This window comes from Musca domestica, unplaced genomic scaffold, assembly GCF_030504385.1.
Source record: "Musca domestica strain aabys unplaced genomic scaffold, Musca_domestica.polishedcontigs.V.1.1 16, whole genome shotgun sequence".
In the NCBI taxonomy this organism is placed as follows: Eukaryota; Metazoa; Arthropoda; class Insecta; order Diptera; family Muscidae; genus Musca; species Musca domestica.
The window spans coordinates 16371656-16443744 of NW_026712219.1; the positions used below are offsets into that span (position 1 = coordinate 16371656).

The window sequence follows — 72089 nt, forward strand, 5'->3', positions numbered from 1 at the left end:
CTTGGATTTTTTTTTTTTTTAAATCCACAACTAATCCATATAATCTTGTAACATACCATATGGCCATATGACCCTCCCTTATTGCTTGTACTTACCTTATACACTTTTGTTATGACTACATATTTGTCTGCAATAAATTTCGCTGATTCCTTCGTCAGCTCATGCTGAATATCCACGATGGCAATGTGACAGCCAAGTTTTGCCAAGGCAATGACTATATCACGACCTAGACCACGAGACGATCCAGTTACCTAGCCAAATGAATTTCTCATTATTTAAACCAATTCTCGTAAGAAGTTTTCTTACCAATGCCACATGGACCTTAACTTCCCTTTTTCGTCTTTCATATTCCGTAGTACATTATTTCCGAAGCTGCTGAAAAACGGCGTAGCCAACCAACAATTATGCCTTTGAATGCTTCAGCTACAAATTTTTGCTGGTTCATTGCAACAGATGGACTGAAGTTAGCAAGCTTATGTCACTGCAATTGCAAATATGAATAATTTCAGATAATTTAGCTCGTCTCGAATGAAAAATAAACAAATAAATCTTAAATATATGATATTCGCCTGAACAAGGCAAAACTCAGATCTCAGGTTATATCCTTATGTGGGATCGATATCAAATACTTTATCAATATTGGACATTTCGGCAATGCAGGATTGCTTCCTTTGGACACCTGACTCTCCAAATGATAGCAAGTTTGATTGGAAAATAAATCTGAATCCTAAGTCACTCTCTGATAAATTCTAAAATCCTGTCTACAACTCTTTGAAACATTGAGAATAGTGGTGGATATTTTAAAGGATTTTTTCCAAGAACCATTAGTCGTGGATTTTTTAAAGAATTTTTTTCAAAGACAAATTGTCGTGGATTTTTTCCAAGGATCAATAGTCGTGAATTTTTAACGATTTTTTCAGAGGACCAATAGTCTTGGATTTTTTAAAGAATTGTTTTTCTTGGATTTTTTAAAGGAGTTTATTTGAAGACAAATTGTCATGGATTTTTTAAATAATTTTTTTTCAAGGACCAATCGTCGCGATTTTTTATTTTTTTCCAAGACATATAGTCGTGGAATTTTTAAAGGATTTATGGGGCTTTACTAAAACTTAGGCCTATACAATCCATTTGTAATACCGAAAGTCCGGCAGAACTAAAACATATTTGAGTAAAATTTCAGTTGCGTTCGAAAGCTTGATTGATTTCCACAGAAGGACAGATGGGCGGACGGATATAGCTTAACAGAGGATATCATTTCGTATTGACGCTAGGTCTCTTTGGACCAAATCCGTTTCAGGACATTTGGTGTCGATCTAACTGTCGAAGGGAGTATCGGATTTGGTCCAATCTTGGTACATCGTAATAGTCAATTTTTTAAAGATTTTTTTTTCAGAGAACCAATAATCTTGGATTTTTTAAAGAATTGTTTTTCCAATACCAATAGTCATGGATTTTTTTTAAATTGTTTTTTCGTGAATTTTTTAAATGAGTTTATTTGAAGACAAATTGTCATAGATTTTTTAAAGAATTTTTTTAAGGACCAATCGTCTCAATTTTTTTAATTTTTTTCGAAGACATATAGTCGTGCAATTTTTAAAGGATTTTTTATATGGGGCTTTACTAAAACTTAGACCTGTACAATCAATTTTAGTTACCGAAAGTCCTGCAGAACTAAAACATATCTGAGTAAAATTTAAATTCCGTTCGAAAGCTTGATTGATTTCCACAGAAGGACAGATGGGCGGACGGATATCGCTAAACAGAGGATATCATTTGGTATAGACGCTAGGTCTCTTTGGACCAAATCCGTTTCAGGACATTTGGTGTCGATCTAACTGTCGAAGGGAGTATCGGATTTGGTCCAAACTTGGTATATCGTAATATTATGGTCAAATCTAGATCGATTTCGGAAATGGGCAATATCGGTTCATTTTTTTTGGTACCAAAAAAGTCAAAACCTTCAAAAAAATATTTTACTTCAAAGAAAGAGACAGGGTCATTCGATTTCGTGCAAACTTTGCAAATTCCAATATTTTTGTCATTGCTAGGTCAGGTGAGAAAATGAACAATATTGGCCCACTCCTTCTGGTACCTCCCCACAAAGGGTCAACATCTGCGATTGTTTTTAAATTTTGCACATCTCAATATTTGTACCAACATAAAATCTGGTGTGATGGTAGGATATTCGGTCTTTACCTTTTGGTACCCCCACAACGGGTCAAAAAAATTATTATATCGCTCTAAAATACGAAATAAACGTCAGATTTTCCACAAATTTCATATATCGCAATATTTCTATCAACACGGAGCCAGGTATGAAAATGAAATATGTCAGACTACTCCGTATGGTACCTCACCCACAACGTTGCCCATATTCGACAGAGATGTCACATCGCTTAATGACATACCGCGTTTGAAGCGTCCGTCCAAGCAGATTTTTACCATGAAACAATACACGCCACGCGAGCGCTCTGAAATAGTTGAAATTTACATTCAACAGAAGAAGTCAATTGTGAAAAAAAATGTGAGAAGTGCGCCTTCTAAGAACACCATTAAGCGTTTACACGGAAAATTTTCGACTGGTAAGGCTCTTTCTAATCTGAAGAGGCCATATAAAAGTCGACCAAGGCGATCGGCCGAGAATATCGCTGCCGTACGAGCCAGTTTGATTTGTATTTGTTCCCATACAAAATATCAATTGACGCAAAGAATGTTGCCTGCGGACAAGCCTCGTCGATTGGAATGGGCCCAAAGGGCCCAAATATGGGCAACCCTGTATTAAAATTTTGAATAAGTACATCTCTCATAAAATGCTTAATAAACATCAGATTATCATCAAATGTCATGTATACCAATATTTTTACTTTCGCAAGTTTTTAAAATGATAGATATCGGCCTTCCTCTTCTTGTACCTCTCCCTCAAAGGTTCACGGTTAGCAATACTTATATCTCTCTAAATTTTTTACATCAAATTTTTCACATCCACACATTATTATCAGTTTTAGATATTTTAATATTCAGACATAGTTCAGGTACGAAATGGACAACCCTTTTGGAACCTCCCCCATAAAGGATCGAAATATTTGAATAATCATAATACAAGTTAATATGTATGTATAAACAGAAATTGGGTGAGTGTATACGTCTGTAGTCAAAGCCGACTGATACTTTTTAACTTGTTTTCGAAGCCAAATGACCCAATTTTGGCAATTTTGCAAGCTCGAAATGAACTTCATCTAAAAAGAAAATTTCACTTGGCGAAATCGATATCTTCTGTAAATTGGTTGCAGGCCCACCTCCGATGAGAAAACGTGTTGGTTGCAACCATTTATGCTTTGTATGGCCTCATATTAAGGTCTTTATTCTAAATTAATTTCAATAATGTCTCCAAAATGTTCAATTGTTAAGAACGACGTTAAATTTTAAATTGCTGTTGACGACGCTTCACCCATACTCTCCGTCAGAGCAGCAATATCGCCGGGTATATGCACTATTTTTGATTTTTCACGTTTCCACTTTTTTACAATATTAAGAACATACGGAGCTGACAGTGCTTCTCTTCTTCTAAAGGTCGAGCGAAATTTTCGCAATCATTCTGCAACATTACCGTGATTTTGAAAGTAATGTCACAATATTTGCCAGCGTTGTTCATGCGTATACACAATCATACTCGTTCAGCTGAAGGATGAAACTAATTACCTTTCAGACAGATACGAGCAAAGTGTTAGCATTCACGAAATAACCACTATTTAAAAAAACACATTAGATTGCGGACTTTATTTAGTCAAGTATTAGGCGTTTAGTTTACAACTAAAGCGAAATCATAAATTATTACAGCAATTATAACAAATAGAACTCGGTCAATTGAACTGAGCAAAGTTTTGTTTTAATTTGAAAATAAATGAGATTTGAACTTTGCTTACTGAATTACATAGATAGGCGGACGGACGAGCGGACGGACATGTATAAATCGATTTAGAATGTGACTTCTGCATCTATTGGAAATTATTTTATGAGTTATCATTATTGTAATTATTTTTAAGGCCCTGGTGAACTTTGAAGGTTACAGATTACCTGTCGGGCCCCCTTATGGCAAAACTGACTCCACGTCTTCCTGCGTTGTTCGGCTTAGCTCTAATAGACATATTGCTCCATGGAGACACATATCAATCAACGCCTAGACAAGATACCTTCGGCTATACTATTTGTGGAAAGGGGTAAAAGTGTGAAGCAAAAACAAAAATAAAGTGTAAACCAGCAAAGAAAGTCTTAAAGTCGGGCGGGGCCGACTTAATGATACCCTACACCACTTTGCATATTTAGTGTAGCTTCACATAACAAATAAAAGTTTTTATGGGAAATTTGTGAGAATTAAATCATACCAACTACGATTATAGTTATAATTTAAAGTCCGAAGGCACAAATATATGAGAGGAATATCCTCCTCTGAATCGATTTCTACTAAATATGCGCCTTATGCGCCTTATATGTGCCTTTACAATTCGGGCTTGTATTACCAATTTGGTGCGCAATTAACTTCAAATCGGATAAAAATATATATGGGAGCTATATCCAAATTCTAACCGGTCTCGATAAAATTCGGCAATGTATTTCTGAGCTGTTTTTGATATATTTCCCAGAATATCGTTACTAAGGAGTGCATAATGCGACTGGGCAGGACAAATTCAACAAATCGAATGAACAATATATATGGGAGCTATAGCTATATTTGAATCGATTTCGATAAAATTTGACATACTTATTTTCAGGCCTAATCTAGTCATATGTGCAGAATTCCATTATATTTGGGCTAATATTACACGTTTGGTGCACAATAAAAAGCAAATCGGTCGAAGATATATATGGGAGCAGTATCTACATTTTGACCGATTATCTTCAATTTCAATAGGGTTTGTCCTTGGGCCAACAAAATTTTTTTGCAAAATTTCATCTGGATCGGACAATAAATGCGAACTGTTCTGCATAAATCGACTCAGAATGTGATTCTATGTAGACCGTCAAAAGGAACTATGGATCTATCTCGTTTCCTTTTGACTGTTACACAAATACACTATACTCTGGCCACCTTGCGGTGTGGGGTATAAAAAGCGAGGTACAGTTATATGGGGGTTATATGAAGACTTGGTCCTGCATAAGTAATTTTCTGTCATAGGCTATAGTATCGATTCCGAACTTCAAATACGAAATATGAAGCAATTCCGGTGAATAATGTAGCCAATATCATCAAAATGCCGAATACAGAATACAGACATATCCGCGCAAATATATGGAAAAATTTTAAAATATCGAATATCAGGAGGTACGGTCATATGAAGGATATAGTAAAGCGTAAAACCAATGTTCTGCTACAAGAGAGACAACCCGTTACAAATTTTTAATATCAAATTTGGAATAATTGCGTGGAAAAATGTGGCAAAAATAATTAAAATACCGAATATCGGAAAGAGGCAGAATGGGGGCTATATCCAAAAACGTGGACCGATATATCTTATTTTTAGTACCAACCATCCAAGATACAAGACGAACTATTGTGCCAAATTTTAAAACTCTATGTCAAATATTTTGTATTGTGATTACAATAAACAAACAGAGGGACAGACATACCTACAGACAGACGGACATCGTCGAATCAACATAGAATTTTATGCTTATCATGAAATATATTTTTTATATGTTCTACGACGAATATGTAGAGATATTACAAATGGAATGATAAATTCAATATACCTTCCTTTCCATGGTGGAGGGGTCTATGAGGAAAATTTAATTTAATATTCCCTCCTTTCCCAGTTGGGGGGTATAACAACTGTGACCCTTGATTTGTAGACTGAAATTGCTAATTTAAAATTAAATAAAAATAGTTTCATTATAGAAATTATTAATTATAATTTTATGACCGATGATCATTGATCTTAATTTCAAGCCTGTTTCCCTTGAAGAAAAATACGTATTTACATTAACTAAACATTCGCCGTGTAACTAAAGGGTGTCACAAATATAATGCAAATTTTAATTTTTTTATAAAACACAAAAACAAAAAGAATACAAAATTGTTAAACTCTATAATATCGTAAAGTGGATAGAATGAGGTTATGTATGGAACAAGATATCGCAAAGATGGTGCTGCGGCTTTGCTGGCACACATGTGATCTTTATAGACATTTTCAATGACCGTTTTGCATAAATGCTGCGGTATCTCATTAATGAAGTGTCCAATTTCAAATTTTAAGGCTTGAGTCGTCGTCGGCTTAAAAACCATAGACTTCACAAATTCCCAAAGAAAAAAAAAACTAACGGTGTTAAATCGTACGATCTGAGTGTCCAAATCTGGTCTCCAAAACGTGAAAAAACATGACCGGGAAATGCCGGATGTAGCAATAGAATTATTTCTCTGATTGTATGACTTGCATCGCTGACTTAATGAAACCACATGCCCTCCGTATTCAGTTCTTCGATTCTAGGCAAAAAAAAAAAAAAAAAAAGATTATCATTTCTCGTACCTATTTACGATTTCACTATTATGTTCTAGTTGGGACACCCTTTATAACATACGATAAATGGATACGGAATCGCTAGGCAAATTTGGTCACCTTGTAATAATAGATTAATAGATAGTTTTTACTTCAAGACTTCTATTTCTTAATTTCAAGTGATAAATTGAACGAATAATTTCAATACACACCGAAAATAGGTACCCTACATATGAAAGATTCATACAATTGAACAAAATTTTACTTTTCTCTCCAATAAATTTCTAACAAGTAACAAAGCAGCTAAGTTTAGCTGGGCCGAAGTTTTAATACCCTCCTCCATTTGGATGGAACTTTAATAATTTCAAAAATATTCGGGCGGGGCCGACTTTGTGATACTCTAAATCACTTTGCTAATTTAGTAGAGCTTCACATAACAATTAAAATTTTTTATGGGAGAATTCAATCATACACGCTATGATTATAATTATAATTTAAAGTTCGAAAGACTAAATATGCCGAAGCATTTGTATCTTTTAAATTCGGACTTGTATTGGCCATTTGGTGCACAATTAATTTGAAATCAGATAAAGATATATATGAAAACTATATCCAAATCGGAACCGATCTCGATAAAATTTAGCAAATACAGTTCTGATATATTTCCCTGTGGGTAACGTGGGTAACAAATACAACAAATCGGATGAACAGTATATATGGGAGCTATAGCTATATCTGAACCGATCTTCATCAAATTTGACATACTAGATTCTAGACTCAATTCGGCCGTAAGTGCCAAATTTCATCCCATTTTGGCAAACATTAGAGTTTTGGTGCACAATAAAAGGTAAATCAGACGAAGTTATATGTGGAAGCTATATCCAAATCGGAAACGATCTCGATAAAGTTTAGCAAAGGTATTTCTGAGTTGTATTTGATATATTTCCCCAAATATTGTGGTTACATGTTGCATATTACGGCTGCGGAGGACAAAAATAACAAATCGGATGAACAATATATATTGGAGCTGTAGCTATATCTGAACCGATTTCGATCAAATTTGGCATACTTATTTTCAGGCTTAATTTGGTTGTATGTGCAAAATTCCATACTATTCGGACTGATATTACACGTTTGGTGCACAATAAAAAGCAAATCGGACGAAGATATATATGGGAGCTATATCTAAATTTCGACCGATTATCTCCAATTTCAATAGGGTTCGTCCTTGAGCCAAATAAATGATTTGTGCACAATTTCATCTGGACCTATATAGATAATTCTTTTCCAAGGAATAAAGTACCCACAAGGAACTCCTTGTGTGGATTTTCAGACAATTCCGTTAAAAAATGTGGCTAAAATCATCAATATACCGAATATCGGATGTACCGTTATATGGGGGATATACGATATCGTGGACCTATATAGATAATTCTCTTTCAGGGGGTAAAGTACTCCGAAAGGACTCCTTGTGAGGAATTTCAGACAATTCCATTAAAAAATGTGGCTAAAATAAAAAATACCGAATACCGGGGGGTACCGTTATATGGGGCCTATACGATATCGTGGACTGATATAGCCCATCCTCGAACTTGACCTGCCTGCAGACAAAAGACAGATCTATGCCAAAATTCCTATCTTAATTCGTTTGGACTGTAGCGTGATTACAACAGACAGACGGACGGACGGACGATTTAGCAAATAGCAAATGGTACCAAATATAGTGCTTTTTAGTACTTTTCATACATTTTTAGTTCGAATTTAAAAAAAAAAAAACCGGTAAAGAAAGTCTTAAAGTCGGGCGGGGCCGACTTTATGATACCCTGCACCACTTTGCTAATTTAGTAGAGCTCCGCATAACAATTAAAAGTTTTTATGGGAGAATTTAATCATACACGCTATGATTATAATTATAATTTAAAGTTCAAAGGATCAATGACAAAGCATTTGTGTCTTTTAAATTCGTTTGGACTGTAGCGTGATTACAACAGACAGACGGACGGACGGACGTGGCTAAATCGTCTTAGAATTTTACGCTGATCAAGAATATATTTATATATATTTTGTTGGGTCTTAAATGATATTTTGGATGAGTTACAAACGGAATGACGAACTTAATATACTCTCCATACTATGTATGGTGAAGGGTATAAAAATATTGAAAACAAAATTATCGGAAAAAATTAGCACAAACCGCATTCAAATCAGTACAACCCACATTTTTTTCGAAATTCGAAAATTTTTCGAAATTTTGTTTTCGAAAATTTTTTTGAAAAAAATATTTTTTTCTTTATTACCGCGCAACTCTCCCTCTCTGAAATTTGAAAATAGCAATTCTTATTTTCAATATTCTACCTTTTGAAATTTACATAGAAAATTCAATCTCAGTCACTGCGACGCATCAGAAAAAACGATAAACTAAACTTTAATTATATTCTAATTTATTACAACAACAACTACTTTACCTCAACACGTGTAAGCCGATAGCGTTAGGAACATGCTTGTAAGTCCGATAGCTTGTTCATTAACATAAAAAGAGATATCAGTTCGACTTGAATTCAAAGCTTCAAATTAAGAGAACAAAATCTCATTTCGTTATCAATGTTCTATTTTAAAACGTTTATATTATTGTTATTATCAAAAGCGTGTCTCCCCAATAGTGCATCGAAGCATTTGAGCTGGCTTCTCGTTGACCGCCTCACCAAGGTTTATAAATAGAAGCAATGCTGCGATTCGACTTTTAATATTGTCTATACATTACATTCAAACAGATCAAACTATTAGACAAGTTATCAACAACAATAAAAAAACGCACACAATTTTGAACTCTAAACGGAGATTATAAAAACAAATAAAAGCAATAAAACAATAACAACAATGATTAGCAACAATTGGATTTTTAGCTTTTTTATAAATCAATTGCCTTTGATAGCCCTGCTTGCGGTATATCCAGCGATTATTGTGGTATCCGTGGTCTATAAAGTGGTGAAATGGTTACGACCCAAGACACCAAGTGTTTCGCTGAGCAATGAAGTGGCAGTGGTAATGAAAATGTTAAAAAATTTTAAATTAAAAAAAAAAAAAAAAAATAAATTACTAATTAATTTTTGTGAAAAATATAGTTCATAAACTAAAATAGTGTCACACATTAGAAAAAAATAATTTTGAAAAAATAATGTGATACTTATGGATTGAAATTTGAACTTCTGAATTAAGAAGAATTTTTCACAAAAATTATTAAAACTGCATTGACATTTATTTGCAAAAGGCTCATCAGATATCAGTGCTAAATTTCTATGCAAAATTTAACATGGTTCAAAATATTTAAGTGCTTCATCAGCTCAATATACTATTTTGTTGATATATGTCAATCTCTAAGTAAAAAAGCTGTAACTCCTAATAATACTTATGTGCATGCATTTTATATTAAACAATATGCGTTACATAATAACATGTAAATAATATAGTGATAATGGTACTCAAAATAGTAAGTGAGGCTATATTTCCAGTATATCCACCAAGTAAAGCCATAACCAAAAATGTATACCTCAGATGCTGGGAAGTGAACACCCCACATACTGTGGCCTATTTCAATGTTTTATGACAAAAATTCCAAAAATTATTTTTATGTATCAGGCCTCAATATTCGAACAAATTTCATTTTAAATTGAAAATACCAGTGAAGTTGGGTGAAGAATGCAGATGAAGCTTTCGAAAGCCCATGAAAATGGCATAGAAAAACCAGTGAATAAAAATGAAAAGTCTGGTGGGCCGTTTATATAATACATCCTTATAATATCCTTAAACTTTTATTTCGGGAATTTATGTGCCGTACCTACTATGATCGTACCAGTTATAATTTGAAAACAAATGGATGTTATGTATGACAGGTATCAATTTGAACTAAATTTGAAGGAGTCAAATCTATATATATATAAAAGAAAGTTGTGTTAGTTACTACGCTTATAACTAAAGAACCGCTGGACTGGTTTTAACGATTCATACAAATTCGGAATTGTCTCCTGTCCGAAAAGGATAATATCGCGTAAAAATGTGATATATTAACATTTTCATTTTGACTTTTGAAATGTACTATAGTAATGTTTTATTTTACATGATTTTTTTCCATTTTGACTTACTTTTTATACCCTACAACACTATGTGTTGGGGGTATTATAAGTTTGATTGGGCCAAAAATTATGTAACACCTCGAAATATTTCCCACATAGGAAAGTATATATGGATGTTCCTATCTCGCCGAGCTGAGTCGATCTAGCTATGTATGTCCATCCGTCCGTCTGTCCACGTTAATTTGTAATCACTCTACAGGTCGCAATTATGGCCCGATCTTCACGAAATTTAGAATGGAGGTGGGGTTAAGGTCAGAATAGAATCCTATTTCTTTTGGAGAAGATCGCATAATATTTAGGGGTTGAAATGGACCAAAAACTGAAAAATTCCTGCTTTTGCAGTTGCTCTACCGGTCGCAATTATAGACCAATCAAAGCGGAAATTAGCATGGGGCTAGAGCTTAGGGCTGGGCAGAAGCCTTCCAATTTTGATGGTCATCGGGTAATATTTAGCGGGTAAAATAGACCATATCTTTTGTGTTGAAAAAATTCAAAAATTTTCATTAAACCGTGAATATTTTTAATCCCGGCGAAATCACAAATAGACGAACAGGTCAATTCTGACCGTTACGTAGATATAGCGAAATATATACAATTTGTATATACAAAGGAAGGGGATGTTAGCTAGAATGCTTATATCTCAAGAATGGCTGGACGATTTTGACAAACTTTCTCAGTTCAGAATGCCCTCCTGGCATAAAAGAATAAAATCTATTAAAATCGCATGAAAAGATGCATGTTATGTTGTTTATGTAGATTTTCTGGTATTTTGTGACATATTTTTATTTTTTCATATTTTTTATCGCATGCGATTTTTTCATTTTGACTTATAATATTGAAGTGTACATTTTGTTATATTTTTTCTCCTTACAACACAGGCTTGGGTTATTGTATACAGATTGAAATTATCTTTCGATCCTCACGAAAATTTCACAAGGGTAGGGTTAGGCTCAGAAGGGCTAGACCTATTGTTTTCAAAGATGTCCGCAATATATTTAGGGGTTGAAATGGATCAACAATAAAAATGTTCCTGATTTTGCAGCCGTTATAAAGGTCACAAATAGAAACCAAAGGACACGAAATCTGGCATGAAATTAGAGTTTAGGACAACGTGTAGTATCGACCACTACTTTTGCGTGAAAAAAATACCAACATTTCCATTCTATCGACACGCAGAAAAAAACTTGCATGCGAAATCAAAAATACACAAAAGGCGAACTTCTGGCGTCTAACCCTGATTTCGTTGAAGAATATAGGCAAATATCCTTTAGCCTTTGCTTACTTGTTTCTAATGTACATTTGTACTGTTTATTTTATATTTATTTTATATTTTATTTTTGAATTCGAATATTAATACCAATTTATTTAATTGACTTGATTTCTTGAGAACTGTAATTGACGGCGGGTTACATGGAAGTAGCACCGAATTTTTCACTAAATACATTTTTTTTGCGAAATACGATGTTAACTCCAGGGCCTATAACGCGGTTCAGCTGGAAGATACGAACAAATTTAAACAAACAAAAATGACCGAAAAAGCCTAATGGGGTTCATTTTAAAGGGTGAACCTACTTCTTTCATGTGACAATAATCCGTACAACGAGAGCTCAAAATGCAAAATAGTAGAACGAATGGGACTTTTAGTAAGATTTCTATCCTTACAAAAATTCTTCCCAACGGACGGATAAGGGTACAACCTGATTTCATATTTATATAACCGTTGTATGATTAAAGCTATTTTTGGAGTCTTGGCCACTTTTTTCATTGTTTGGCCCTTATTTGGCATCTTTGTTTCTAAGGAGAACTTCTTCGCATAAAATTTGAAATTTTCAGAGTAGGGCCGATATTGGTCTTGACCACATTCACATAGGAATTTATTTAAGTAAAGTCCCCACATTGGAGTATCCCCAAGTCCACTTTCAGATCTAATGTGGGGTCAGAAAAGAAAATTTTGTATTCTACTGAATTTGTAACCCCCAAGAGAATATTGGTTGGGAACGTAGATTTGGGATGTACATCTATATGAAATAAATTATGAAAACATGAACAAATTACAAATATAAGAAAGTAGCACGGGACCGAATATTTGTTGAATCGTCATTGAATTATACCAAGTTGAAAAATGTGGACTTTATGGGATCTCCAACTTACAATTTAAATGACAAATAAAATTAATTCCCATCTTACGGTAATGGGTGTAAAATCGTAGTTATATTTGACTATTCTGAAATCATCCTGCCCTCAATTATGAGGTGGATAAAACTATTTTTACTTATGTTGCATGCTATGTTGTTCTGCTATATTTTTGATTTGGCCTCTATTTGTCATCTTGGATTATAAGGGGTAGAAGAAAGTTTTCAATGTAGGTCGAAGTTCCGGAGTAGTGCCCATATAAAGGTACCTCCTGATTTTATTTATATTTCAAAGGATTTGACCAAAAATGTGTATTTGGGGGTGAAAATCTTACACAAAAATTTCAAAATATCTACAAATTTTAGAATTTTCTTCATGTAATAGTACCCCCTCAAGTCCACCTTTTGGCGGACAAACAGGCCGACATGGTTGGGGGGACTTATGAGGACTCTAATGCACAATCTGAGGTGCTAATGGCTTTAAAAAAAGTTATTAACTTTGGCTATTCTTAAATCATTCAGCCCTCAAATATGAGGTGTACAAAATATAGTAAATTCCAAATTTCTGCTCCTTTGACTGGAAAATTTTGCTACGATTTTTACCATACAAAAAATTAATTTGATCCCTTACACGGGGATAAGTTTGATATATACTTTTTAATAGATTTGTATAGCACATCCACACATTTAAAGCCCACAGTTTAAATATTGAAGCCCACGGATTAAATATGGGTACAGGCATTTTAAAACACTTTTTATCGACCAGTACGTGAACACTTATATCAGTCATATCTGTAAATAATTATGATTTGACAAATATGCATAATAGACAAAAACTACGGGCCGGCAACGTGGACCGGGCCAGGTAGTTTACTATAATTGTACAAAATTTTACTGCAAAAGAGTACATATCGGAGATATAATCTGAATAATCTTAATCTGAACCGATTTTCATCAAATTTGTCGTATTTGCTTCTAGGCTAAATTCGGTCGAATGCGCCAAAATCCAACCCATTTGGACTGATATCACACATTTGGTGCACAATAAACGTGAAATCGGATGATGATATATATCTGGATGCTTTATCCAAGTATGGATCGATCTCGGCAATTTGTATTTATAGGCTGTAACATATGGGGGCTAAAGCTATATCTGAACTGGTTTTGACACACGTTCTTCCATTTTGAATTCGGCCATATGTGCCAAAATCGGGCGTATGGTGTGCAGACGAGTTATGAGACTGGCTTAATTGAAATTCGTGCTTAAACGTTACAAAAAGTACTAAAACGCACTAAAAATTTAATACCTTGTATTGGACAAACTAAATGAGCTGGAATGCTGAAATTTGGAACGAGAGGCACCGATGGAGTGCAGGTTATATTGGGTATGAGAATCGAGGTTGGAAAGTAAGTTGGATATATGAAAGTGGTTTCGGTACTAAATGTGAGAACTGTACTAAATTTGGAACAGTTTGGTTTAAGGTGAATGCAGATGAAGCCATCGAAAGCCCATAAAAATGCCATAGAAAAAATAGTGAAATAAATTTGAAATCGACCCATCCTATACTCAGAAGCACATTTAGAAGAACTACCCGCAACAAAAAACGTTTATTTTGGGAATTTATGTGCCGTACCTACCATGATCGTACCAGTTATAATTTGAAATCAAATGGAGGTTATTTATGACAGGTATCAATTTGAACTAAATTTGAAGGAGGAAAATTTACTATAACTGTACCAGATTTCACTGTAAAAGAGTGCATATCGGAGATATATAACTTAATCTGAACAGATTTTCATCGAATTTGTCGTACTTGCTTCTAGGGTAAATTCGGTCGAATGCCCCAAAATCCATCTTATTTGGACTGATATCACACATTTGGTGCACAATCAACGTGAAATCGGATGAAGACATATATGGAGACTATATCCAAATATGGACCGACTTCGGCAATTTGGCAGATGTAATTATATGTAGGCTGCAATATATGGGGGCTATAGCCATATCTATATCCAGATTGAATTCGGCCATATGTGTCAAAATCGGTCGTATGGTGCGTAGACGTATTATGAGACTGGCTTACTAAAATGGTACAAAATGGTACAAAATGTACTACAAATTTAATACTTTGTATTGGACAAACGGAATGAGCTGGAATTCTGAAATTTGGAACGAGAGGCACTGAAGGAGTGAAGGATCAGTGTACGAAATTGTTTTTTAAAGCTCTAACTTTAAAGATACAAAAAGTTCTAAAATGGTACCAAACTTCCAAAATGATAATACCAAATGGTATATGTGAACGAATTGAGCTAAAAACTTGAAATCTGGTGTGAGAATAGAGGTGGAAAAGTAAATTTGATATTTGAAGGTGGTTTTGGAAATGTGTACGAAATGTGCGAACTGTACCAAATGGTACTAAATTTGGAACAGTCAGGTTTAGGGTGATGAAGCTGGAATTTTGAAAATTTTTATTCGTGGTTTGGAAATGTGTATGTCAAGTGCACGAGTACAATTTGGTATTGGGCTAACAGACAGTGTTTGAATTATGAAATTTGATATTAGGGTCGCTGTTCATGTGTAGTCTGGGCATATGGCGGTGGTTTCGGATATGTAAAGTAAAGTAGTAAAAGTACTAAATTTAATATTTGGTGATGGAATAGAACAAAAAAATTGATATAGACGTCACTGTTGGAGTCCGGGGTTAAGATATGAGGGTGATTTAAAAATGCGTCCTATATGTACGAAAAGTACTAAATGGCACTATATCTGGTATTGAGTGAAGTGATAGGTCTGGAATCCTCAAAGTTGATATTGAAATTTCTGTTGATATCTGGAATTAAGATATGGAGGAGGTTTTAAAAATGTGTACTATAATTGTAGGAAAAGTAGTAAATAGTACTAAATTTGGTATTTAGTGAAGGGGTAGGCTGGAATCCTTAAATTTAATTAACTTTGAGCTATTTTTCGCAAGTTTTAATAAAGAGCAGTTGTTTAAGAAATGAGTCATGTCGGTTAATTTTTGGTAAAGCCTCTATGTAAATGTAAATTTCAACATGAAGTATTTTTTACGTTCTTGAATTTTTTTTTTTTTTTTTGTAAAATTTTGAAGCTCAACAATGTCGTCGAAGATTCTAGGTGACATTACATTCAATAAATCTCAGTAAAAAATCGGGAAAATTAAAAAAAAAATGAAGTCCATCCATTAAAAAAAAATAAAAACAATAAGAAAATAACATGTACTTAATTTCGACGTTAGAAAATACAAAGAACCGAGTCATATCTTCCTCTTTTGCTCATCGCTATAGTAATTTTTTGGAATATAGACAACATTTAGAAGTAACAAAAATTAGAATATTTCCATTTTTAAATTACTTTCATTTTTGTTTGACTAATTTCTTAAGCCGGAGCTAAGATACATTTGTAAATTTTGTTTATATTTTTAATTTATGTTAATCACTGTTTTGTTTTCTATTTTTCTATCAGATAACAGGTTCTGCCAGAGGTTTGGGTCGAGAAATAGCCATTGATTTGGCCAAACGCGGCTGTCGCATTGCCATCGTTGATATTCAGCAGACGCTGGCCGAAGAAACAGCTGAGCACATAGCGGAAACGTACAATGTTAAGACTAAAGCGTACAAGGTAATTTGCCAAATCTTTGTTTGTATATTTGTTGTAATTACGTTGAGATTTTACGGATAGAAGACCGTTTGAGGGGATTTTTGTGTCTGAAGAAGGTCAGTCATCTAAAGAGAGACCGTTTAAATGAATTCTCTATAAAAAGGGTTCCTATTTGTTGAAGACATTTAAGATATTCTATGTCACTAGAAGAGAAGAAAAGAGAAAAGAAAAGTAGAGAAGATAAGAGGGCTGAAAAAGAAGAAGTCTTCTGGCTTTGCAAAACTATTCTGCCTATAGAAGACCTTGAAACTATTTTTCGAATTTTCCATTTTGATCACTGATTCATCACCCAGGTGAAACGGCAGAAGCTTAAATCTTGAATACTTCCATATGGGTCAATGTACTTTTGTAGAGGTGAGATAAGTTTTTCTTTTTGGAAATGTGAACTATTAGTGTACTAAAAAGTACTAAAAAAGTAATATATTTTATTCAGCAAAGGGATAGAGTTAGATTTGTTCAATATGGAATAAGGCTCGCTGATGAGAAATTTTGGTATTAGGATCTCTTTTTGAGCAGTGGGGTTGGTATATGGAAATGGAGTTGAAAATATGTACTAAATAAGTACGAAAAGTACCAAATGGTATTAAATGTTGTATTTGGTAAAGAAATAAAGCTAGAATTTTGAAATATGGAATGAACGTTGCTGATAGGTGTTGGATAGATTTACAAAACTTTTTTTATTTTGGAAATTCGAGGAGATTCAAATTTGCTACCATTTGGTAGAATATGGACGAAAAGAGCAAAAATCTCTTCATTTAATATAAGAAAAAGTACGAAAAGTACTTAATAGAACTACAATTCTGAAATTGGGAATGAGAATCACTGATGTGACAAAGGGTAGATGTCCCAAAGGGTTTTGTTGGAAATTCGAAGTGCGAGTACACTAAAGGACTGAAAAGCACTACATTTAGTATTATGTGAAGGAATATACCTTAAAAGTATCTTATGTACATTGAAGGCTTTGAAAAGGGCTGTCTATAGAAGACCCTCTCTAAAAATTTTTAAAGATTTTATTTTTTTTTTTTTAGATACAGAAAATCCTCATAAAAGTCCTTCATCTGCCAAAGACGTTGCAAATGACTTCTGGAAAAAAGAACATCAAAAATGTTTATGTATGTAGAAGACTTTGGAAAGGTCATCTGAATAAAGATGGTCTTCCAAAGGTCTTTAGGCTATAGAAGGTCTGTAGAAGAACCTCAGAAACTCCTCTATACATAGAAGACCTTAAAAAGTTCATCTCGGTTCTCTGCTGTAAAAAGTCTCCTGCCTTTAGAACGCAAAACGCTTTTTGACTATAAAAGACCCTTTAAAACTCTTCTGTCTACAAAAGAATTTGAGAAGAGCCTCAAAAGTCCTTCTTTCAAAAAAAAAAAAAAACAAAAAAAAATCTTCTGTCTATAGAAGAAGAGTTTCAAAGGTCCTTCTGAATGTAAAATACCTTCGTAAGGTCCTCTGCCTCTATAAGATCTTCAAAAAGCTTTCTGAGCATAGAAGACCTAAAAGGTCCTTTATCTATCAAATACCTTTAATATTTCTATCGACTATCTCAAAAAATTATTCTGTCTATAGAAGATCCTTAAAAAGTCTTCTGTCTATAGAAGACCCTCAAAATGTCTTTTGTTTTAAAAAGAGTCGCAAAGGTCCTTCTGACTATAAAGGACCTTCGTAAGGTCCTCTGTCTATATAAGATCTACAAAAAGGCTAAGACCTAAAAAGTCCTCTGTCTATAAAATACCTTCAATATTTCATTGAATACCCTCAAAAGATCTTCTGACTATAGAAGATCCTCGAAAGATCCTTTGTGTATAGAATATCTTGAAAAGCTCTTCTGTCTACAGAAGATCCTGAAAGTTCTTTTGGATAAAGAAGACCCTCAAAATGTCTTCTGTCTATAAAAGAACCTCAAGAGACCTTTTGACTATAAAAATAAACCTTCGGAAGTTCCTCTGTCTACAGGCGACCTCCAAAAAGACTTCTAACTACTTTTTACCTGAAAGACTTTTAACCCTGAAAGATCTTTTGAAAGGTTTTCTGTTTATAGAAAATATTCTTCTCTCAGGAGAAGACCTTGGAAAGGTTTTCTGTTTAGAAAAAATCTTCTATCAGTAGAAGAGCTTTATTTGGTCTTCGGTCCACAGAAGACTTCAGTCCACAGAAGACTTACTCTCTGTGGAATAATTCGAGAAGGTCTTCAGCCCATGGAAGTTCTTTGGAGGGGTCTCCATTGAGTCTACAGTGCCCAGAAGACCTACAATAAGTCCTTTCTCCATCGAAGCCCTTCAAAAGGTATTTACTCTCTCTCTCTCTCTCTCTAGAATAACTCGAAATGGGCTCTATTCCATGGAAGTCCTTTAGAGGGGTCTTCGATCTTTAGAAAGTTTTCGAAAGATCTCCTGTTCCTAGTTGACAATTATTCATCTGTTTAAGAAATCCATTGCCCGTAGATCTTTATCTTCCAAAAATCTTTTATCTCTAAAAAATCTCCCGAAAGAGTTATGATTTCTGAATTTTCATAAACCAATTTTTTCTAATATTTTCATTCTTCAATCTCAGGTTGATGTCTCCGATCACAAACAAATTGCAGAGTTAAAAGACAAAGTCACCTCCGATTTGGGTGATACAACAATTCTGGTGAATAATGCCGCGATATTATTCTTTTCCACCGCTTACCAGCCACCACTGGAGGAAGTAAAGCGCATGATTAATGTTAATCTTGCGTCCGTGTGTTATGTAAGTCAATATAGCCGAAAGCAATAATTCAATTCAAATTCCAAAACCTAATTTATTCCTTTCCTTTTCCAGACAACCGAAATATTTCTACCCAAAATGAAGGAACTTAATCGTGGTCACGTTGTTAACATTGCATCGGCCTCTGCCCTCTTGGCTTTTCCCAACATGAGCGTGTATGCCGCCACCAAAGCGGGCGTACGTCATCTAACATGGATGTTACGTTCGGAGCTTGCGCTACTTGGTCATAATATTACGGCCACCACCGTGATGCCAACATTTTTGAACACCAATAAGTGTGTGGAGGAACTGATTAAAATGAATGGTATTCAAGGTGCGCCGGGTTCTAATGTGGCTCGTCGCATTGTCGAGGGTATGTTGGCCGGCGAAGATGAGCTCGTAATACCCGGTTCCGTAAAATATATGTATAAACTATTGGAGTGAGTACAAAATTGAAGGGGAATTTAAATATATTGCTTTATTAAATTATTGTTTTTTTTAGAGTGCTACCAACCTATATAAAGGAGCGTTTTCTCATGCTGATTATCGGCAACAATTTTCAGCGCTACATCAAATCCAGCCAGGTTAGCAAACTTCTGCAGGAAGGCACAATCAAATGTGATTCGAATAATAATGATAAATCATAATTTGTTGGTTGTTAAGTTTTATTTAAATAAATAATTGGAAAGATCTCTTTAATGAGCTGATGGCTTTTCTTCAGACTCCGCAATGTGGAATTTGTTGTTATTGTTGTGAAAACGCCTTTTGCAAATCTCTTGCAGTTCGTACCATTTTCTACTAAGATAGTTATGACTAGAAGTCAAATAATGAAGGTGTGATGAAATTAAATACAAATTAACCTCTTGTGTTCTAAATAGACCGATTGTTCTTTAACTTATCCATTTGCTACAGGTTGCTGGTTTGGTAAGTACGTACTTCCTATGACATGTCGGTGTGAAAATAAGATAGGTTGTTTTGTAAGTAGTTACCGGTACAAAAATATACTTCTCAAACTTGTTATTTTCAAATGAGATTTTTTGCTAGGTACGTACAGTTTTATCGAATTTAATATACGTATTATTATTTTACCCAAGTACATATATTATTTGGCAAAAATGGTACCAAAAATAGTACCCTTTTTATACCCTACATCACAAGGTGGTCAGGGTATTATGTCTTTGTGCATTTGTTTGTAACAGGCTTTTGATGATCTGCATAGAATCACATTCTAAATCGATTTACGCATGTCCATCCGTCCGTCTGTCCATGTATTTTTTAAACAAAGTACAGTTCGCATTTATTGCCCTATCCAGATGAAATTTTGCACAAATAATTTGTTCGGCCCATGGACGAACCCTATTGGAATTAGAGATAATCGGTCAAAATTTAGATATAGCTCCCATATAGATCTCCGTCCGATTTGCCTTTCTTGTGCACCAAACGTGTAATATTAGCCCGAATAGTATGGAATTTTGCACATACAACCAAATTATGCCTGAAAATAAGTGTGCCAAATTTGATCGAAATCGGTTCAGATATAGCTATAGCTCCCATATATATTGTTCATTCGATTTGTTATTTTTGTCCTTCGCAGCCGTAATATACTCTCTGTAACAACAATTGTTTGGGAAACTATTTCAAATACAGCTTAGATATACATTTGCTAAATTTTATCGAGATCGGTTCAGATTTGGATATAGCTTCCATACATAACTTCGTCCGATTTATTTTTGTACACCAAACGTCTAATATTTGTCCAAATGGGATGGAATTTGGCACTTACGGATGAATTGAGTCTAGAAGCTAGTATGTCAAATTTGGTGAAGATCGGTTCAGAAATATAGCTATAGCTCCCATATATATTGTTCATCCGATTTGTTATTTTTATCTTCCGCAGCCGTAATATGCACTCCGTAACAACAATATTCAGGGAAATATATGAAATACAGCTCAGAAATATCTTTGCCAAATTTTTTTCGATATCGGTTCCGATTTGGATGTTCGGCATATTTAGTCCTTTAAACTTTAAATTATAATTATAATCATAGCGTGTATGATTGAATTCTCCCATAAAAACTTATAATTGTTATGTGGAGCTCTACTAAATTAGCAAAGTGTTTTAGGGTATCATAAAGTCGGCCCCGCCCGACGTTAAGACTTTCTTTACTGGTTTTAAATTTCAAATTGTAGGTGGTACTTAATACGTTACTCATTTTATACCTTTAGCCATACGGCTACAGAAATGTGCCTCATCGAAAAACGGCTTCAAAACATAGATCTCTTTGGACCAAATCCATTTCAGGACATTTGGAGTCGATCTAAGGGTGTCCGTCTATCTATCTGTCTGGTGCGCATAGTGACCCAGGAATAGAGTATCCGATTCGGTCCCAATTTGGTACATCGTAATATTATTGCCAAACTTAAATCGAGTTTAGAGATGGACAACATTGGTCCACTCCTTCTGGTACCTCTCCCATAAAAGGTCAAAATTTTCAAGGAAAATAATATACCTCATAGGAGAGGAAAAGATTATTTGATTTCGTCCAAACTTTGCAGGTCCTACTATTTTTGCAAGATTTTTTGTGAAGATGGTAGATATCGGCTTCGCTCCTTCTGGTACCACTCTTACGGAGGATCCAAAGTTTTGAATAACCAAAAAAATTATAAGAAGCGAACAGAGCATCCAATTTTATTAAAATTTCACTTATCCCAATATTGCTACTAAAAAATGGTGTGAAGATGGAATACATAGGACAACTCCTTCAGGTAATCCCACAATGGGTCAAAATTTGGAATAACCGAAACTCTCATAAACGGCGAAGTAAGCATTAATTCCTATTCATTCTAAGCCTCCCACATTTCAATATTTCCACTAACACAAGATCTGGTGTGAAGATGGAATATATCGGGTTAGTACCACCTCCCCACAACGAGTCAAAATTTTGAATAAATATATCTCTTACAAAAAGGCGAACTAAGCGTCAGATTGTCTTTCAATTTTCCACATCCCAATATTTCTACCAACACAAGATCTGGTATGAATCACTCCTCAATCACCTACGCCAAAGAGTGTCGACAGTTTGAAGAGAAAAAGCGATTGCTTAACGATTATTTCCATAAATTTGGAAATAAGTTTTCATTTTTTTTTAAATTTTACGCTTCCCAATATTTTGTTAATATTAGATGAAGTGTGAAAATGTAATTCTTAGATCGGGCAACGGACAATATTGGATCACTCCTTAAGTGCAAAAGGTTGGATTATTAATAACGCAACTTTAAATATATTTAAACAAGTAAAAACCAGTAAATATAGTTTTAAAGACGGGCGGGGCCGAATTTATGATACCCTACACCACTTTGCTAATTTAGTACAGCTGCGCATAACAATTAAAAGATTTTATGGGAGAATTCAATCATACACGCTATGATTATAATTATAATTTAAAGTTCAAAGGACTAAATATGCCGAAGCATTTGTATCTTTTAAATTCGGACTTGTATTGCCCATTTGGTGCACAATTAATTTTTGAAATCGGATAAAAATATATATGGGAGCTATATCCAAATCGGAACCGATCTCGATAAAATTTGGCAAAGATATTTCTGAGCTGTATTTGATATATTTCCCTGAATATCGTTGTTACGGAGTGCATATTACGATTGTGGGTAACAAATATGACAAATCGGATGAACAGTATATATAGGAGCTATAGCTATATCAGAACCGATCTTCAAAATTTGGCATACTAGCTTCTAGACTCTATTCGGTCGCATGTGCCAAATTTCATCTTATTTGGGCAAATATTAGACGTTTGGTGCACAATTAAAGGTAAATCGGACGAAGTTATATATGGGAGCTATATCCAAATCTGAACCGATCTCGATAAAATTTAGAAAATGTATTTCTGAGCTATATTTGATATATTTCCCCAAATATTGTTGTTACAGAGTGCATATTTTATGCGGCACCTCCCTTTATTCGATATTTTAATGATTTTGGCAACGTTATTCACCGGAATTGCTTCAAATTTCGTATTTTAATAATTTGATGGGTTCTGCAGCCTATGACAGAAAATTACTTATGCAGGTATAACCCCCGTATAAAGGTAATCAATTAAACGGTATTTTTCGGAATTTTTTGAAAAATTTAAAGTTCCATTCAAATGGTGGAGGGTATTCAATGTTCGGCCTAGCCGAACATAGCTGCTTTTTTACTTGTTACTTTTTACTAGGTCGTAAAGCATAAACAAGGTTACGGACGTTAGTCAGTGTACATATAAAAATGTTCCCAACGCCTCTGCTTAATATCCAGATTGGTATGGCGTATTAAAAATTCGATCCCCCGACTATTGCTATTTCCTTCTTTTTTCTGGAATTTTCCGTACATATATTCATACTTAAATTATTCCTTAATATATTCTTCCCAATGCAAAAACACTTTGTCATCCCGCTTCCGCGAGCATGTGTCAAAATTGACACGTTTATAGTGCGAACTACATCTATCAATTAATTACTGGCCATAATCAAAATCTACAGGATCATTGTAAATAATTATTGTGATAATTTTAATTTTCATACCCTCCATCATTCTATGGAGAGTTTATTAAATTCGTCAATCGGTTTGTAACTCCTCGAAACACTCATGTCAGACCCAACAAAGTATGTATATATTCTTTATCAGCGTAAAATTCTAAGGCGATTTAGCGATGTCCGCATGTCTGTGATATTATATACAGTAATTGTTTCCAATTTGGTATTTAAAGTCCGTAACTACCACTACAGCCTATAACAAAAAATGCAAGTTCGTGTAGCCCATATATAACGATACCTCCCGACAGTCGGTATTTTGATGATTTTAGAGGCATTATTCTTCGGAATTGTTTCAAGTTTCATATTTGAAGTTCTTAATGACAGAAAATTGTGTCTGGAGGTCCACGACTTCGTATAGCCCACATATAACGGTTCATCCCTTTATTCGGATTTTAGCGACATTATTCACCGGAATTGTTTCAAATTACGTATTTGAAGTTCAAAATCGGTACTACAGCCTATGACAAAAAAAAAATACTTTTGCTGGTACACGTCTTCGTATAGCCCAAATATAACGGTTTTCGTTTAAACGGTATTTTTTAAGAATTTTTAAATATCTTTCAAGTTCCTTCCACGTAGTAGAGGGTATTAAAACTTCGGCCCGGCCGAACATAGTCCCTTTTTGCTTGTTAAATTTCATATTATAGTTTAAAAGTTTACTGTGATAATTTATTCAGCCTTACTAGGTGACTAGACGAAACTATGTATCGTTCACAGTTGGCTTCAGTGGTATTTAAATGAAGACTGATCCAGTTCAAAAGTCAAAGTCAATTGGTAGACTGTAATACGCGCTCGTAATCTAACTACCGGTAGTTACACAGATTATTACACAGATTTATCTTAACAAAGGTAAGAAATGATATAATCGCTTAAAAATTAACATTACAGGCTTTAAGTGAATAACAAGTAAAAAACCAGTAAAGAAAGTCTTAAAGTCGGGCGGGCCGACTTTATGATACTCTACACCAGTTTGCTAATTTAGTAGAGCTCCATATAACAATTAAAAGTTTTGGTGGGAGAATTCAATCATACATGCTAATTATGGCGAAGCATTTGTATCTTTTAAACTCGGACTTGTATTGCCCATTTGATATATATGGGAGCTATATCCAAATATGAACCGATCTTCATAAAATTTGGCAAAGATATTTCTGAGCTGTATTTCATATATTTCCCTGAATATCGTACAAATATAACAAATCGTATGAACAATATATATGGGATCTATAGCTATATCTGAACCGATCTTCACCAAATTTAACATACTAGCTTCTAGACTCAATTCGTAGTAAGTGCCAAATTCCATCCCATTTGGGCAAATATTAGACGTTTGGTGCACAATAAAAGGTAAATCGGACGATGTTATATATGGGAGATATATCGAAATCCGAACCGATATCGATAAAATTTACCAAATGTATTTCTGAGCTGTATTTGATATATTTCCCAAAATATTGTTGTTACAGAGTGTATATTACGGCTTACGGAGGACTAAAATAACAAATCGGATGAACAATATATATAGGAGCTATAGCTATATCTGAACCGATTTCGATCAAATTTGGCATATTTATTTTCAGGCCTAATTTGGTTGTATGTGCAAAATTCCATGCTATTCGGGCTGATATGATAAGGCAAATCGGACGAACTATACGGGAGCTATATATAAATTTTGACCGATTATCTACAATTTCAATAGGGCTCGTTCTTGGGTCAAACAAATGATTTGTGCAAATTTTCATCTAGATAGGGTAATAAATGCGAACTGTACTTTGTTCACAAAAATACATGGACAGACGACTCAGAATGTGATTTTATGCAGATCATCAAAAGGAACTATAGTTCTATATCTGTTATGCACAAAGGCATAGTACCCTGACCACCTTGTGGTGTAGGGTATAAACAGCTAAGTTCGGCCGGGCCGAACTTTAAATACCCTACACCATTTGGAAGGAACTTAAAAAATTTCAAAAAACTTCCGGAAACTACCACATAAACGAAAACTGTTATATGGAGACTATACATAGACGAGGATCTGCATACAAAAATTTTTGTCATAGCCTGTAGCACCCATTACGAACTTCAAATACGAATTTTTAAAATAAAACTTCCGGTAAATAATGTCGCTTAAATCATAAAAATACCAAATAGCGGGAGGTGCCGTTATATGGGGGCAATACGAAAACGTGGTTCTACATGGCTCATTTACAAACTTAACCTACGTACTGGTAAAATATGCATGTATGCAAAATTTTATCCTTCTATCTCAATTCGTTCGAAAGATAGCGTGATTGCAACAGGCGGACAGGGTTAAATAGTCTTAGAATTTTACGCTGATCCAGGATATATATACTTTTTAGGGTCTATTATAAATATTTCGAAGAGTTACAAACGGAATGATAAAGTTAATATACCCTCCCAACTGTGAATGGTACAGGGTATAAAAATAGCAGTGTTCGTTTATTTAAATATATTAAATATATAAAATGGTGACCCTTTAGGGGAGGTTCCAAAGGAAAGGACCAATGTTGTCCATTTCGTGTCTGACCTAAGTCTGACATAAATGTGCAAGACTCGGACAACTTCATTCTTCTTTACATTATTAATGTAATAATATTTGGAACATGTAAAAATGTGCGTGATGTACCAGATATAGTGGACCGAAGTATTTCATTTCATCTTAAACTGAAAAATATATTGGAATCAGAAAATTTAACATTTATTTCCAAGTCAATACGAATAATTGTATAATTGGAATTATTAATAGTGGGCACCAGATGGAGTGAGCCGATAAATTCTATATACACATCAGATCTCAGGTAACCAAGTCTCGCCAACTTTATTTGCAAATAATGAGTGATATAAATATTGAACATTTTGACCTTTTGTGGGGTAGGTACGAGAAGTAGTGGACCTTCACATTAGATCTTGTGTAAATAAAATTTTGGGATGTGTGGAATTTTAAGAGAATCGGATGCTTATTTCGCATTTTTAATTATTCAAAATTTGACGCTTAGTGTGGGTATATTGATGATTTTAGCTGCATTATTCATCCGATTTTTTTACACCCTTCATATTAAGTTTGTCATTCTGTTTGTAACACCTCAAAGCATAAATTTTAGACCCCACAAAGTATATATACTCTTGATCAGCATAAAATTCTATGTCGATTCCGAAGGAATTGAAGAAGATTGATAAAATTTTACTCAAATGTATATTATGTCTGCAGTACTTTTGGTATTGAAAATGGGCCATGTAGGTCTACGTTTTGGTATAGCCCCCATACAACGTAACTCCCGATATTCGGTATTTTGATGATTTTAGCGACATTAAACACCGGAATTGTTTCAAATTTAATATTTGAAGCTCGTAATGGATACTACAGCCTAAGACAGAAAATTGTCTGTGAAGGTTCACGTCTTCGTATAGCCCCCATATAACGGAAATTGATACTACACGTTTTCGTATCGCCCCCCATATAACGGTATTTTGATGATTTTAGCGTCATTATTCGCCGTAGTTGTTTCAAATTACCTATTTAGAGCCTGTGACAGAAAATTGTCTATGCAGGTCTAGGTCTTCGTATAGCTCCGGTATAACGGTATTTTGATGATTTTAGCTACATTATTCACCGTTTATTTCAAGTTTCGAATTTGAATATGGCTTGTATGACAAAAGTTGCCTATGCAGGTTCACGTCTTCATATAGAATCCAATATAAGGGTATATTCGGTATTTTTTTAGATTTTAAATGAATTTTTTACGGATTTTATTTTTTAAAAAAATTTCCAAATTCGTTCCAAATGGTGGAGGGTATTTAAAATTCGGTCCGACCGAACTTACTGCTTTTTAAGTTATTTTTAAAATATATTTTTGTTAATAAAAAACTCGTTTATTTCTGAAAACAATAGTAGTCTGGGTAGTCTAAAAGCCCTAAGAGAACTTGATAGTACTCACCTTCATATCGAAAACGAAAAAGGAATTCCAGGGCTTTAGGCCAAACGTTGTTAAGACCTGTATATAGTTTTGACCTTATACAAAGCTACCCCTAGGCTAGAAATTTGAAATTTAATAGAGATCTTTAAATTACATCCAGAAACATTCTCAATCAATTATCTTAAGTCAAATCAAGGTTTTTAACATATTTAAAAAAATCGCGATAGGATTAATATTTTGGGCCTTAATAAACCTTGTTTTTATACCCTACACCACACTGTGGTCAAAGTTCAGGTCGCATTTATTGCCCGATCGAGTTGATATTTTGCGCAAATAATTTGTTTGGGCCAATGTCACTATTGAATTGGAGAAACCCTGTCATAATTTTGTATATAGCTCCCATATATGTATATCTTCGCCCGATTTGCCAATTTTCTGGGCAACAAATATGTAATATTAAGCCAAATTCGAAAGTAACCATAACCACATTAGGCCTAGAAACAAGTATGTAAAATTTGGTGGAAATCGATTAAGATATAGCTATAACCCCTATATATAGATTATCCGATTTGTTATTTTTTTCTTCACATCTGTAATATGCAATATATCAAATACAGTTTAGAAATGCAATTGCCAAATTTTATAGAGATCGGTTTAGATTTGTATATAGTTCCATTTTTAACGTCATACGATTTCACGTTATTTGTGCCTGAAAAGTGTAATATCAGCTCAAATCTGATAGATTTTAATGACACAAATGCCTACGTGAACTTAAGTTGAAATCTAGAGTTTTCAGGAAAATTAGTCCGGAAATTTAAAAAAAAAGTGGGGGTTGAGATGGGTGTGAACTTGCCCCCTCTATTTAGGATATATTGCGATAAAAAATTCCAATCTTTCACAATCTGTTGGGATTTTCCTCTGTAATTATTTTTTGTGTTGCACTATGTAATCGAGGGGAAACAGCATCCCCCCCCCTAGTAATGGTATTTCCCTACTGTATGAGCTATAATCAATTATATCCTTTTTTTTGTAGGTTTTTATACCCTCCACCATACTATGGAGGGTATATTAATTATGTCATTCCGTTTGTAACTCCCCGAAATACTCATGTCAGACCCAACAACGTATATATATTCTTGATCAGCGTAAAATTCTAAGACGATTTAGCTATGTCCGTCTGTCTGTGTGTCTGTCTGTCTGTCCGTCTGTCTGTTGTAATCACGCTATCTTTCGAACAAATTGAGATTGAAGGCTAAATTTTTGCAGACGTGTATATTTTGCCAGTAGGCAGGTTAAGTTCGTAAATGAACCATGTAGGTCCAAGTTATCATATAGCCCCCATATAACGGTACCTTCCGATATTCGGTATTTTGATGATTTAAGCGACATTATTTAACGGAATTGTTTGAAATTTGGCATTTCAAGTTCGTAATGGATACTACAGCCTAAGACTGAAAATTATCTGTGCAGGTCCACGTCTTCGTATTGCCCCCATATAACGGTACCCGCCGGTATTCGGTATTTTGATGATTTTAGCGACATTATTTACCGGAATCGTTTCAAATTTGGTAATTGAAGTTCGTAATGGATGCTACATCCTAAGTCAAAAATTGAGCCATGTAGGTTCACGTCTTCATATAGCCCCCATATAACGGTACCCCCCGATATTCGGTATTTTGATGATTTTAGCGACATTATTTAACGGAATCATTCCAAATTTGGTATTTGACGTTTGTAATAGATACTGCAGCATAAAGCAGAAAATGGGTCATGTAGGTCCACGTCTTCGTATAGCCCCCATATACCGTACCCCCTGATATTCGGTATTTTGATGATTTTAGCGACATTATTTACCGGGATTGTTTCAAATTTCGCATGTGAAGTTCGTAATGGATACTTCAGCCCATGCCAGAAAATTGTCTGTGCAGGTCCACGTCTTCGTATAGCCCCCATATAAAGGTACCCCTATATTCGGTATTTTGATGATTTTAGCTACATTATAAACAGATTTTTCTTCAAGTTTCGCATTTAAATATTGTGATAACTTATGACTAAAGTTGCCTATGCAGGTCCACGTCGTCGTATAGGCATTCGGTATTTTTAATATTTTAACAGAATTTTTAACGGATTTTATTTCTTTTTTTTTGGAAATTGCCAAATTTGTATTAAATGGTGGAGGGTATTAAAAGATCGGCCCGGCCGAACTTACAGCTTTTTTACTTGTTGCTTATATAACTGTAACCCAAAATTTCAGGAATTGGAGGTGGAGGGCATAAAATACTTTCAAATCGATATTTTCGATATTTTAATATTTTCTAATATTTGCCTTAAAAATCAATAGATATTTAATTATTAATTCATATTAAATCTGACATTGACACACTATCACATCAAGTACACTTAGCTTAAATATTTGAACATTTTTCGTCAATGTGACCGAGTGTGTGTGTTCTTCCACCCAGTTGTTTACATTACACTTTTATAACCCTTAATTGATTGTATTTTTAATATTTTCAATAATGTCTCTATCAAAAGAAAGGGCGGAGGGGCAATGTTTGTATAAAAAATTCTCCAATTTCGCCAGACATTGGATAATTTTCTGCTATTAAACGATCGTTGACATTAAAGAGGTGGTAAAAGAGGTCTACACACTTGTTACTACATACTTATTTGAAATGTGAAATTTTTCAAAAAACCTCAACAAGTCTTTTTAGTTTCAGTCCGTTACCGGTTATGGAAAAACATCGCCTGTATACGTTGGATGAATTTCTGCTTAAGCTACAACCCTCGCAGCGCTATACGAGAATTATTTATTTAGATTTTCGTCGTGAAAATCAAAACAAACCATTTCGCTTCGAATCACTTCGGCTGTTGTATGCCGCTCTAACGTTATTGATTGTGGATTGTGCCTGTAATGTTTTGAAAATCATATTCGAAATTCGAGCTCAGCGCCTAAGTGAGGCGAAGCAAATCGGGGCAGTGTGGAGCATTGCATTTTTGTGTTTGATACGCGGCATATTTGTGATGTTCAAACACAAGAGCATGTTGGATCTGACCAATGATTTGGACAAGATATTTCCACGCACCCGCCTGCTGCAGAATCGTATGAATTGTCATAAGCTGGCACGTTATCTGTTGATACGTCATCGGTTTCTCTTTGCCTATGCTGTTGTGGGTCTGTCGGCTTTTATTGGAATACCTTTGCTGAAATATATTGTCTTTTACGATCCGAATAGTGGCGAGCCGCTGCTGGATGAATATCATCAACATGCTTCGTGGTTTCCCTTTCACTTGAAAGAGAATCCCACCACTTATCCGTATATGTATGTTTCGGAAACCATATTAACGTTATTTGGCATAAATTGCCTATTTACCTGGGATCATATCTACACTGTGACAGTGGCTCAATTTATAATGCATTTTGAATATGTCAATACGGAATTGGCGCGATTAAATGCCAAGGATACAATGGATGTGGAAAAGAGCAAGAAATTCTATGATGATCTTGTGGAGATTATCAAATATCATCAGCATGTATTGAGGTAAGTTGGAAAAATACCAAACCAAACCAAACCATACATTTATATATCTAAATTCTGCTATAGGTTCCAGAGTACATCGAAAGTCGAAATCTTACCTAAACGCCAGGAATTCATAAATATTAAAAATACATTTAAGGGTTTTAAAAAGTACATCCTATGAGTTTATGCACAATTCTACCACAAAGCATCATTTTAGAAGGATGACTTCAAAGACAAAAATATTCTTTATAAAATTTCACTCTAAGCCTGAAAAGAAATTCCGATTTCTTTGGAAATTTAAACTTATGTACACGATAAGTACTAAATTGTAACAAATTTGGTTCAATTTCTATTTGGGTGAATTGATACAGCTGAATTCATAAATATTAATGGAATGCTGAAATTTGGAAATAAGATTACTATTGCATTGTAAAACTGGAGATATTATTCGCCGGAATTGTTTCAAATTTGGTGTTTGAGTTTCGTAATGGATACTACAGCCTATTACAGAAAATTGTCTGTGCAGATCTACGTCTTCGTATAGCCCCAATATAACGGTACCTCCTCATATTCGGAATATTCAAACAAGTAAGCAAAGGCTATAGTCGTGCGGGGCCGACCATATGATACAATACAACACTACAATATGTTAGAAGCCCCCTCATGTCCAAATCCATTTTGGAAGATTTCGCTTTTGAAATTATGTCACGAAGCACTGCCCAGATATTACCCTTAGCGTTTTGACCAGGGACATTTTCCAAATATTTATGCACTCCGTCGTGCTGTTAGTTTTTGTGGTCCATTTTAAGGCTAAATATAATCCAATGGTCATTCAAAATGCCAGAATTCTTCCCTGTGCTTACCTATTTTCTCAGGCCTGTTTATTGGCTTCAATTGTGTGATCAGGAATATTTTTTCCGTTTTTGGTTAATTTGAACCCCTAAATATTTTCAAATCATCTCTAAAAGCAAGGGGCCTTTCTGTGTCTCCAAATTTAGACTTATCTATATGATTTGCTTGCCTATGATATTTGGCTATATTCGTCAACAAAATCAGCATAAAAAGCCAGAAGTTCGCCTTTCGCGTATTTCGAATGTCGCCTTTAAGTAATGCTGGCATTTTTCCACACAAAAGTAGTGGCCCATTCTACCCGCTCTCCTAAACTTTAACTTCATGCGAGATTTCATGTCTTTTGGTTTCTATTTGTGACCTTTATAAGGGCTCCAAAATCAGGAACATTTTTAGTTTTTGGTCCATTTCAACCCCTAAATATATTGCGGACATCTTTGAAAACAATAGACTTAGCCTTTCTGAGCCTAACCCTACCCTTGTGAAAATTTTCGTGAAATCTGACGATAATTGCAGACTATATATAATAACCCCAACCTGTGTTGTAAGGTGAAAAAATATTACAAAAATATACACTTCAATATTATAAGTCAAATTGAAAAAATCACATGCGATAAAAAATATGAAAAAATAAAAATATGACACAAAATATTACAAAATCTACATTATTATTGGCATTTTTAAGCGATTTTTTTAGATTTTATTCTTTTATGTCAACAGGGCATTCTGAGTTGACAAAATTTTTCAAAATCGGTCCAGTCATTCTTGAGATATAAGCATTCTAGCTAACATCCCCTTCCTTTGTATATATACTTTGTATATATTTCGGTATATATATCCGATATTACTATCGGCATCTACGTAACGGTCAGATTTGACCTGTTCGTCAATTTGTGATTTCGCCGGAATTAAAAATATTCGCGGTTTAATGGAAAATTTGACTTTTATTTAACACAAATGTTGTGGCCTATTTCACCCACTAAATATAACCCTATGACCATCAAAATTGGAAGGCTTCTGCCCAGCCATAAGCTCTAGACCCATGCTAACTTCCGCTTTGATTGGTCTATAATTGCGACCCGTAGAGCAACTGCAAAATCAGGATTTTTTTCAGTTTTTGGTCCATTTCAACCCCTAAATATTATGCGATCGTCTCAAAAAGAAATAGGGTTCTATTCTGACCCTAGCCCCACCTCCATTCTAAATTTCGTGAAGATTGGGCCATAATTGCGACCTGTAGAGTGATTACAAATTAACATGGACAGACGAACAGACATACATAGCTAGATCGACTCAGCTCGGCGAGATAGAAGATCCATATATACTTTCCTATGTGGGAAACCAATATTTCGTGGTGTTACATAATTTTTGGCCCAATCAAACTTATAATACCCCCCACACATAGTGTTGTAGGGTATAAAAAGGACCAAAAAGAAGTCCTTAGTGGCTCCCTTGAAGGACACATTTTTCGACCAAAATAATCCTTGTATATTTTCACCAATATTGTGGAAGACACTGTATATCTAAGGAGATATATATCTACGCATTCCGAGGAATCCTAATCCGAAAATTTAAAAAATGTAAAAGATCCGAGGACGAGTAGTGGCCGATATCTTATTCAAATATTGCTGTGTGCAAAGTGCAACTATATTCAATATCCTAGCTTTTTATACTCTCAACCATAGTATGGCGGGTATATTAAATTTGTCATTCCGTTTGAGACACCTCGAAATATACATACATTTTAGACCCCTCTTAATAATCGGAATGTTGATGTTGTTGCGACATTATTCACCGGAAATGATTCAAATTTCATATTTGAAGTTTGTAATGTACTAACTACAGCCTATGACAAAAAAAAATTACGTATGCAGGTTCAGGTCTTCATATAGCCCCCTTATAACTATACTTCCCTATATTCGGTATTTTGATGATTTTTGCTACATTATTCACCGGAAATGTTTCAATGTTTCGTATATGCCTATGACCAAAATTGTATGCGGGTCCACGTCTTCATATAGACCCCAATTAACGGTAATTACTGTTTTTTATTTGTTATAAGATAATTTAATTTCTTTGAAATTTTTGATATTTTTTTGACAGACGGACAATCGGAAATCGCTAGATTGACCTCAAATGCCCTGACACAGATTTCATCCAAAGAGACCTTGGATCTGACCTCTTTGACAGTAACACGATCATTTGTTTGTATACAAATTGCTGAACAACGAATGTGTTCTCATCGGAGAAACCAAATTCGGCAGTTCACCACTTTTGGATAAGCGACAAAACTCTTTAGCTCTTTTAATCTATTTTCTTTCTGTTGCGGTCTAAGTTCTTGAACTTTTTGGAATTTCATTGGCTTTACCCCGAGCTCTTTTTTCAATATTTGCCGAATGGAATATTGCGATATGTTCAGCTCACGAGCTATTTTTCGGCCACTGCGACGCGGGTTTCGATCAAGTCGCTTCTTTACTTTTCGAACCATTTCTGCTGTTTTTTTCCGTCCACTTCCTTAAGGTCGGGCTGCACTACCAGTATCACGGTAACGAGCGATGGTACGAGACACAAAGGATTTATTCATATTTAAATGCTGGAGTGCTCTATCGATAGCCATTTGTGGTTTTCCAGCTAAATAAAAAGAAATCACACTATCACGCTTGAATTCCATCACGAATAACATTTTTGTCTGGAAAATTCTCACCAAAATGACTTTGTACGCTTGTAAACAATATAATAAGCTTTCACTGGAATAATTTCAAATGCTGCCGGAGGAGAGGCTTAGAAATGACAGCCGTCTGAAGTTGGTTGCAGTTTTTTCATCTCACCCTGTATACTTCATAAATAGCATTCATGTGGTCATGTATATAACACGAAACCCCAAAATTTAAACTTACATTCTACTAACAAATCTTTTTTTTTTTAATTCTTAGGTTGGGTAACAAACTTCGAAATACCTTCAATCTACCACTCTTTCTAACCGATCTCATTAGTGGTGCGTCGATTTGTTTCCACATCTATTTGATAGCGAATACGGATGATGTTATCGCCATCACTTTATTCATATTTCCATGTTTTGTTCAGGTGGCATTTGCGTTCGATAATTGTTATCAGGGTTCGCGGATTGAAAATGTGGTATGTTGTGAAATAAATGAAGAATATCATTTTAGATTATTCTACTATCTGCTGTAATATTTATATGTTTTAATTTTCAGACCACCAACATGAGCCAGGTTATATTTGAGCAAAACTGGTACGATGCGACATTGGAATATCGTAAATTCGTCGTACATTTTTTGTTATTCGCCAGCAGACCATTTACTTTGTGTGGCTATAATTTGTTTAGCATTGACATGGTTCACTTTAGAGGGGTAAGTGTTGATTGATGTTAAAATAAATTCTAGAATTTTTTTTTATTAAATATATTTGTTCTGTTTTCAGACCATGATGATTGCCTATAGGATGTTTACATTTCTGCAGGCCCGGGGATCAAAAGTCGAATAAGACAACTCTATTTTACATATTTACACAATTGTTTTTAATCTTAGTTTTAATGATTTATGTAATTAGAAGTATTTCGAATATGTCACAGTAGTTGAGTTTGAAAATGCAATTTTTCCCCAAAATAGAATTATTTCAAGTATCAATAAGTTTGATTTTTTTTAAATTATGTGTACAATAAAAAAGTGTAACGAGTTACAAAGTATCAGTCGTATACCGTCAATCGATTTTTCAAATATATTTTGACTTCTATTATGATTCAAATTTCAAATTTTTGATCCTCTATGGTGTAGGCTCCGTAGGAATGGACCAATATTTTCCATTTCGTATCGGACCTAATTAAATATGAAATAAATATAGCATCGTACCAGGTTTTTATTATATAGGTTATATCCTTCATTAAACTTGATTAAGATTAAACTTGATATGAGATATGCCTTAATTTTTTGAAAATGTTAAAATGAGCCTGAGGTGCCAGGTGCAGTCGACCGAACTACTCCATTTTTATACCCTACACCACAAGGTGGTCAGGGTATTATGTCTTTGTGCATTTATTTGTAACAGGCAGAAGGAAACGGGTTAGACCCATAGTTCCTTTTGATGATCTGCATAGAATCACATTCTGAGTCGATTTATGCATGTCCGTCCGTCCGTCCCTCTGTCAATGTATTTTTGCAAACAAAGTACAGGTCGCATTTATTGCCCGATCCAGATGAAATTTTGCAAAGATCTTTTGTTTGGCCAAGGACGAACCCTATTGAAATTGGAGATAATCGGTAAAAATTTAGATATAGCTCCCATATATATCTTCGTCCGATTTGCCTTTTATTGTGCACCAAACGTGTAATATCAGCCCGAATTGTATGGCATATACATCCAAATTAGGCCTGAAAATATGTATGCCAAATTTGATCGAAATCGGTTCAGATATAGCCATAGCTCCCATATATATTGTTCATCCGATTTGTTATTTTTGTCCACCGCCGCCGTAATATGCACTATGCAACAACAATATTTGGGGAAATATATCAAATACAGCTCAGAAATACATTTGCTAAATTTTATCGAGATCGGTTCAGATTTGGATGTAGCTCCCATATATAACTTCGTCCGATTTACCTTTTATTGTGGACCAAACGTCTAATATTTGTCCAAATGGGATGGAATTTGGCACTTACGACCGAATTGATTCTAGAAGCTAGTATATCAGATTCGTTACCCACTCCGTAACAACGATATTCAGGGAAATATATCAAATACAGCTCAGAAATATCTTTGCCAAATTTTATCGAGGTCGGTTCAGATTTGGATAAAGCTCACATATATATCTTTATCCGATTTCAAATTAATTGTGCACCAAATGGGCAATACAAGTCCGAATTTAAAAGATACAAATGCTTCGGCATATTTAGTCCTTTGAACTTTAAATTATAATTATAATCATAGCGTGTATGATTGAATTCTCCCATAAAAACTTTTAATTGTTATGTGGAGCTCTACTTAATTAGCAAAATGGTGTAGGGTATCATAAAGTCGGCCCGCCCGACTTTAAGACTTTCTTTACTGGTTATACTTAATCTAATGTAGATAAAAATATTGTTATGGGCAAAATTACAAGAAAATCTAATGTTCATATCCAATTTTATGCAAAATCATAAATTCCATGTTCATCTCAAGTTTCTGGTGGAGAGAAATATTTAGATATAGCAAGTTATAATCAATTGTGACCCTTTGTGTGTGAGGTATCAGAAGGGGTTCGCAGATATATATCATCTTCACAACAGATCCTGCGATAGCAAAAATATTTGGATGTTTGAAATTTGATGAGATTTGGATGCCTATCTGGCTTTCTTTGAGCGTTTTGTTTTTTAAAGAAAGGGTCCGATGTCTACCATCTTTATGACAGATCTTGTGTTGATAGAAATATTGAGATGTACCAAGTCTGAATGGAATTGGATGTTAATTTCGCGTTTTATGAGCTTCATGAATATACAAATTTTAACCCTTTATGGCGAAGGTACCAGATACCGATACCAATTTTTCCCTCTTTACAGCAGATCTTGTGTTAGTAGAAATAATGCAATGTGTAAAATGTGAAGAGAACCGTATGTTTATTTCGGATTTTAGTTATTCAAAACTTTGACTCTTCGTGGGGGAGGTACCAAAAGGATTGGCCCGATCTCTACCATCTTTATAACAGGGTTTGTTAATAACAAGTTAAAAAGCAATAAATTCGGCCGGGTAGAACTTTAAATATCCTCCAGCAATTGAAACTAATTTGGAAATTTTCAAAAAATAAAATCCTTAAAAAATTCTGTTAAAATTTTGAAAATACCGAATATAGTCGTTATATTGGGGTCTATACGACGTGGACCTACATAGGCCTGGCTTGTCTTAAGCCATTACCAAATTCAAATTCGAAACTTGAAATAAACGGTGAATAATGTAGCTAAAATCATCAAAATATCGTATATAGGGAGGTACCGTTATATCGGAGCTGTGCGAAGACCTGAACCAGCATAAACAATTTTCTGTCACGGGCTATAGCATCCATTACGAACGTCAAATACGACATCTCAAACAATTTCAGTGGGTATTGTACCTTAACTCTTCAAAATACCGAATATAGGGAGGTACTGATTTATACGAAGACCTGGACCTGAATAGACAATTTTCTGTAACAGACTGTAGTTCCCATTACGAACTTTAAATACGTAATTTGAAACAATTCCGGTACATAATTACGCTAAATTCATCAAAATACCGAATTTTGAGAGGTACCGTTAAATGGGGCTATACAAAGACAATTTCGCACGGACAATTTTCTGTCATATGCTGTAGTATCCATTACGAATCTCAAATACCAAATTTGAAACAATTCCGGTGAATAATGTCGCTAAAATCATCAAAATACCAAATATCGGGAGGTAACTTTATATGGGGGCTATATGAAAACGTGGACCATTTACGAACTTAACCTTCATACTCGAAAAATAAACACGTGTGCAAAATTTCAGCCTTCTACCTCAATTCGTTCGAAAGATAGCGTGATTACAACAGACAGACGGACAGACAGACTGACTGACGGACATCTAAGCTAAATCGACTTAGAATTTTACGCTGATCAAGAATATATATACTATGTTGGGTCTGACATGAGTATTTCGAGAAGTTACTAACGGAATGACAAAGTTAATATACCCACCATAGTATGGTGGAGCCATACGCTACATACGCTTCACCGAAATAACGGTTTTAGACCCTAGGTTTGTTTGGACCAAATCTGTGCCAGGTCATTTGGAGTCGATATAGGATGTCCGTCCACCCGACCGTCTGACTGGTAGGCACTATAACTCTCAAAAGGAGTAACCGTTTTGGTCCAAACTTGGTATACCCCAATATTATTGTGAAACTTAGATCGAAATTAAAATATGTACAACTAGCTGACATAAAGGGGAGGATGTAGTCGATGTAATGTAAACTTGCAACGTCGCAATAATTACATCAGACTTGTGTCATATGGGAAATAGAACATATTTGCCCACTCTTTCGGTACCATCCAAATAAAGGGTAAACATTTTAATTAATTTATTATACCCTAGATATTTATTATACAGCATAGTATGGAGGGTATATTAAGATTGTCATTCCGTTTGTAACACCTCGAAATTTACATTTTAGACCCCACTTGGTCAGAATAAAATTCTATGTCGATTTAGCGATGTTCGTCCGTCTATCCGTCTGTAAAAAAAACACTCTAGCTTCCGAATGAGATGAAGTAGGTTGATAAAATTTTACTCAAATGTTTATTATGTCTGCAGGACTTTTGGTATTAAAAATGGGCCATGTAGGTCCACGTTTTGGTATAGCCCCCATATAATGGTACCTCCCTATTTTCGGTATTTTGGTGATTTCAATAACATTATTCACCGGAATCGTTTCAAATTTGGTATTTGAAGTTGGCAATGGATCCTACAGCCTATGACAGAAAAGTGTCTGCGCAGGTCCACGTTTTGATATAACCCCTATGGTACCTCTCTATATTCGATATTTTATGATCTTAGCTTCATTATTCAAGGATTTTTTTTCAATTTTCACATTTGAATATTGTTATGGCGTATAACAAAAGTTACCTTTGCAGGCCCACGTCGTCGTATAGACCCTAATAGAACAGCTACAATCGGTATTTTTTAAGATTTTAACAGAATTTTTAACGGATTATATTTTTTTTTTTTTGAAAATTGCCAAATTCCTTCCAAACGGTGGAGGGTATTCAAAGTTTGGCCCGGCCGAACTTACAGCTTTTTTAGTTAGTTTAGTATTTAATATAAAACATACATAGTATGTAGGGTATATTAAGTTCGTCATTCCGTTTGTAACTCATCGAAATAATCATTTTAGACCCAACAAAGTATATAAATTCTTGATCAGCGTAAAATTCTAAGACGATTTAACCCTGTCCGTCTGTTGCAATCACGCTCCAAGCTAAACGAATTAAGATAGAAAGATAAAATTTTGCCCAGATCTCTCTTTGGCTGGAGGCAGGTAAAGTTCGAAGATGGGCTATATCGTTCCACGATATCTTATATCCCCCATATAACGGTACCCCCCAATATTCGGTATTTTGATGATTTTAGCCACATTTTTCAATGCAATTGTCTAAAATTCTACACAAGGAGTTCTTTGTAAGTACTATATCCCACGGTTGAGAATTATCTATATAGGTCCACGATATCGTATAGCCCTTATATAACGGTACCCCCGATATTCTGTATTTTGATGATTTTAGCCACATTTTCTAATAGAATGGTCTGAAAATCCACTCGAGGAGTTCTTTGTGGGCACTTTACCCCTTGAAGGAGAATTGTCTATATAGGTCCACGATACCGTATATGCCCCATATAACGGTACCCTCCGATATTCGGTATGTCGATGATTTTAGCCTATTTTGCGACGGAATTGTCTAAAATTCTACACAAGGGGTTCCACCCTGAAAGGGAATTGTCTATATAAACCCCATATAACAGTACCCCCCGATAATCGGTATTTTGATGATTTTAGCCACATTTTTCAACGGAATTGTCTGAAATTTTACAAAAGGGGTTCTTTGTGCACACTTTACCCCTTGACAGGGAGTTCTCTATATAGGTTCATGATATCGTATATCCCCCATATAACGGTACACCCCAATATTCGGTATTTGGATGATTTTAGCCACAGTTTTAAACGGAATTGTCTTAAATTTTATACAAGGAGTTATTTATGAGTACTTTATCCCTAGATTTGTCTATATAGGTCCACAATATCGTTTATCCCCCATATATCGGCACCTTCCTAAATTTTAAAAGAATTTTTAATGGATTGTATTTTTATTTTTTGAAAATGTCCTAATTCGTTCCAAATGGTGGAGGGTATCGAGGTCGAACTTACTGCTTTTTTACTTGTTTATTTGGTGATATTGTACATTATCGAGTAACATGCAACTTGAAATTTTTTCTAATATTTATGTTTTAATTCGAAATTTCATATAAAGGATCAATCGAAAAGAGTTATGAGCCTTACCAAATATAAATATTCATTCATCAGCTAAAAATCCATTTTTTTTTTTGCAGCGGAAATCGTCTGACAAACATCTTAGGGTCACGCCCACTGCAAGCAGATTACTCAAGCAAACAAACTACTCTAAATACATACAAATATACACATTTTGTCCTACCCCAAGATTGACATTAAAAATACAATTGAATATTTTTTTTCAGTAGAGCGACCCGATCTGTACGAAAAAAACCTGAATTTTATAAAAAGAAACGCAATAAAAAAATAATCAAAAGGAATAAAAATTCTTGTAAAGGTGCTACAGCATTCAAATCGTTAGCGGTGCACAAAGGGAATCAAATGGCACAGCACCAAGCGAAGAAGCAAAAAAAGCAAAGCAAAGGAAATTTCAAAGGCACCAAAGAGCCGAGTGAGTCCTTCCTTTTCAGCCAGTTTTGGTAAATCAAAGGATCACACAAAGGACATACAAAGGCGCCCAACAAAGATTTGTTTGGTTTCTTTTCCGCTCTTGTCGATATGGAACGTCAATGAGGACGACAACGTTGAGTACTCACCGGCACCCATTCACATCGCACAATCCGAATTCTAGGGGGTGTAACAACGTCGCAGTGGTGCCACCATCACCATCATTCGCAGGACCATGGACTCCTTGTTTTGTGGTGGTAGTAGAGCACTCATTCACAGAAATGTATAAAAAGGACTAGCTAAAGATGTATAGAAGGACGAAAGGGACGCACGGACGGACGGACGGGAGGGGAGGCACATTTCTGCCATGGCATCTACCAGAAGAAACAGAAAAATGTAATGATGACGACGACAACAACAACGAGTGACTATAACGATTGTGTAGTAATTATACACTCTGGGTGTGAGCCTGTTGAATCTAAATCTCAATCTGAATTTGCGTGTTTTAGAAGCGTTATTTTCATTTTTTTTTATTTCTTTCTGTTATTTTCATTTAGGGTTCTTTCACATTTCTCGTTTTTTTTATGATTTCCATTGTTACACACATTTTGCTAGGGATCTTGTTGAGTACATGTTGCCGCTTGGCTGGTGTGTTTGGTGCTCTGGCTCTTTTTTTCTGAGTTTGTCGTAGCAGTTGTACCGGAATGTCCTTTCCGTTTACCGTTTGTATGGATGCATCGCTGTGTGCATTTGTGTGTGTGTGCTTTGTCCAATTGCTGGAGCGCAAAAACACAAGTGTGTTTATTTTTCTCTTGTAATTGCAAAATAACTGCCGTTTTTTGGGCCGTCTTCCCGTATTGTTACACTTCTTACGCATTTGGTACCACCGATGCCTGACACATATGGCACAGTGGTTTCTCTTTAACATTTTAAAAACACATTTACAATTTAAAACTAAACAAGATTTAAGAAGTAAAGAACGTCTTAAAGTCGGGCGGGGCCGACTTTATGATACCCTACACCACTTTGCTAATTTAGTAGAGCTCCACATAAAAATTAAAATTTTTGATGGGAGAATTAAATCATACACCTTATGATTATAATTATAATTTAAAGTTCAAAGGACTAAATATGCCGAAGCATTCGTATCTTTTAAATTCGGACTTGTATTGCCCATTTGGTGCACAATTAATTTGAAATCGGATAAAGATATATGTGGGAGCTACATCCAAATCTGAACCGATCTCGATAAAATTTGGCAAAGATATTTCTGAGCTGTATTTGATATATTTCCCTGAATATCGTTGTTACGGAGTGCATATAACGGCTGTGGGTAACAAATATAACAAATCGGATGAACAACATATATTGGAGCTATAGCTATATCTGAACCGATCTTCACCAAATTTGACATACTAGCTTCTAGAATTCAATCGGCCATAAATGCCAAATTCCACCCCATTTGGACAAATACTAGACGTTTGGTGCACAATAAAAGGTAAATCGGACGAAATTATATATGGGAGATACATCTAAATCTGAACCGATCTTGATAAAATTTAGCAAATGTATTTCTGAGCTGTATTTGATATATTTCCCCAAATATTGTAGTTACAGAGTGCATATTACGGCTGCGGAGGACAAGAATAACAAATCGGATGAACAATATATATGGGAGCTAGAGCTATATCTGAATCGATTTCGATCAAATTTGGCATACTTATTTGCAGGCCTAATTTGGTTGTATGTGCAAAATTCCATACTATTCGGGTGCAAAATAAAAATCAAATCGGACAAAGATATATATGGGAGCTATATCTAATTTTTTTACCGATTATCTCCAATTTCAATAGGATTCGACCTTAGGTCAAACAAATTATTTCTGCAAATGCATAAATCGACTCAGAATGCGATTCTATGCAGATCATCAAAAGGAACTATGGGTCTATCTCGTTTCCTTTTGCCTGTTACAAACAAATGCACAAAGACATAATACCCTGACCACCTTGTGGTGTAGGGTATAAAAATGACTAAGTACAAAAAAAAAAAAATGAAGAAGTAACAGTCATATTTGTTGACAGATATATACCCTCAGCTATATCTTATAATAAATATATTTTGACTTGATTATTCAAAATGTTTACCCTTTTATTGGGATGGTACCGAAGAAATGTGCAAATATTTTCTATTTCCAATATGACCTAAGTCTTAGATATTTCTACATATATTTTGGAAAATTTTTGTGGAGGAGGTAGGAGAAAGAGTGGACTCCCAGTTTTTCGGAATTAATTGGTGATCAACATTATGTTATATTTTGTGGAGGAGACACCAGAAGGAGTGGACGGACATATTCCATATTTATATTGCATCTATGACTTATAAAAATATTATTATTTTACCCTTTGTATTGGAGGTATCTAAAAGAATGTGGCGATGAGTTCTATGAGTTAGTTCTATTACATTGTGTAAAGTTAGAAGGAACATTGAATAATAATTTTTAATTTTATGACTCTTGAATTATTTAAAATGTCGGCCCCTTGTGGGGGAGAAATCAAACGGAGAGGGTCGATATTCATTTTAGAACTCGTATTTAGTCAAACATTGCGAAATACTTAGTTTAAAGAAAATCGCTGACTTATTTCGCATGTTACAAGGGTGATGATAAACATTTGTGGGGGAGGTACCAAAGTAATATATTTCATATTTACACCAGATCTTGTGTTAATTGAAATATTAGAATGTGCGAAATTTGAAGACAATCGGACTTTTTTTTATTGTTCAACATTTTGACCTTTTTGCGGGATGTACTTATTGGAGCGGTCCGATATATTCCTTAATCACACTAGATCTTGTATTGATATACCTATTGGGACGTGCCTAGTTTGAATAGAATCTGATGCTCATTTTCCGTTCTTTTTTTAACGTCATGGTTATTCATAATTTTGACATGTTGGGGGGGAGGTACCATAGGGAGTGGGCCTATATATACCATCTTCACATTAGATCTTATTTTAACGGAAATATTGAATGGAAATATGTCCATTTTCGCACCTGACTATCACTGGAAAAAATATTGGGATTTCTAAAGTTTACACAAAATCGAATGATCTTTTCTCTTTCTATTAGACAGACTATTTCTTTGAAAATTGTGACCTTTTGTGGGGGAGGTACCAGAAGGAGTTGGTATATGTTGCTCATCTCCCAACTCGATCTATGTTTGAAAATAATATTACGATTTAATAAATTTGGATCAAATCGGATATTGCCTTCGGGAGCTATTGTGCGTAGCAGCCAGCCAGAGAGACAGACGGATGGACATCCTTAGATCGACTCCAAATGTCCTGATACGAATTTGGTCCAAAGACACTAAGGGTCTAACACCGTTATTTAGATGAAGCACGTTTTGGCGGTATCAAATGATATATACCCTCTGCAGCCAAATGGCTGGGGGTATATAAAATACTATTGACCGGATCTCAACACCAGATCGCAACAGAGACCTCAATATCAACTATAAAAATTGTATAACACTTAGCACTTTTCGTATAATTTGCAAAACAGTTCCATATCTAAATCCTATACATCCATCGATTTTAAGCACTATCTGTTCCCAAAATACCAAATTGTATCAAATATAGCACTACTATTACTGTTCGTGCACTTGTAGTACACATTTCCAAAACCACCTCCATATCTTAATTCCGGATACCAACAGAGACCTCAATATTAAATTTGAGTCACCTGAAGTGAGGGTCATGCAAAGTTAAAATTTGTACCTTTTGTGGGTACTTTTAAATGTGTGCGGTTTATGGTAGCAAGATCTCTAATTGTCGGTGTATTTCATCGCCCACACAGGTGGGCATATGCAAAATTTCAAAGTCCTAGGTCTATGTATCTATTATCTATTTCTCAGTAGCAATGTTGCCTTATTATACCCTACACCACAAGGTGGTCAGGGTATTATATCTTGGTGCATTTGTTTGTACCAGGCACAATGAAACGAGATAGACCCATAGTTCTTTTTGATGATCTGCATACAATCACATTCTGAGTCGATTTATGCATGTCCGTCCGTCCGTCTGTCCATGTGTTTTTGTGAACAAAGTATAGTTGGCATTGATTGCCCGATCCAGATGAAATTTTGCACAAATCATTTCTTTGGGCCAAGGACGAACCCTATTGAAATTGGGGATAATCGGTAAAAATTTAGATATAGCTCCCATATATATCTTTGTCCGATTTGCTTTTTATTGTGCACCAAACGTGTAATATCAGCCCGAATAGTATGGAATTTTGCACATACAACTAAATTAGGCCTGAAAATAAGTATGCGTAATTTGATCGAAATCGGTTCAGATATAGCTATAGCTCCCATATATATTGTTCATCCGATTTGTTATTTTTGTCCTCCGCAGCCGTAATATGCACTCTGTTATAACAAAATTTAGGGAAAAATATCAAATACAGCTCAGAAATACCATCGCTAAATTTTATCGATATCGGTTCAGATTTGGATATATCTTCCATATATAACTTCGCCCGACTTACTTTATATTGTGCATTTACTTTATATTGTGTCTAATATTTGCCCAAATGGGATAAAATTTAGCACTTATGACTCTAGAAGCTAGTATGTCAAATTTGGTGAAGATCGGTTCAGATTAGCTATAGCTCACATATATATCAAATGAGCAATACAAGTCCGAATTTAAAAGATATAAATGCTTCGGCATATTTAGTCCTTTGAACTTTAAATTATAATTATAATCATAGCATGTATGATTGAATTCTCACATAAAAACATTTAATTGTTATGTGGAGCTCTACTAAATTAGCAAAGTGGTGTAGGGTATCATAAAGTCGGCCCCGCCCGACTTTAAGACTTTTTTGACCGGTTTTTATCTTCTCGTGCTTTAAAAATTTAAATTTTTAAAAATTCTCTCCTTGTCTTCTTTATGTACCCCAAGAGCGACCATCATGCAGAATTTTGAAATTCTTATCAATCTCCCGTCGATCACAATTTTTTATCATTTTTCCCAAAAAAAACCTAATATTACCCCTCTAAAGCAAGAGTTATCTTCATTTTTAACATATAAGCCTAATTTAATAACATCCGCCCCCTTGAGGGATGAATTTCTAAAAATCCTGCATTACCCAAACATCTACAGCTCCATTGCAAATTACTCCCTTGAACTTTGATGGTGGAGGCCCTATCTTCCCTGGATGGTGTGTGTGCCCTATAATGGATTCGAATATGAACTAACGACATGGCTATGGAATTACCGCGGTAAGGAATAACCATTTCAATTTTACCAAAACCAAATCAATTTTTTTTTCTAAAATCTACCACTGTTCCCTTACCCCCATTGCATCCGTATCACTCGACCATGCCAAATACTTGAGCGCCTTCTGTTGGCTTGCTTATCCGTTTTCGTTTTGTCGAGATTTATTTCTCAAAAGAATAAAAAAAAAAAATACTCAAATGAAGAAAAAAAAAAAAAAACAATTCCATTGTTTTCATTTCCATACAACACCGGAATTCTTGCTCGTACTTTTTGTGGCATTGTTTTGAATTGAATTTGGTCCCTTACCTCCAGTTTTTTTTTTGGATTCCCTCAATAGTCCTTGTACAACAATAAACACTCAAGTGTTATTTATTTTGTATTGCAAATTATTGGTGTGGTGGTGTTAAGAGTTCTCCATAAATGCCACCACGACCAACTGACTGGCTTGGCTGGCTGACTGACTGATATGTCAATTAATTTGATTTCTTGATTGCCCTGATATTTTATTGAAAGGACAAAAGTGAAGAAAAAAGAAAAACTTAATTATTATTTACCCACAAAACATCGTTTTTAATAAAATATAACATCAAGGACCATCATTAGATGGAACTAATTGACTTATGGCACATTTCATTGTTGGTTGGCTGAGGTAAATGGATTTGATAACAATGAGTGTAAGGGTTTTGGGATTAAGGCCTTGGCGTTAAAAACTTAAGAGAAAGTAATTTGAAAAAATATTTGAGCCATGAACAAAAAATGCCGACGGTAAATAAACAAACTGAAATTAAATGTTCGAATACATGTACAAATATTGTTGAATATTTTAAAACCATAAATATTTCATGATTACTTGAAATTTATCAAATTGAGAAATGGTAAAAAATCGGGCATGTGACCACTGAGGTCCAATTTTCGAACACCTTTTCAAGTATTTGAGGGCGTAGGAATTTGAGGGCGTATTCCAGGAATGACAAGTTGAATATTTGTCAAAGCGTCAATCGTTGTTGGTTTGTGCACTTAAACCAATGACTTTTCTTCTATTCGGGAGCCTGACGTCAAAAGTGTGAGTGCAGACCGAAATTTAGTAACTACGTTCTTTATCGTGGTCTGGACGATTATTTGCACCACCATAAAATTCACAAAGTGCTCTATAGACATTTTTAATGGAACACTGTTTTCGAAAATAAATTTCCGCGATTTGGAAGAGTTGTTTTGGAGTTATCGTATTCATGATGATTTTTCAATCAACACTGAGAAGAGACGTCACTTTAAACTGTCAAAACAACTGTCGGACTACAGAGTGAATCATATTAAAAGAAACGATTAAAAAAAGCTGTAAGTTCGGCCGGGGCGAACTTCGAATAACCTCCACCATTTGGAACGAATTTGGCAATTCTCAAAAACAATAAAATCCGTTAAAAATTCTGTTAAAATCTTAAAAATACCGAATGTAGCTGTTACATTTGGGTCTATACGACGACTTGGACCTGCATAGGTAACTTTTGTGATAAGCCATTACAATATTAGAATGCGAAACTTAAACAAAATCGGTGAATAATGTATCTAAAATCATCAAAATACCGAATATCGGGAGGTATCCTTGTATGGGCGCAATACGAAGACGTGGTCCTGCACAGACAATTTTTTGTCTCAGGCTGTAGTATCCATTACGAACTTCAAATACCAAATTTGAAACTATTCCGGTAAATAATGTCGCTAAAATCAACAGAGTACCGAATATCGGGAGGTACAACTATATGGGGGCTGTACGAAGACGTGGACCTACATGGTCCATTTTCTGTGTTAGGCTGTAGTATCCATTACGACCTTCAAATACCAAATTTGAAACAAATCCGGTGAATAATATCGCTAAAATCATCAAAATACCGAGTATCGGGGGGTACCGTTATATGGGGGCTATACGAAGACGTGGACCTGCACAGACAATTTTCTCTCCTACGCTGTAGTATCCATTTCAAACTTCAAATACAAAATTTGAAACAATTCCGATGAATATTGTCGCAAAAATCATCAAAATGACGAATATCGGAAGGTACCGTTATATGGGGGCTCTACCAAAACGTGAACCTACATGGCCCATTTTCAATACCAAAAGTCTTGCAGACATAATATACATTTGAGCCAAATTTTATCAATTTACTTCAATTCGTTCGAAAGCTAGAGCGATTTCCACAGACGGATAGACGGACGGACACCGCTAAATCGACATAGAATTTTAAGCTGATCAGGAATATATATTCTTTGTGGGGTCTAAAATGTATATTTCGAAGTGTTACAAACGGAATGACAAACTTAATGTACCCTCCTTACTATGGTGGAGGGTATAAAAAACCTAAAAAAACACCCGTTATAAAGGAGTAGTAAAATAACTGACTGAATAAGAATCAACGGTCAAACGAAACGGCTAAAGTTAGAATCTTGAAATTTTGCACGAGGATCAGTTCTGGTGCGTGATAGGGCTGGGATTTTAGAAATTCGTGGTAAATGAACATGTAAAGTACTTAAAATTGAGCATTTTTGTTGGACAAATGGGATAAGCTAGAATTCTGGAATTTGGAATGAGAGTCATAGATGGATGGGATAGATGTACCAAAGGGGTTTCGGAAATTCGGTCAAGAAAATTTCAAAAACGGAACGGATAGAGCTAAAAACTTGAAAATTGGTATGAACATCAAGGTTGGAAAGTAAGTTTGATATATGAAGCTGGTTGTGGAAATGTGCACTAAGTATACGACCTGTACTAAATAGTACTTAATTAGGAACAGTTGGGCTTTGGGGTGAAGGGATGAAGCTGGAATTTTGAAATTTTGTTTTGGGTCCCTGTTGGTAAAAGGTTGGCAATAAAGAGGTGGTTTTGGAAATATGTACTACAAGTGCACGAAAAGTACTAAATAGTACTATATTTGGTACAATTTGTTATTGGGCAAACAGATATTGTTTGATATCTGAAATTTGGTATTGTGACAGTTGTTCATGTGTGCCTGGACATTTGGAGGTGGTATTGGGTGAAGGGATGAGACTGGAATCTTTGATATTGAGGTCTCTGTTGGTACATGGGACTGAGATATGAAAATTTGTAATGTAACTGTACGAAAAGTACTTAATAGTGCTATATTTGGTACAATTTGATATTGAGTGAACAGATAGTGCTTGTGTTTGAGATCTGGCGTTAGTTTAGAAATTCGTCCTATATTTTAACGAAACGCACTAAATTGTACTAAATTTGGTATTGGTTGAAGGAATAGGGCTGGAATCCTCATTTTTGATATTTATGTTTCTGTTGGTATCTGTGATTGAGTTTGGCGATGGTTTTGGAAATGTGTACTATAATTGTACGAAATATACTAAAGAATACAAAATTTGCCATAGTGTGAAGGAATAGAGCTGAAATCCCGAAATTTGAAAGAAATGTCACTGTTGGTATCTGAGGTTGAAAGAAGGAGCTGGGTTTGGATAGGCGCACTATAATTGTACTAAATGATACTATGGGTTGGTATGTGGAGAAATTAAAGAGATGAAATCTTGAAATTTGACATTAAGTTCACTCTTGATATCTGAGGTTGAGATAATGGGGATTTTTTGAAAATGCGTACCAAAATTGTTCGAAAAGTACTAAATTGAATTAAATTTGGTATTGAGAGAGAAGATACAGATGAAAATGTGAAATTTTATAGCTGCGATAGCTGTTGGTGTCTAGGATTCCGATATGGAAAGGGTTTAAAAATGTTTATTTAAATTATACGAAAAGTATAAAATGTTACCAAATTTGGTACTGAGTGAATGTACAGAGCTGCAATCCCGAAAATAGGTATTACGGTCTCTGCTGGTATCTGATGGTGATTTTACAAATGGGTACTATAACAGTTCGAAAAATACTAAATAATATGGATATCTGTTAGTGTCGAGGATGGAGAAATGTAGATTGCTTTGGATCTACGTACTAAGTGTTTCTAAATTTGGTACTAAATGAAGGAAGGGAGTTGAAATTCCTGAAATTTGATATTGAGATCACTGTAGGTTTATAGGGTTTACATATGGAGAAGTTGAAATAGTTTTGGACAGCAAAAATGGATGTGGGTTCATTGTGCAATGGTTTTACCAATATTCTCCTCGGCAAACTTCGAAATGAAAGATTTTGAATATTTTTTGTTGTAAAAGGTAAGCATTTCCTATTATTCTTTTCGAAAAAGAAATAAATTAATAATTTATAAAACCTTGAAAGTGTGAAAATTTGGTACTAAACAAATTTTGCTTATTGTGTACTAATACTGTTGGAACGAATCTAAAATTTAAAGTGGATTTTTCGCTGGCCAACTTTGCGACAATATCATATTTTTGGATTTTTTTTTTTTTTTTTTTTTTTTTTTTTGAATTGCAAATAAATTATTTTCATAAACAAACTTACCCCCGCCTCATACTTTGCCTCCGCCCAATTACAAAATCCGATGTTATATACTAACCACAATTTAGAAATATTTTTAAATAAAATTCAACTTATCTCTGCTTTGTCGTCTGTCTGCCTGTCCGTCTGTCTCGCATGGCGGGAGAAGGCGACCTCCTCCTAAAATCGTTATCCGTTAAACAATTTTCTTTTTCAAGGTCACCAGACATTTCATCGTCCATTAACGTATAATTTACCCAACAAACAAATTATGGACTGGTGGAATTCACTTTTTGTTGCGAATTATTTTCTGTACTGTTGTTGTTGCTGTTTTTTTTTTTTTTTCTTCTTCTTATTTTTTTGATTTGCCCCGAACATTATCGAATTCACTTCACTTCTCGCTACACCAGTCAGTATTTTAGTTGATTTTTTTTTCTTTCTCTCCTAATTTTCTTGTCTGCGCTTCAGAAAATTTCGTTGAAAACAACGAAACGTGCATAACGAAACAAGCAAGACTCCAACACAAAACGAAGATAAAGAAGAAGATGAAGCAAAAAACACAACGTCCAAAATTATAGACTTTCGTTTGGGTTCGCTGGGGTGATTATAATTTTATATAATTTCAAAATTACGTGTGTTAGATGCGGCTCAAATGTTTTTTTTTTTTTTTTTTTTTTTAGTTGGCTGCTTTGCTGTCAAAATGCCAATTGCATTGATAAGATTTAGTCGGTGTGTGTGTATGTTTGGGGAGATATTCTGTATAGATTCGAATTATTCTATATAAGTAGGCAGGGGGAAATATTGACAAAATGTTTGATGATTTACAAAATGTACAAACATACACTCATTTAGAATAAATTTCCAAAATCTAAACAAATGTTTTTGTGATAAGATATATCATGACATTTAATGGGTATATTTATTTTAACAGAATATTATTGAAGATCCCAAGGAGTGAGTATCTGACCTAAATCTGATATAAATACTTCAACGAGCCATATTTGGACCATGTCGTGATAATTTTTGGAAAATGTGGGAATTTGTGTGAGGTATCAGATATAGGGGTCCGAAGAATTCCACTCCAGTATTAGATGACTGGAATGTGCTAAATTTAAAGAAAATCTATCATTTATTTCCAATTTCATGCGAATTATCCATGTATTACAAATGTCGTGAAATTACTGACTGATCTGATCTGATACCAAAATCTTGAAATTTTGCACTTGGGCCAGTCATGGTGTGTATCACTCGCATACGCAAACCCGTAAAGAAAGTCTTAAAGTCGGGCGGGGCCGACTTTATGATAACCTACGCCACTTTGCTAATTGAGTAGAGCTCCGCATACAAATTAAAAGTTTTTATGGGAGAATTCAATCATACACGCTATGATTATAATTATAATTTAAAGTACAAAGGACTAAATATGCCGAAGCATTTGTATCTTTTAAATTCGGACTTGTTTTGCCCATTTGGTGCACAATTAATTTGAAATCGAATAAAGATATATGTGGGAGCTATATCCAAATCGGAACCGATCTCGATAAAATTTGGCAAAGATATTTCTGAGCTGTATTTGATATATTTCCCTGAATATCGTTGTTACGGAGTGCATATTACGGCTGTGGGTAACAAATATAACAAATCGGATGAACAGTATATATGGGAGCTATAGCTGTATCTGAACCGATCTTCCAAACCAAATTTGACATACTAGCTTCTAGAATCAATTCGGTCGTATGTGCCAAATTCCATCCCATTTGGGCAAATATTAGACGTTTGGTGCACAATAAAAGGTAAATCGGACGAAGTTATATGTGGGAGCTATATCCAAATCTGAACTGATCTTGATAAAATTTAGCAAATGTATTTCTGAGGTGTATTTGATATATTGCCCCAAATATTGTTGTTACAGAGTGCATATTACTGCGGCCGAGGACAAAAATAACAAATCGGATGAACAAAATATATGGGAGCTGTAGCTATATTTTTTCAGGTCCAATCTGATCGTACGTGCAAAATTCCATACTATTCGGACTGATAAATACGACCTGTACTTTGTTAACAAAAATATATGGAAAGACGGTCAGACGGACGGACATACATATATCGATTTAGAATGTGATTCTATGGAGATCATCAAAAGGAACTAAGGGTCTATCTCGTTTCCTTTTGCCTGTTACAAACAAATGCACAGAGACATAATACCCTGACCACCTTGTGGTGTAGGGTATAAAAAAAAAGGTTAAAAGGGCTGTAAAAAATTAAAAATACCGAGTATAGCCTTCATATTAGTGTCAAAACGGCCACGTGTACCTGCATAGGCAACTTTTGTGGAAAGCCATTACAATATTCCAATCTGTATATAATGTAGCTAAAATCATGAAAATACCGAATATAGGAGGTACTGTGGGGGTTATAAAACGTGGACCTGCATAGACCATTTTCTGGCATAGGCTGTAGTATTCATTACGAACTTCAAATACTAAATTTGAAACAATTCCGATAATGTCGCTAAAATCATCAAAATACCGCAAATCGGGATGTACCGTTATATGGGAGCTATACGAAGACGTGGACCTACATACCAAAAGTCCTGCAGACATAATACACATTTGAATAAATTTTAATCAACTTACTTTATATCGTTCGGAAGCTAGAGTAATTTTCACAGACGGATAGACGGACGGACAATGCTAAATCGACATAGAATTTTATGTACATTGTGGGGTCTAAAATGTATATTTCGAGATATTACAAACGGAATGACAAGCTTAATATACCCTCCGTACAACAATGCTATTAAGTACCATATTGATACCCTTTCTTGCTTCCATTTTTCGAATTTATCACTTGCACAATTACTTGCCCTGAAGATATCGGTACTCCAAAATCAAGATTGCGCAAACGAAACAAAGAGAGATTGCATGTTCAGCATGCAAGAAACACCCGTCAAGGGGTGGTGCCCATAACATGATCATGCTCCGTTGTCCTGACGAATTTCGAATTCATCAGCCATTGTTTGTTCGAGAATGAATGTCTGTTGCCGACACCGTTGACAAAGTGTGTGTCGACACAACCACTGAGGCACTGATGTCATTTGATCCTTGATTAGATTATTTTCAAATATATTTCAGTTAAATGTCCTCTGAAGGTGTTGCAACATATGCTTGTTGGTTGTTGCCTATTTCCGTTTTGAAATTTTGTATTTCACTTTTTATTTGGAGTTTTTTTTCTGGAGCACAAAAAACCCGTAATATTTACAGCTGTTTCCTAAAAAAAGAGAAATGCCAAATTCGCTACTTCGCTTTGTAATCATAGCTACTCGGTTTCTGTTTCTAATTTTAAACTCCCCTTCCATGATATTGAACATAAAATTACAACTGGTTGTGTGTGTGTGTGTGGGGGGACAATTATGCGGAAGAGAGCAAAATCCTTACTTCCCGCTATATTATCTATGCCTGTGTAGGCTTTCCTGCTGATTGCTGGCGATTATGGCCACCGTTTGACTGACTGCACCTGTGGCGTATTTTACCACCCAGTTAAATTTAATATTCCACTGACTTGACCAACCAACCAACCATCCGGCCATGCCATCCAACCAAGCCACCATTCATTCATTTATGGATTTCTTTTGAAACCTCCATCAATCCACTTGAGTGAAACCACAAAAATCTAGCCGCATTAATATCTTAATATTGGCTGTAGCACCACAAGACATCCCAACAACCGGCTATCCACCAGCGTTCCACCGCCATTAACGTTGTAAATATGGTGGGGGAAAGGGGAGGTACAAATGCTTAGAAAAAGCAAATTACTGTAACCAAATAGCCATCATAATTGATTTCTAAATCGATGCCTGAACTGGTTTTCGTACTCTTTAGATTTTTCAGGCTCTCCATGGGTATCGAAAGCAATGCCAGAAAAATACACCGATCAAAATGTGAATGAACAGAAATATCAGGCTATTGATCGTAACATGGCACAGTGGGAAAATGAAATGAAATGGAGATGAAAGATTATAACTAAAAAAATTAGAAAAATTCTCAATTCTAACTATGCTGCGAGCTGAAAAGACATTTATTAAAAATCTAAGATAAAGGGTCTATGGGAGATGAAAAAATATTCTTTAAAACTGCACGATTTTTGCTCTTTTGAATACTTAAAAAATATTATTATACTAGCAAGAGCACGGTACTTCGTCAGCGAAAAGTCCAACATAAAATTTTAAATTCGTTCCAAAAGTTCGTGCTAGTCCTTTTTATACCCTCCACCTTTGTCCTTCCGTTTGTAACATCTATAAATATTCGTCGCAAACCCCATAAAGTAGAAAGGCAGAACAATTTGTATTACGTCAAGGATGGTTGGTATTGAAAATGAGATATATCGGTCCACGTTTTGGTATAGCCGCCATATAACGGTACCTCCCGATATTCGGTATTTCGATAATTTTTTGGCGACATTTTCACCGGAATTGTTTAAAATTTGGTATTTGAAGTTCGTAACGGATACCACAGCCTGTGACGGAAAATTGTTTGTGCAAGTCCACGTTTTCGTATAGCCCCCATATAACGGGAACCCACGATATTCGGTATTTTGATGATTTCAGCGGCATTATTCACCGGAATTCTTTGAAATCATCACCAGATGCCAACAGAGGATACAAAATTCGGAATTCCATCTTTATCCCTTCCTCCAATACCCAATTTAATACCACTCAATATTTTTGAAAATACTAAAGAATACATTTCCGAAACCACCTCCATATCTCAATTCCAAATACCAACAGAGGCCTCAATATCAAATTTGAGGATTCCAGAGCTTTCCTTTCAAACAATACCAAATTTAGTACTTACTGACACTAAGGGTGAAATCATTATCAAATTTCAGGATTCCAGCCCTATCTTTTCACCGAATACCCAATTTAGTACCACTTAGTACTTTTCGTACAATTATAGTACATATTTCCAAACCACCGCCAAATCTCAAACACTGGCACCAGCAATTATCTAATTATCAAATTTTAAAATTTTGTATCTATCCCTTCATCCATCTGCCAATATAGTACCAGTTAGTACTTTTCGTACAATTATAGTACACGTTTCCGAAACTAACTCCACATCTCAATTCCAAATACCAACATAAACCTCAATATCAAGTTTTAAGATTCTGGCTCTATTCCTTCACCCAATTCCCAATTTAGTACCATTTAGTACTTTTTCTGCAATTATAGTACACCTTTCTAAAACCATCTCCATGTCTCAGTCCAAGATACCAACCAAGGGACCTCTGCATCAAAATTCGGCATTTCAGCTCTATTCCTTCACCCAATATTAATTTTAGTAATTTTCGTACAAATGTAGAACACATTTCCAAGAGAGATCTAAGTATCAAATTTGAGGATTTCAGCCCTATCCCTTTACTCAATACCAAATTTAGTACTTTTCGTGCAAAAACAGGACGCATTTCTAAAACACCGCAAAATCTCGAAAACAGATTTCATCACTTATCTAAATATCAAATTACCGAATTTTATTCCCATTCCTTCACCCAATTCCAAGTATAGTACCACTTAGAACTTTTCGCACAATTATGGCACGCATTTCCAAAAACATCTCTTTATTACAAACCTACCACTAACAGGGACCCCAACACAAATTTTCGAAATTTAAGATTTTAAGTTCCATCTCTTCACCCAATACCAAACTGTGCCAAATATAGTACTAATTAGTACTTTTTGTACAATTATGACACACATTTCCAAAAACACCTCTTTATTAGAAACCTACCACCAACAGGGACCCCAACAAAAAATGTCAAAATTTCAGCTTCATCCGCTTTGTTCCTAACCAAACAGGTCCAAGTTTAGTACCATTTAGTACACTTTGTACACATAGCTTATATATAGGGAGCCTAATACAAAAGTTCAAAATTTCAGCTTCATCCGTTCACCCCAAACAAAACTGTTTCAAAAAAAGTAACATTTGGTACATGTAGTACATATTTCCAAAACCACCTTCATATGTCGAACTTACATCCTAAACTTGGTTCTCGTACCAAATGTCAAGTTTTTGCTCTATCCGTTCATATAATACAAAATGGTACCATTTTCAAAGATTAGTACAATTTTAGAATTTTTCGTGACCTTAAATTTCACATTTCCAACAACCCATTGGTACTTATATTTTGCACTCCATCAGTGACTCTCATTCCACATTTCAGAATTCTAGCTCATTCAGTTTGTCCAATACAAAATATAAAGTTTTTAGTACATTTTAGTACTTTTCGTATCCTAAGCACCAATATTGACCCTCGTGCAAAATTCCAAGATTCTAGCATCAGACGTCTCGTTGGTGCGTTAATTATGAGTCAGTCATCTTTTTCACTACTCTTTTATAAAAATAAATTGTAGCTCTGTTGATACTGAAAAAAAAAATTCTTTAAAAGTTCTCGATTATGGCTCTGTTGAGTTTTGAAATAATAAACTTTAAAAATCCATGATTATAGCTCTGTCTGGCGTTGAGAAAATATTATTTTAAAGCCCTGTTGGGAGTTAAAAAATATTCTTTCAAAATCCAGGATTGATGATAGTTTAAATACAAAAAACACATTCCGCGATTAAAGCTCTATTGAATACTGGAAAATTGTTATTTAAATATCTTAGATTATGAATGTTCTTTAAAAATATCCGTTTATTGCTCTCTAGAGGATTTTGAAGAATATTATTTAGAAACTGGAAGATCCCATTGCTTTATACCCTGATAAATATTTTCATAGCCCACTGTGCTTTCGCAGCTTCAACATCTTAATGGAAGTGAAATCATCAATGAACCTCCATTGACGTCCCATCAAATTTTGTAATGATCTTCGACTATCAAAGCATAACCGGCTGTAACAGCGGCAGCAGCAACAACAACAACAAGATCTCCAGCAACAACACTGCAGCTATTTGGCTTTGCCGTTGTTTAAGGCTGTTTGTCGTAATGCCACAATTACTGTTCGGTTTGGCGGTTTTTCATTGCCGCCAATATCCATCTACCAATCCAACCAACAACACTCACATCAGGGTCGTTGTAAGTAAGTACGTGTGTGAGTGTGTGTTTGCGCGATCAAACTGTTTGTTGGCTCCTCGAAAAAAAAAGTTTGAAGAGTTTATTATCAAAGTGTTGAAGTATATTTTTATAATTTAATGCTTGGCTTCTGGTTAATTACCACTTTTGTGTTATATGTTTGATACGCATGCGCACCGACAACCGAACAAGCAAAGGAGAAGAAAATAGATAATAGAAAAACGCTCATACATACCGTGGCTAGCGTAGTACGCGACACTATAGGCCATGGGCTTTTCACCACATGAAATCAACAGAAAAATGATTGATTCCAGACTCATCAATTTAATGGGTCGCCATGCTTCTTCTTTTGATTACAATCGATGAGCTTCTTCATTGTGGTCTTCATCATCATCATCATCATCGGCAGTAGAATTTGTCGTTACATCGCCAGCATGGATTTAATGAATAGCCACCACACGGCCGGATATTCCATCAATTGTTTAGGCTTTACAATATTTTCTCCTGCTTCTTCTAACTTGCTTGGGTTAAGTTAGTCATCCAACAGCTATTTTTCATTCAACGCTTTGATCATTGATTAATTCCTTGAGGAGAATCTTCAAACTATTTTTTGATGTATGTCTTACAGAAGAAATAAATAGAAATTTTAATTTAAAACAAAGCATACAACAAGTAACAAGTAAAATAGCTGTAAGTTCGGCCGGGCCAAATTTTGCATACCCTCCAACATTTAAAAGCTTAAAACTACCGAATGTAGCTGTTATATTAGGGTCTATACGACGACAATGTAGCTAAAATCAACAAAATACCGAATAAATGGAGGTACCGTAGCTATACCAAAGCGTGGACCCGCACAGACAATTTTATGTCTTAGTCCGTAGTATCCATTTCGAACTTCAAACACCAAATTTGAAACAATTCCGGTGAATAATGTCGCTAAAATCAACAAAGAACCGAATATCGGGAGATACCGTTATGTGTGGGCTATACGAAGGCGTGGACCTGCACGGACAATCTCCTATCATAGGTTGTAGCATCCATTACGAACGTCAAATACCTAATTTAAAGGAATTCCGGTGAATAATGTCGCTAAAATCAACATATCAAATCATATCCGGAGGTACTGCTATATGAAGGCTATACGAAGACTTAGACCTGCATACAAAAATTTTTGTCATAGACTGTAGTACCCTATACGAAATTCAAATACCAAATTTGAAAGAATTCAGGTGAATAAATTCGCTAACATCATCAAAATACAGAATATCGGGAGGTACCGGTATACAGAGGTTCTACGAAGACGTGGACCTGCACAGACAATTTTCTGTCTTAGGCTGTAGTACCCATTACGAACATCAAACACCAAATTTGAAACGATTCCGGTGAATAATGTCGCTAAAATCATCAAAATACCGAATATCGGGAGGTACCGTTATGTGGGGGCTATACCAAAACGTGGACCTACATGGCCCATTTTCAATACCAAAAGTCCTGCAGACATAATAAACATTTGAGTAAAATGTTATCAATCAAATCGTTCTCCACTAATAAACAAACGTTGTTTTTATAATAACAACAAAAAAAAAGGATAAAGCCTGACCATTTTGCAATAACAAAATACTACGGTATCCCGAACAAACAAGCCACACTGTTTTATCAATCTACTTCATTTCGTTCGTAAGCTAGAGTGCTTTCCACAATCGGACAGACGGATATGCCTAAACCGACATAGAATTTTATGCTCTTCAAGAATATATGTATGCTTTGTGGGGTCTAAAATGTATATTTCGAGATGATACAAACGGAATGACAAACTTAAAATATCCTCCATACTATGGAGGAGGTTATAAAAATTCAATATTTTTGGCCCATTGGTCCCTGGAAAAATATTGATGAAAATATTCTTTAAAAAATCCACAATTGTTGGTCCAGTGGTCCTTGAAAAAAGAATTCTTTAAGAATGCAATTGTATTGGTCTTTGAAAACAAATATTCATTCAAAAATCCACTATACAATGGTTCAATGGTCTATGAAAAGAATATTCCATTGAAGAATCGCGATTATCGTCCTTTAAAAAATAATTTATAGAAATATCCACTATTCTTGATAGCCCTTATGGAGATATTATAAGAAATCATTAATTACTTCAATAGTCCTTGAAAAGGTATTGTTTAAAAAAATCAAGGTCTCATTGTCTTTGAAAAAATACCTTAAAAAATTCACGATTATATGTCTTAATCCGTAATCTTTATATCATCCTCTATTATTAGGTCTGTTGTCCTAGAAATTTAAACTTTAAAAATTCCAGCGATTTTCGATCTGAAGGTTCTTGAAGAAAATATTCCTTTAAAAATCAAGGCTATATGTTTAAAGTATCCTCTCACACTTATTACCAAATTTTCTTCATTAAAACATTCTTGAATTGTGAAGCATTTTCCCTATTTTGGTGCAAGTACGAAAAGGACTGGACCGATATTCTCCATTTTGTTAATACCCTTATAATAAGATACATACTATTTCTAGTTCGAAAAGTTATATTCAATAGATATTGCGATTCAGATTGTGACACTATTCACCTGTCTCTCAGTCTGGCTGGTTCCAAAACACGCTCAAAACGGGTAATCCCTTTAGTCCAAATTATTCACATCTCAATACAATTGAAATTGAGCTTGACGATGCAAAAAATTGGACTTGCCCATACATGCTCAAAAAATTTAGCAATCATTACTCCTACAATAAACGATTTGATACCACGATTTTTATACCTTCCACCATACCATGGAGGGTATTTTAACTTTGTCCTTCCGTTTGTAACTCTTCGAAATACTCTATCCGTCTGTTGTAATTACGCTATCTTTTGAACGAATTGAGATAGAAGGCTAAAAGTTTTCACAAATGTGTATTTTGCTAACAGGCAGGTTAAGTTCGTAATGGGTCATATGGGTTCACGTTTTCGTATAGCCCTCATACAGGGTGAGATGAAAAACCTGCAACCAACTTTAGACTGCTGTCATTTCCAAGCCATTCGTCTGACAGCCGTTAATATTATTCCAGTGACAGCTCATTACATTGTTTACAAGCGTACAAAAGCACTTTAGTGAGAATTTTCCAGAACAAAAGTTATTCGTGATGGAATTCAAGCGTGATAGTGTGATTTCTTTATATTTGTGGCTATAGTTGGAGCACTCCAGCATTTAAATGTGAATAAAAATTTTGTGCCTCGTACCATCGCTCGTTACCGTGATACTGGTAGCGTAGACCGACGCCAAAGAAGTGGACGGAAGAAAACAGCAACATCAGCAGAAATGGCTCGGAAGGTAAGGATCCACTTGATCGAAACCCGCGTCGCAGTGCCCGAAAAATGTCTCGTGAGCTGAACATATCGCAATATTCCATTCGACAAATATTGAAAAATGAGCTCGGGGTAAAGCCATTGAAATTCCAAAAAGTGCAAGAACTTACACCGCAACAGAAAGAACAAGTAAAAAAGCTGTAAGTTCGGCCGGGCCGAACTTTTAATACCCTCAACCATTTGGTATAAATTTCACAATTTCCAAAAAAAATCCGTTAAAAAATCTGTTAAAATCTTAAAAATACCGAATGCCTATACGACGACGTGGACCTGCATAGGCAACTTTGGTCATAAGTTATTACAATATTTAAATGCGAAACTTGAAGAAAAATCTATTTATAATATAGCTAAACTCATCAAAACACCGAATATTGGGGGTACTGTTATATGGGGGCTATACGAAGACGTGGACCTACACAGACAATTTTCTGACATGGGCTGAAGTATCCATTACGAACTTCACATGTGAAATTTGAAGCAATCCCGGTAAATAATGTCGCTAAAATCATCAAAATACCGAATATCGGGGGGTACGGTATATGGGGGCTATACGAAGACGTGGACCTACATGGTCCATTTTCTGATTTATGCTGCAGCATCTATTACGAACTTCAAATGCCAGCTTTGAAACGATTCCGGTAAATAATGTCGCTAAAATCATCAAAATACCGAATATCGGGGAGTATGGTATATGGGGGCTATACGAAGACATGGGCCTACATGGCCCATTTTCTGTTTTGTGCTGCAGTATATATTACGAACTTCAAATACCAAATTTGGAACGATTTCGTTAAATAATGTCGCTAAAATCATCAAAAATACCGAATATCGGGGGGTACCGTTATATAGGGGCTATACGAAGACGTGGACCTACACAGATTATTTTCTGTCTTAGGCTGTAGTATCCATTACTATGCTATATGATAACTTGGGCCTACATGTCCCATTTACGAACTTAACCTGCCTACTGGCAAAATATACATGTGTGCAAAATTTTAGCCTTCTATCTCAATTTGTTCGATAGATAGCGTGATTACAACAGACAGAGGGACATGGCTAAATCGTGTAAGAATTTTATGCTGATCAAGAATATACATAATTTGTTGGGTCTGACATGAGTATTTCGAGGAGTTACAAACGGAATGACAACATTAATAAACCCTCCATAGTATGGTGGGAGGTATAACAAGTAAAAAAACAGTAAGTTCGGCCGGGCCGAACTTTGAATACCCTCCACCATTTGGAACGAATTAGAAAATTTTCAAAAAAATAAAATCCAATAAAAATTCTTTTAAAATCTTTAAAATATCTAATATAGGAAGGTGCCGATATATGGGGAGATATACGATATTGTGAACCTATAAAGACAAATCTATGTCTGCGTGTAAAGTACTCACAAGGAACTCCGTGTGTGGATTTTCAGACAATACGATTGGAAAATGTGGCTAAAATTATCAAAATACCGAATATCGCGGGGTACCGTTATATGGGAGCTATACGTTATCGTTAACCTATATAGAGAATTCTCTGTCGGTGGGTAAAGTGCTCACAAAGAACCCCTTGTGTACAAAGAATCCCTTGTGTACAAAGAATCCCTTGTGTACAAAGAACCACTTGTGACCATTTCGTTGACAAATATGGCTAAAAATATCAAAATACCGAATATCGGGGGTAACGTTATATGAGGGCTATACAATATCGTGGATCTATATAGATAATTCTCTGCCGAGGTATAAAGTACCCACAAGGAACTCCTTGTGTGGATTTTCAGACAATTCAGATGAAAAATGTGGGTCAAATCATAAAATACCGAATATCGGGAGGTACCGTTATATGGGAGATACACGATATCGTGGACCTGTATAGACAATTCTCTCTCAGGGGGTGAAGTACTCACAAGAACTACTTGTGTTGATTTTAAGACAATTCCATTGAAAAGCGCGGCTAACATCATCAAAATACCGAATATCGGAGGTTACAGTTACATGGGGGATATACGATATCGTGGACCTATATAGACACTTCATTTTGAGGAGGTAAAATGCCCACAAGGGACTCCTTTCGTGGATTTTCAGACAATTCCGTTGAAAAATGTGGCTAAAATCATCAAAATACCAAATATCGGGGGTACCGTTATATGGGGGCTATACGATATTGTGGACCTATATAGATAATTCTCTGCCGAGGTATAAAGTACCCACAAGGAACTCCTTGTGTGGATTTTCAGACAATTCCGTTGAAAAATGTGGGTAAAATCATCAAAATACCGAATATCGGGGGGTACCGTTACATGGGGGCTATACGATATCGTGGACCTATATGGACAATTCTCTGCCGAGGTATAAAGTACCCACAAGGAACTCCCTGTGTGGATTTTCAGACAATTCCGTTGAAAAATGTGGGTGAAATCATCAAAATACCGAATATCGGGGGGTACCGTTATATGGGGGCTATACGATATTGTGGACCTATATTGATAATTCTCTGCCGAGGTATAAAGTACCCACAAGGAACTCCCTGTGTGGATTTTCAGACAATTCCGTTGAAAAATGTGGCTAAAATCATCAAAATACCGAATATCGGGGGGTACCGCTACATGGGGGCTACACGATATCGTGGACCTATATGGACAATTCTCTGCCGAGGTATAAGGTACCCACAAGGAACTCCTTGTGTGGATTTTCAGACAATTCCGTTTGAAAAATGTGGGTAAAATCAGCAAAATACCGAATATCGGGGGGTACCGTTATATGGGGGCTATACGATATCGTGGACCGATATAGCCCATCTTCGAACTTGACCTGCCTGCAGACAAAAGAGAGATCTGTGCAAAATTTTAGCTTCCTATTTTAATTCGTTTAGACTGTAGCGTGATTACAACAGACGGACAGACGGACGGACAGGGCTAAATCGTCTTAGAATTTTACGCTGATCAAGAATATATATATTTTGTTGGGTCTAAAATGATTATTTCGATGAGTTACAAACGGAATGACGAGATTAATATACCCTCCATACCTTTTTTGGTGGAGGGTATAAAAAGACTCAAAAGAACTAAAGAGTTGCTATGCTTGGCCGAAAGTGGTGAACTGCCGAATTTGGTTTTCTCCGATGGCCAGCTGTTTGTAAACAAACAAAATCATCGAGTTTACATGCCAAAGAGACCAGCTGAAAATGTGCACCTTCGGTTGGCCACCAGAACTCAAGCGCAGGCCATGGTGATGGTGTGGGCCGCCATAACAGCCGATAGTTGCTCTCCGCTCGTATTAATCGACCGTGGCATCAGAATAAATAAATTCTGGAAGGTGCATTAAAGCCTTGGGCACGCAAACATTTCAGCCGCAATCACCTCAAGCAAGCGTTTCGCCGGGAACGGACCAAAATACCGCAGAGCAACATTCGGGCAGCGTTGACGGTTTCTTTGGCCGTTTGATGGTCATAATTCGTGCCAAAGGTGAAATTTGAACAAATCTAGACTTATTCTAATATTTGATGCTATTTCCGAAAATGTTTGTTTTAATTCAATAAAATTTTAAAAAATGTAAATATTGTGGCGTTTGACTTTGTTGCTATATCTCATGCTTTGTTTTTTTTTTTATCTCATCCTGTATTTATACCCTACGCCACATTGTAGAACAGATCATTCCATATTTCTGCGTTTCTCATTTACACGCAAAGATGAAACTAGATAGACCTATAGTTCCTTTTGTATACCCTCCACCATAGTATAGAGGGTATATTAAGTTGTCATTCCATTTGTAACACCTCGAAATATAAGTATATATATTCTTGATCAGCATAAAATTCTTTGTCGATTTAGCGATATCCGTCCGTCTGTCCGTCTCTGAACTATTTGAAGTAGATTGATTAAATTTTACTTATATGTGTGTTTGGTCAGCAGGACTTTTGGTATTGAAAATGGATTATATTGGTCCACGTTTAGGTATAGCCCCATATGACTGTACCTCCCAATATTCGATATTTTGATGATTTTGGCTACATTATTCACCAGAACTATTTCAAATTTTGTATTTGGCCTTTGTAATGGGTACTACAGCCTGTAACAGAAAATTGTACATCAGAATATTTTTTTCGTTACTAAGTTTTGATGTGAAGATGGGATATAACGGTCTACTCCTACCACTCCCCACAAGTCAAAATTTTGAATATCCTTGCAGGTAATAAAACGCGAAATTAAGATCCGATTTAATTTAGACTTTCACATCTCCATATTTCTATCAACACATAATCTCGATCTGAGTTTGATAAAAATATTACTATGTTCCAAGTTAGTACCAAATCGGATACTTCCTTCGAGAGTTATCGTGCGCACTAGCTAGCCAGACATACAGACCGACAGACGAACGGACATAGCTTGATCGACTTCAAATGACGGATTTTGTCCATAGAAACCTAGGGTCTAAAACGTTTCTTTTTTCGATGAGGCACGTTATGGCCATATCGAATGATATATACCCTATCTAGCCATATGGCTGAGGGTATAAAAATTCAGCATTAAGTCAAATACTGGAATACGTAAAAACTTTTTTTCCGAATTCATTAAATTTGATCCATAAATAAATCGTTTTTCCTTTATGCAATTGCGTTATTTATGTGGGTCATCTGGGAAGTTGACGTGGTTAGAGCTTCTCATCGACAAATTGCTATTCAATGACAATTGCATTAAATACCCAACAAAGTTTTGCCATTCCTCGGAACCAAGTCAAATTCAATTTCATCAAAGAACAAATCAAGACAATTGAAGCGCTTGCAAGCAGTCGAATTCATGATGCTTGATGACCTGCCGACTTGGTGAGTGACTGAACAACAGTGACAATATAATTGACCTCTAAAGGTCAAACTGACTAAAGACACTATTCAATTTTTAGCAGCAATCGAATCGTAGCCAACAAACAAAATGTTGACAACTCTTCAGTGTCATCCATCGTCGTCATTGTCATCATGAACATCGTGATCATCTGCAAAGCCAACAACATCTATTTACTCCTTCTCTGTCAATGCCATGAGAAGCAGCGCCAAAAGCTACAAGGAAATAGAATTGAGTTGGGGAGTTGGAACAGCAGTTGTAAAACTGCAACAGCTACTGCAATGTTCAAATAAATTGCATCGAACAAATTAATTGTGTCGGCAATGAACATTTGGCATTCTAGCACTAGCATTGCACCCACAGAGATGTTCCACTCTGTTCGAGAGGGAGGAGAAAGAGAGAAAGAGTTCATTACTGTATCGTTGAAGACCTAATGCAACCGTCAAAAGGGTAAATGAGTTGCGTGCACGCCTCTACGAACCAGCCTGTCCACACATGTGACGAGTACCCTTTCTTGTTTTTTGAACTACGCGGCCCTTTAATTGATTTAATTGAATTTTCAATTCAATAAACAATTTTCTGCAATAAACAGAACGACGGAGGGGAATGGTTCGACGGCCAGTCTTTAGTCCCCAGGAATTGAATTGAGTTTATGTTCTTGGTGTTCATGTCGTTGATTAGTGTGGAAATTTTCAATTCTAGTTTGAAGCGAGAACTGTGCGTCTTTGATGTGAATGAGCTTTTGTCTTAATTGTCTGTGAAACATAAATCACAATTGCAATTATTCGGTGCGCATGTCAGTTGGGTTCCGGTGTAATGGAATCGGGCTATAATATTCAGTGAAGACCGGGAGAAAACACTTTTCTATAATCTTAAGACGTAAAGTCGTCTATCGAGACGAGCGTTGGGACGTTCATAAAACGACCTGATGGTCGTCTGTAGAGAGATAATTATTAGGTGGTATATTGAGATATCATTAGGTCCTCCAAACAGACGACCATTAGACAATTGGGGTCGTCCATTGATACTGGTCGTCTATAGAGACAACATTCCAGTAACCTAGAGAGACAACCTTCAGGTCGTCTATTTAGAAAAACATCAGGTCGTCTATAGAGACAACCTTCAGGTCGTCTATAGAAACAACCTCCCGGTCGTCTATAGAGATAACCTCCCGGTCGTCTATAGAGATAACCTCCCGGTCGTCTATAGAGACAACCTCCCGGTCGTCTATAGGGACAACCTCCCGGTCGTCTATAGGGACAACCTCCCGGTCGTCTATAGAGACAACCTCCCGGTCGTCTATAGAGACAACATCCCGGTCGTCTATAGAGACAACCTCCCGGTCGTCTATAGAGACGACCTCTCCAGCTCGTCTATAGAGAAAACCTCTCCAGCTCGTCTATAGAGAAAACCTCTCCAGCTCGTCTATAGAGACAACCTCCGGTTCGTCAATAGAGACAACCTTCAGGTCGTCAATAGAGACAACCTTCAGGCCGTCTATAGAGACAACCTTCAGATCGCCTATAGAGACAACCACCCGGTCGTCTATAGAGACAACCTCCCGGTCGTCTATAGAGACAAACTCCCGGTCGTCTATAGATGCAACCTCCCGGTCGTCTATAGATACAACCTTCAGGTCGAGACAACCACCCGGTCGTCTATAGAGACAAACTCCCGGTCGTCTTTAGATACAACCTTCAGGTCGAGACAACCTCCCGGTCGTCTATAGATACAACCTTCAGGTCGAGACAACCACCCGGTCGTCTACAGAGACAAACTCCCGGTCGTCTATAGAGACAACCACCCGGTCGTCTTTAGATACAACCTTCAGGTCGAGACAACCTCCCGGTCGTCTATAGAGACAACCACCCGGTCGTCTTTAGAGACAACCTTCGGGTCGCCTATAGAGCCAACCTTCAGGTCGCCTATAGAGCCAACCTTCAGGTCGTCTATAGAGCCAACCTTCATACAACCTCCAGCTCGTCTATGGAGACGACCACTCCAGGTCGACTATGGAGACGACCACTCCAGCTCGTCTATGGAGACGACCACTCCAGTTCGTCTATGGAGACGACCACTCTAGCTCGTCTATAGAGACAACCTGCCGGTCGTCTATTGAGATAACCTCCCGGTCGTCTATTCCCGGTCGTCTATATTCCCGGTCGTCGTCAAGGAGACGACCCCCGAGTCGTCTAAGAAGACGACCCCCGAGTCGTCTAAGAAGACGACCCCCGAGTCGTCTAAGAAGAAGACCTCCGGGTCGTCTAAGAAGACGACCTCTGGGTCGTCTAAGAAGACGACCTCTGGGTCGTCTAAAAAGACGACCTCCGGTTTGTCAATAGAAACGACCTCTGGGTCGTCTAAAAAGACGACCTCCGGTTTGTCAATAGAAACGACCTCTGGGTCGTCTAAAAAGACGACCTCCGGTTTGTCAATAGAAACGACCTCTGGGTCGTCTAAAAAGACGACCTCCGGTTTGTCAATAGAAACGACCTCTGGGTCGTCTAAAAAGACGACCTCCGGTTTGTCAATAGAAACGACCTCCGGTTTGTCAATAGAAACGACCTCCGGGTCGTCTAAAAAGACGACCTCCGGTTAGTCTATAGAAACGACCTCCGGGTCGTATAAGAAGACGACCTCCGGGTTGTCTAAGAGGACGGCCTCCGGGTCGTCTAAGAAGACGACCTCCGGGTCGTCTAAGAAGACGACCTCCGGGTCGTCTAAGAAGACGACCTCCGGCTCGTCAAAGGAGACGACCTCCGGCTCGTCAAAGGAGACGACCTCCGGCTCGTCTAGGTAGACGATTTTCGGCTCGTCTATGGAGACGATTGCCGTATATGAAGACTTTCTCCTGACTTCTTCCATCCCTTATATACAATGATGACGATTTTGAAATTTTAAATACCATCACAATTCCGATCTGCCTATCAGCACCCCAGGATGTCCTTTAATTAACTAGAAAAGGCTGAGAACTATCGACAAAATAAAAAAATAAATAAATCATCACCAACAGCATCTTCCATCTTCAATACGCCATCATTCGTCATAAACCGCTGACATTAATAATTGAGAATGTGGCTGTGTCCGGCATATGACATTTGGTTTGTTACATCTTCATCGTCCACATCATCTCCCTGAAGTGCATAAAAACAGCTCTTCATCACCTCCATCCATTTTTTTTTTGATTTCAACTTAGTTGTCCATCATTTTTGTTTCAAAAATTTTTGATAAAAATCTTGAAGTCTTTATCAAGTGCATCCCGTGTGACAAAGGGGGCCTACAAAACCATTGTGAGCAACAACAACAACAACAATTGAAATCTTCTCGTTTTGTCTCCAAAGATGATGATGATTGTGCGTTTTGTTTAGTTCCCACTATTGTCTTGTTGCGCTGTGGAATAATTGAGATTTGATGCTGGTTGGTGACGATACTGGCACACAGCAATTCACCGCCGACTTCAGTGTCGCCGTCCACAGTTTTGTTTGGCCATAGCCATGCCATTGTGAGAAATCTCCTCCACAATGTCTGGTCATGTCATCGATAACAGCAAACAAACATATGTGAAATCAAACCAATGAGCGATCATGGGGACACATTGGAGACATATATCTTGCAATGAAGTTTTCCAAGGTTATCTCTTAAAAGCTCTGCCATTATTTTTTGTTTTGAAACCGTAGTGGAAATTGAATTTTCTCTGATAGACATCTCATAGCATTTTGGATGGTATTTTCATAGCATTTTGAATGGGAGAAAATTTGGACTACAGATACCTATTCTTATCTCGAGGGAAATCCCGCAGGAGCAATATATATTTGTATTATCCAGTTATGGAAACGATCCTTCAATAGACCTATTTTAAAACAACCAAGGCATACAACTCGAACATTATTTATACCCTACAACACTATGTGTGGGGGGTATTATAAGTTTGAGTAGACCAAAAATTATGTAACACCTCGAAATATTGGTTTCCCACATAGGAAAGTATATATGGATCTTCCTGTCTCGCCGAGCTGAGTCGATCTAGCTATGTATGTCCGTCCCTCCGTCTGACCATGTTAATTTGTAATCACTCTACAGGTCGCAATTATGGTCCGATCTTCATGAAATTTAGAATGGAGGAGGGACTAGGGTCAGAATAGAAGCCTATTGTTTTTGGAGATGATCGCATAAAATTTAGGGGTTGAAATGGGCCAAAAACTGAAAAATTTAATGATTTTACAGTTGCTCTGTAGATCGCAGTTATCGACCAATCGACGCGGAAGTTTGCATGGGGCTAGAGCTTAGGGCTGGGCAGAAGTCTTCCAATTTTGATGGTCATCGGATAATATTTAGTGGGTGAAATAGACCATAACATGTGTGTTAAAAATTCAAAAAGTCAAATTCTCATTTAAACCGCGAATATTTTAAATCCCGGCGAAATTACAAATAGACGAACAGGACAATTCTGACCGTTACGTAGATGCCGATAGTAAATATATCGGATATATAGCGAAATATATACAATGTGTATATACAACGGAAGGGGATGTTAGTTAGAATGGCTTATGTCTCAAGAATGGCTGGACCGATTTTGGCATAAAGGAATAAAATCTAAGGAAATCGCATAAAAATGTGCCAATAATGATGTTAATATAGATTTTGTAGTATTTTGTGACATTTTTTTTATTTTTCCATATTTTTTGTCGCATGCGATTTTTATACCCTACACCACATAGTGGTAAGGGTATTATGTCTTTGTGCATTTGTTTGTAACATGGAGAAGGAAACGAGATAGACCCATAGTTACTTTTGAGAACCTTCATAGAATCACTTTCTGAGTCGATTTATGCATGTCCGTCCGTCTGTCCGTCCGTCCGTCTGTCCGTCCGTCCGTCCGTCTGTCCATGTATTCTTGTGAACAAAATGCAGGTCGCATTTATTATCCGATTGAGATGAAATTTTCCAAACAATATTTTTTTGGCCCAAGGACGAACCCTATTGAAATTGGTGAGAATCGGATCAAATTTAGATATAGCTCCCATATATATCTTCATCCGATTTCGGGTTAATTGTGCACCAAATGGCCGATATAAGTCCAAATGGACTGAATTTTAGTACATCGGACCAAATTCAGCCTAGAAGCAAGTATATCAAATTTGGAGAAAATCGGTTCAGATATAGCTATAGCTCCCATATATATCTTTCATCCGATTTGATCTTTAAGTCCCTCACATTCCTACTATGCACTCCACAACCGTGATATTTGGTACCAGGTATTAGATGGAGCACAGGAATAGCTGTTTTAAATTTTATCGAAATCGGTTCAGATTTGGATATAGCTCCCATATATATCTTCATCCGATTTCGGGTTAAATGTGCACTAAATGGTCAATATCAGCCCAAATCACCTGAATTTTCGTACATAAGACCGCATTCAGTCTAGAAGCTAATACGTAAAATTTGGAGAAATCCGGTTCAGAGATAGCTATAGTTCGTAAAATGCACGATAGAATTAGATAGATTTTGATTTTGTACCAAATATCTCATAGAGCTCTGAAATGCCCTGTATAAACCTTTTTACGAGAGCTCTACTAAGTATGCACAGTGGTGTAGGGTATCATATAGTCGGCCCCGCCCGACTTTTGAGCTTTCCTTAC

General features: G+C 35.8%; 2 protein-coding genes and 1 pseudogene across 2 annotated transcripts; 2 read left to right on the plus strand and 1 right to left on the minus strand.

Moving 5' to 3' along the window:
- Positions 1–647, minus strand: part of LOC109611876 (short-chain dehydrogenase/reductase family 16C member 6-like) — a 19831-nt pseudogene extending 19184 nt beyond the window's left edge.
- Positions 648–9231: 8584 nt separating this feature from the next.
- LOC101891166 (estradiol 17-beta-dehydrogenase 11) lies at positions 9232–19858 on the plus strand. The gene is made up of 5 exons (XM_005179040.4): positions 9232–9533; positions 16238–16393; positions 18986–19162; positions 19235–19599; positions 19662–19858. Exons 1-5 carry the CDS (start codon positions 9369–9371, stop codon positions 19804–19806), a joined length of 1008 nt encoding a protein of 335 aa, XP_005179097.1. The 5' UTR covers positions 9232–9368; the 3' UTR covers positions 19807–19858.
- A 4670-nt stretch (positions 19859–24528) lies between these two features.
- On the plus strand, positions 24529–35680 carry LOC101895710 (odorant receptor 88a-like). Its single transcript, XM_005179070.3, has 5 exons — positions 24529–24598; positions 30399–31226; positions 34988–35189; positions 35270–35425; positions 35496–35680. Exons 2-5 carry the CDS (start codon positions 30418–30420, stop codon positions 35556–35558), a joined length of 1230 nt encoding a protein of 409 aa, XP_005179127.1. The 5' UTR covers positions 24529–24598; positions 30399–30417; the 3' UTR covers positions 35559–35680.
- Positions 35681–72089: the final 36409 nt, after the last annotated feature.

Coding starts and splice junctions, on each gene's coding strand:
- LOC101891166 (XM_005179040.4), top strand. CDS start 9,369: ATGATTAGCAACAATTGGATTTTTAGCTTTTTTATAAATCAATTGCCT. Junction 9,534..16,237: donor TGAGCAATGAAGTGGCAGTG/GTAATGAAAATG, acceptor TTTTTCTATCAG/ATAACAGGTTCTGCCAGAGG. Junction 19,163..19,234: donor ATCTTGCGTCCGTGTGTTAT/GTAAGTCAATAT, acceptor TTCCTTTTCCAG/ACAACCGAAATATTTCTACC.
- LOC101895710 (XM_005179070.3), top strand. CDS start 30,418: ATGGAAAAACATCGCCTGTATACGTTGGATGAATTTCTGCTTAAGCTA. Junction 31,227..34,987: donor TATCATCAGCATGTATTGAG/GTAAGTTGGAAA, acceptor TTTAATTCTTAG/GTTGGGTAACAAACTTCGAA. Junction 35,426..35,495: donor ACATGGTTCACTTTAGAGGG/GTAAGTGTTGAT, acceptor TTCTGTTTTCAG/ACCATGATGATTGCCTATAG.